Below are 72089 nucleotides of genomic sequence, written 5' to 3' on the forward strand. Positions count from 1 at the left end.
AGCCACCGAGGGGAAGTGCGTGGTGCCCCCCCCCCCCAGTCGCTGCCTTTGCTTCTGCACCACAGCACACTGCATGCATCTCATGCTGGAAACTTTGAAGGCCATCGCCCCCAAAAAGATCAAAAAAATTGCCGCCGCCAATCATCCAGATTTTCACTTCTATTTTAGGGTTTCATTTTCTCTTAATTCTGGGTTAAAAAAAAATAGGGGGCGTCTTAGACATGGAAAAATACGGTATTTCCTTACCTCTGTCCCTTGCGAAGGACCCTCCTTTGCATTCGTGGCTTCTTCACCCACAGCGGCCAAGGCCAGCTCCTGGAAAGGGCAAGACATTCCACAGGGTTGAAGTCTGAAATACGGAGGCCTTGGTCTAGAACAGCGGCTCCCACTGGCCCCTTGGTTCCATGAACCAAGTCCTACCCTACCCTTCAAAGAAATAAACAACTCTCTGACTTTGAGAACAAAATTTAAGTTTTGACTTTGAGAAGACATCTGAAGGCAGCCTTGTTTAGGGAAGTTTTTGATGTCTGATGTTTTGATGTCTGATCGTGTTTTTAATATTCTGTTGGGAGCAGCCCAGAGTGGCTGGGGAAACCCAGCCAGATGAGAGGGGTGTATATATCTAGTTTAATGAATTCAACGGCGCTGATCAGCTTGATCCAGTGATACAACTTTTCAAAGTCTGATAGTCATTTACATTTCCAACGAGTCCCACTGCACCACCACTTACCGTAGTGCCCCCCAAGGTGACCCCGCCGCCCCCAGGGGGTGGCGCTTTGGGATGCAAAGGGATAAAGCAAGGTACTCTACGGATCCGAGGAAGCATGACGTGCAATGAGCCCTGTGCATCAAATTTAATACAGACAGAACGCGCCCCCTCATCTGTTCTGCATAGGTGTCTTGGCTATTCACATATGACCACCTGCTTCAAAAACGGGCTGTTCCCCTGTCCTGTTTACACAGCATCGTGCCACAATGGCAACTGTAGGCCCAAGTGGATCTCTCTAGATCTGCCAGTTCTTCGCTCCCCGCAACAGGACACAGCACAAAGTTTGCTTCTGCAACAGTCCAAACAAGTGTGCAGTTCACACATCCATATATTGTCCCCATTAGCTTCTAGGGGCCACCTAGACACAACACAAATTTATACTGCTTGGCACTCCACAGCGAGAGCCGTCCAATCCGCATTGCTCTTGCATCATCAGTACGTCAGGATTCCATGGAAACAGAGGTAAGCCATGCGCAAAAGCCAACAACTCAATGGCAAATCTCCCCAGCTCAGCTCTAATTTTTAAGGCCTTGGGGGTAGGATAGGCAGGACACTTTAAAAAGTGCATCACGAGCTGCAAAGGGAGAAATGGCTTTCCAACCACCCGTACAAGCTTCAACAGCACACAAGCAAACAAAAAAATGAAGCCACCTACCGCTTTCTTCTTCTGCCACTCTTGATGCTCCAAAATGATGTTCTTGAAATTGTCTACGAAGTCGTCTTTTATCAGATTAAGAGCCTTGTCCGGCTGGGACTGGTCCTCGGAGACCAGGCACTTCATCTTTTGGTAGTGGTCGTGAATGTTCTTAGCCTCCTTAAAATGTAAATAAATGTATTGCCCAGCAGGAAAGCTTTGGAAGCAAAAGTGAAACGTACCTACAGAAGACTTTGAAAGATGACGACAGAATGCTCTCCCCAGCGAAGTTCGCCTGGCACCTTCATTACACACCTTTAGGCGCCAGGCAAACGTTCCTTTTTAACCAGGCCTTTGGTTGATCTGTTTTATATCCTATGCCCTTTTAAAATGGGGGTGGGGATAGGGTTGAGGGGGTAATGGGGTGTTGTTTTTATTTTGATTACATGTATCTTGTGGTTTTATATTTTGATTTTGTTCTGTGAACTGCCCTGAACCCTCCGGGTATAGGGTGGTATATAAATTTAATAAATAAATAATCTGACTTTCTTCACCCATGTTCTATTCTGGATCGTTTTATTTGATGTTTTACTGTGTTTTAAACCACACTGAGATTTTCTCTTAGATTTCTCTTAGAAATATAAAGCAGTATAGAAATGTAATGAATAATATTATTATTACTATTACTATTATTTATAAAATTTATATACAGCCCTATACTCACAGGTCTCAGGGCAAGTCACAAGATAAAATTGCAATATAAAAAACACAAAATACATAAACAAGATAAAACAAGAACAACCCAATAACACACCACCTCCCCCCCCAAAAAAAAATCGGAGGGGGGGGAATAAAATTTAAAACACACAATATTTGTAATAAAACATTTAAAAATAAGCACCCATCAGGTATCGTCATGGAGTAGATTAAAAGGTCAATTTAACTGTCTTTCATATCAAAACAATTTAGACATTGGTTGGTTTTTTTTCAAATTGTAACCATTCATAGAAGCTCTTTGAGCCAGTGGGGAGTTCCATGAAGGGGTGCTGGGAGGCAATTTTCTATCACCCCCCCTTCCTTCTGCAGCCCCTACCCCCATCCCCAAATCTGATCCAAGGGTTGGGACAGCATTTAGTGGGAGCAAGTAAGGTGCCGAGAGAAAGGTGGAATTTGCAAAAACTGCCTCCTAATAATAGTACAGTCGTACCTTGGATCCCGGACACCTTGCGACTCGAATGTTTTGGCTCCCGAATGCCGCAAACCCTGAAGTGAGTGTTCCGGTTTGCGAACGTTCTTTGGAACATCTGACGGGGGTTCCGCGAGTTCCGATTGCGTGCAGGAAGCTCCTGCGGCCAATCGGAAGCTGCGCCTTGGTTGTCGGAATGTTTCCAGAAGTCGAACGGACTTCCGGAACAGATTCCGTTCGATTTCCGGGGTACCACTGTAGCTGCAAACCGGGAAAAGGTGGGAGAGAGCTGGAGAGTCCTCACGGCTCGCGAGGAGACCCTCCCTGGAGCCTGAAGGGGACCGAGGGCAGAGGCAGCCCTGAAGAAACCTGGAAGGGCAGGGGGGGCTTGGTTTAGACTGCTCAGCCTCCCTGCCTAGCAGCTAGCGCAGGGGTCAGCAAACTTTTTCAGCAGGGGGCCAGTCCACTGTCCCTCAGACCTTGCAGGGGGGGGACTATATTTTTTTGGGGGGAAAGAATGAATTCCTATGCCCCACAAATAACCCAGAGATAAAAGCACACATTCTACTCATGTCAAAACACCAGGCAGGCCCCACAAATAACCCAGAGATGCATTTTAAAATGACACATTCTACTCATGTAAAAATATGCTGATTCCCAGACCGCCTGCGGGCCGGATTTAGAAGGCGATTGGGCCAGATCCGGGCCCCGGGTCTTAGTTTGCCTACCCATGAGCTAGCCCGTGTGGTACTGAAGCAGCAGTAGCTGCCGCTTTGCAGTGCATTTTGCAGAGAGAGTTGTAGGGAGGGAGAGCAGGAGGGAAAAAGCTACGACTGTATTAGTAGTAATGGCTGGCACTTTTTCCAGCATTCTCCATTACCAGCAGCTTGGAGCAGATGTAACAATGATCTCCAATCCATGGCAGTATATCCGAGTGGGTTCTTCAAACCCCAGTTGGCTTCAGTTACAAGGACAACCATGGTTAGCTGAAGCACAGATATGATGCTACAATATTATTAAATAAAATATGAATCATAGAATCGTAGAGTTGGAAGAGACCACAAGGGCCATCCAGTCCAACCCCCTGCCAAGCAGGAAACACCATCAAAGCATTCTTGACATATGCCTGTCAAGCCTCTGCTTAAAGACCTCCAAAGAAGGAGACTCCACCACACTCCTTGGTAGCAAATTCCACTGCCGAACAGCTCTTACTGTCAGGAAGTTCTTCCTAATGTTTAGGTGGAATCTTCCTTCTTGTAGTTTGAAATGAAATGAAAGGAAGGACATTCAAATGAGGAGAGAGGGACACACCCACCCTTTGTATATCCCTAAGTGCCTAACTATGATTATGAGATTGAGAAGGTTGTGTCTGCACCACATTCACAGAACACACACACACACACACACACACACAATGATTTAAAAAATAATAATGTTGGATTGGGCTCTCCCTAGGACTGAGAGCTCAAAAAGGAAAACTAAGAGCTGCGCTTCCTGTTCCTGAGCATGCGTATGTATCAATCAGAAACACAATTCAAATAAAAGTCATTTTTTGCAACCCCAACACATAGGAGGGTTTGCGGGTGGTATTTAAATTTGTTACACCTTCCATGTGGTTGCGGCATCGCCGTCTGTGCATGAAGGGACAGAATGGCCCCTGGAACACAGGGCGACATTGCTAAACCAGCAGGCTAGGCCACCTGGAAGATGCTGCAGCAGAAACAGCAGAAACGTTAAGAGCATGATGCGTACTCCACCTCTAAGAAGTCATGCGGCTTAAGCATTGCAACTCGGTCCTCCGGATCCCTGAACTCACTCCTGGTCTCCGTCTTCTCCTGCATGTTCTTCTTAGTCCTGAAGGAAAGCTAGAAAGAGGTGGTCGCGTCAGGATAAAAGCAGAAGGGGAAACCGGATGAGCAAACGAAAGTGAAATGCCACTGAGGTTTCAAGAACTCTGCAAGGTAAGCAACCCAGGCAGGAATCAACTAACCAGCCCCGCCAGTGGAAGCCCTGACCCCAGGGTGGATAAAAATCAATGATTTAAAAATCAATCAATCAATCAAAAAACTATTTCTTTTATTTTAAATCGAATTTTTTTTATTTAAATTGGATTTTTAAAATAAAATGCATTCAGAAGAAAAATATTTCTAAATATAGTTTTCTATTGAAGTTATAGTCCAAAGCAGGCATCCCCAAACTTCGGCCCTCCAGATGTTTTGGACTACAATTCCCATCATTCCTGACCACTGGTCCTGTTAGCTAGGGATCATGGGAGTTGTAGGCCAAAACATCTGGAGGGCCGCAGTTTGGGGATGCCTGGTCCAAAGGCTATTCATCAGGAAATACTGTAAGGATTTGTTTTAAGTTTTTCATGTGTGCTAAAACTCAGTCTAAGTTTTTTTAAAAAAATGTTTGACCACATCAGTTAATAAATATGAATACATATTACTTTAGTTAAATAAATTGTTTAAATTGTTATTAAGAAAACGATTGTTTTTCTCCTTCCAACAGCAGAAAAGTTGTCGAAACATAAACAGCTAACTTATTAAACCTCACAATAATTTCCTAATTATCTATGTATTTCTAATAGTATAACCAAATCAGTAATTTTTCATATAACTGTAGAAACTACTTTGAAAATTTATTATTCCAAAAATGAAACTTTCCTCTGGTTGCAAATATTAAAATTATACCAGCAAGAATGATTCTTTCTGTTAAAAATAATAATAAATTCACGTCTTACTGACAAGTGATTTAAATCCACCCTGCCTGACCCCATTCTCCCCATACCACAACCCCTGAAATTGGGGGGTGGGGAGCACAAGAAAAAACCCAGAACAGCATGGCAGAAGACGGGAGTATCATTCCACCTGGCAGGCCGGTATGGATGCGCAGATGGAATGACTGTAAGAGCACAGCCTTTAATTCTACCCTGTGCTTCAGCAAAGTACATGCTGATCGTCAAAACACAGTCTCAATTGAATGTTCATTTCCACACCATAGAAACTGGCATCAGAGGCCATCGTTTAAGAAACAGTCACCATTAAATTTACCTGGCGCCAAAGAAACACAACAGCTGAACACATCCAAGCGCTGTTTTTTTTTCCAATTACAGACATCCCTCCACACTTACGTGCATTCCATTCACACACAAGCAGAAAATAAATAAATACAGTTGTACCTTGGTCGACAAATGCCTTGCGACTCGAACGTTTTGGCTCCCGAACGCTGCAACCCCGGAAGTGAGTGTTCCGGTTTGCAAACGTTATTTGGAACCCAAATGTCCGACGGGGCTTCCGCAGCTTCCGATTGGCTGCAGGAGCTTCCTGCAGCCAATCGGGAGCCGCGCCTTGGTTTCCGAATGTTTGGGAAGTCGGACGGACTTCCGGAACAGATTCCGTTCGCCTTCAGAGCTGTAGCCTCAAACTGGGAAAAGGTGGGAGAGAGCAAGGAGACTGAAGGCTGAAGAGGACTTCACTAAGGGCAGAGGAAGCCTTGAAGAAACCCAGAAGGGCAGGGGGGGCTTTGTTTAGAATGCACAGCCTCCCCACCTAGCAGCTAATGCATGTGGTACTGAAGCAGCAGCAGCTACTTCTTTGCAAAGTAAAGGTAAAGGACCCCTGACAGTTAAGTCCAGTCGTGGACAACTCTGGTGTTGCGGCGCTCATCTCGCTTTACAGGCCAAGGGAGCCGGCGTTTCTCCGCAGACAGTTTTTCCGGGTCATGTGGCCAGCAGGACTAAGCAAGCCTGCCACACGGACTAAGCAGCGCACAGAAACGCCGTTTACCTTCCCGCCGGAGCGATACCTATTTATCCACTTGTGCTTTCGAACTGCTAGGTTGGCAGGAGCAGGGACCGAGCAACGGGAGCTCACCCCGTGGCGGGGATTCAAACCGCCGACCTTCTAGCCCATGTGGTATTGAAGAAGAAGAAGAAGCTGCTTTGCAGTGCATCCTAAATCCAGTTCCAGAGCTTCGACTCTAGTTGGAGAGAGAGCTGTAGGGAAGGGGGAGCAGGGGGAAATGTGCGCTTAAGAAGCTTTTTAGAGGGCGCTACCCACTTATAAAGCATCTTAAAAAGCAGAGACATCACGTTGCCTACAAAGGTCCGTATAGTTAAAGCTATGGTTTTCCCAGTAGTGATGTATGGAAGTGAGAGCTGGACCATAAAGAAGGCTGATTGCCGAAGAATTGATGCTTTTGAATTATGGTGCTGGAGGAGACTCTTGAGAGTCCCATGGACTGCAAGAAGATCAAACCTATCCATTCTGAAGGAGATCAGCCCTGAGTGCTCACTGGAAGGACAGATCGTGAAGCTGAGGCTCCCTATACTTCGGCCACCTCATGAGAAGAGAAGACTCCCTGGAAAAGACCCTGATGTTGGCAAAGATGGAGGGCACAAGGAGAAGGGGACGGCAGAGGACGAGATGGTTGGACAGTGTTCTCGAAGCTACGAACATGAGTTTGACCAAACTGCATGAGGCAGTGGAAGACAGGAGTGCCTGGCGTGCTCTGGTCCATGGGGTCACGAAGAATCGGACACGACTAAACGACAAAACAACAACAACCCACTTAAGTGATTTTCTTGCTTATGCCCGGAAGGTGACACCCGCGTACGATGCCTGTACGATTTTGTCAATATCAATCCAGTAACTCACAAATTTAGGCATTGCTGTGAAATGGAACGCTCTGTCCATCCGAAGCCTCCGGAAGACATAGGCAGCGTCGTAATACTGAGCATCTAACAGTTCCTGTTGGAATTTCATGACTTCAGCCCAGTCTTTGAGCGCAACCCTGATCTGAAGAAACAAACACAGGCACATCTTCAAATTCAAGTCAGGAAAACACAACCTAGAAGCACCTATGAAAAGCCTGTAAGCGAATGCAGGCAGGGTTTGTTATACCTTTTGCTTCGGTTGGCCGAGTTGCGTATTGTACAATCCATACAGGAGATAAAGGGCACCAACTCGGACCTGGAAGGTGTAGGGGGGGAAGCAGTACGGCCACACCAACGCCAAAGCTTCCTTGGTGAACTTAATCTGCTCCGGAGTCCTTATTTTACCACTAAAAGATGAAAAAAGGAAAGATACAGCATGGCATTTGTCAATCCCATCAGTTATACGTCAAGAAAATACTACATCAACGATGACAGGAGAGGAGGGTCAGTGCTCAAGGGTTTAAACAGGCTGCCACAGGTTGCACAGCCTTGTTCTAATAGCCCCAGACCAAAATCAGACGCTTAGAAAGTTGGGACCATTTTAATCCGTTTTAGTATTTTTTAAATTTTGTGTGTTATAAAGTAGGCTGGTGAACTTTTCTCCATGTAAACCGCTTTGAGTTTTTTATAATGCCAACAAGTAAAACTAAAACAATATAATATAAATGAAATAAAATAAATAAAACATAGCATTGTTTGGGGGAGGCGGTTATTGGTTTGTTTTGTTCTTGTTCTTGTTCTGTATTTTGCAATTTTACCTTGTATTTTTATGCTGTGAGCCACCCTGAGATCTATGGATGAAGGGTGCTATAAAATTTTTAATAATAATAATAATAATAATACTTTTACATCTTACCCTTTTCTCCAAGGAGTTCAAGGTAGAATACATGGTTTCCCTTCCCCGCCCTCCTCCTTTAATCCCCAGAACAGCCCTGTGAGGTTGGCTCACCTGAGGGGCAGTGAGTGGCCCAAGGTCACCCCCATGGAGCACTTGAACGTGGTCTCCTGGGTCCCAGTCGGACATTCCTAACCCAGCCTTTCCCAACCTTGGGTCACCAGGTGTGCTTGGCCTACAACTCCCAACCATCCCTAGCTATCAGGACCGGTGGTCAGGGATGATGGGAGTTGTATTCCAACAGCATCGGGGGGGGCACACGAAAGATTGAGAAAGGCTGCTCTTACTACTACACTTCAGAATCACAGATCTGTAGAGTTGGAAGGGTCCCCCAAGCATCATCTAATCCAGGGGTCACCAAACTAAGGCCCAATCGCCTTCTCAATCCAGCCCGCGGACAGTCCGGGAATCAGCATGTTTTTACATGAGTAGAATGTGTGCTTTTATTTAAAATGCATCTCTGGGTTATTTGTGGGGCATAGGAATTCGTTCATATATATTTTTCAAAATATAGCCCGGCCCCCCACAAGGTCTGAGGGACAGTGGACCGGCCCCCTGCTGAAAAAGTTTGCTGACCCCTGATCTAATCCAACCCTCCGCAATACAATGTTAATGTTTTAGGGTTTTTTAAAATAAAAAAATTGTATGTTTTCAAAGTACCGGTAGGTTTGTTAATTTTTTCTGAATGCATTGTTCTACCCTTTTTTGTAAACTGGGTATAAATAGATATAATAACAACAACAACAACAATAATATCAGCATCTGGATAGCACACCACTGGCTGACTCCTGGTCAGGGACAGTGAGAACCACAGGAAAGGCTGGCCAAAAGTGTTTTGGCACCTGAGGCTAACCAGTGTGGAGGGGGGGAGTGAAGATCTACATCAGTGCTTCCAAACTCGTCGCCAGCTGTTGGGGTTTTTGTTTTGTTTTTTTGGACTACAACTCCCATCATCCCTTTGGACTACAGTTCCCATCATCCCGGACCAGTGGTCAAGGATGATGGGAACTGTAGTCCAAACAAAAAAAACAAAAAAACAAAATCCTTCCAGTAGCACCTTAGAGATGTTTGTCATAGGTATGAGCTTTCATGTGCATGCACACTTCAGAAGAAGCAGCATGCACACTTCATCTGAAGAAGTGTGCATGCACACGAAAGCTCATACCAATGACAAACTTTGTTGGTCTCTAAGGTGCTACTGGAAGGATTTTGTTATTTTGTTTTGACTGCGTCAGACCAACACGGCTACCTACCTGTAACTAGTACTTCAAAAAAAAACAGTGACCAAAGTTTGGGGAACCCTGATCTACATTAAGGGCAAGGATTGGGGCGAAAGATCTGCACTGGGATCCGCTGCCCCTGTGGATCCCACCCGAATGTAGGATTGGATGGGGACCCCCAAGGGTCATCCAGTCGAACCCCGCCTTCCCTCCCACCCAGCCTGTCAACCCTCCTGCAGTGCAGGGCTTTCATCTCTAGTTGCTGCAGCCAAGCCATTTCTTGGAAGGGGCGGCAAGGGGTGCAAGACACTCTGCCCATGCCCAGGGGCTACACTCACTAGAAGATGGTGTGGAAGCGCATCTCCCTCCACAGCGAGGCGAAGTCCTCGAAGCGGACGCTCTCGGCCTGCTGGAAGGAGCTGAGCAGAGCCTCGCAGTCCGTCTTCAGGCCCGGCCAGCCGGCGCTCATGGTTGCTGCCGCCGCCGCCTCTCAGTTCTGGCGTCCCCACTGCGCGTGCGCGCTGCACACTGGTGCGAGAAGAGAAAGGGAAAGGTTAACCCTGCAGCTGCCGCTCTCGAAATAGCCCCAAGGCGACACGCTCGACGTGTGCGTTGCCCTTTTAAGAGTCGAGCTCACGGAAGCGGAGGTGGGAGCCTACAGCCAATCAGAGCCACGGTTTAGCTGCTCGCTCCGCCCTCTCTCTGAACTCCCACCCCTTTCTACTTCAGCCCTTTGGTTGAGTCTGGGGCTCCTAAGCCCCGCCTCTGGGCGATGGTTTAAAAGGGTGTTGGGAGCCGTGCCGTAGCAGCTGCAAATAAGGTTGCTTGTTTTATAAGAGAGCCGCCTCCATAGCCTAATGAGCTTTTAGTGTTTTATCAACCTGTAGTGTTTTTATTTCTTTGTTTCGCAAAATTTGCATGCTGCTTGACTGCAAAGAAGATTAAGGATGACATCAGCACTGAAAATTGTACAAGCGTAATTTAAATATACAGAAAACTTAAAAAACAAAAACAAACCCACAATAGACTAGACTTAAAACAAATTTAAAATTCACGCAAACTTTCTAAACGTCTGGGTTCTAAAGTACAGTTGTAAATTCTTCTTGATTTCATTGGTTTTTTTGCTTTTTGTAAACCACTTTGAGGTTTTTTTTTTACCCCCCCCCCCCCATCTTATTTATTTAGGCTGCAGCCCTAAGCTTACATACCTTTGAATTCACTACCTCACTGAATTCAATTGGACTTACTGTGTACAGCTGAAAATGGTGGCAGCATAAAGATAAATTCAACAGAGTAAATAATAATTTTTGACGGATGTAATAGTGGAAAACCGATTGGAATAGTTATCGTAAAATATGCAGGGATGTAAGATATGCAAAATGAACCATGGAAAGAGAAGAAGGGTAGTCATTGGATATTTTAAAGTATGTAAAATGTTTATTTGAAATTGTAAAACAGAAAATTTAACAAAAATTACATTAAATAGAGAAGTGAATCCTATTGAGTTCAACAGTGAACATAGGAAGCTGCCTTCGACAGGATCAATCTACTCTGTATAGTCTGCTCTGGTTTATCTACTCAATATTTTCTGGCACTGACTGGCAGCAGCTCCCTAGCGTTTCAGACAAAGGGGGGTGTTGAATCTGGGACCTTCTGCATGTGTCATTCTTAATCACAACGAATCAGCAAGATTATGTGTTTCCAAAAAGAAAAAGAAAAAAGACTAATACTCATTCAGGCTACATTAGTTAGACACACAGTTTCCAATTCGTGAGAATTAACACTGCCCTTTCTGTTCCTCCCCTCCACCATCCATGTGCAATTCTTAGGGTCGATTCTTTAATAAACTAGCTAACACATTTTTCCCTCCATAAACAGGAACCGGAGCTGGTCCCTAGGGGCAAAAGGGACAGTGGCCCAACAATAACAGCCACTTCATTTCACTCTCCTCTTCTTGCATTTTATATAATCTCTCACTCTCTGCTTGCTCCCATGTAGGTGTGCCTAGGGGGGGATGACACCCCGTCATCACCCTCTGTCTGGCTCTGTCTAGCAGATTCGGAATGAAATGTCTCAACAACAGTTATGTTAAATTACTTTCTTTTGCCCCCAAGTGCTCAGAAAAATCCTCAGCGTTTGGAAACTAGGAAGCTAAATAAAAAAGATTACACCTGGGAGTACCTTTCATGTGGTTGACAAGTATATTTTGCAAAATTACAAAGAAAAAGCCTTTTTTGTCTTAATTAAAGAAAAACACCTAAAACTAAAACAAGTTTCAACTATTCTGATTATTTCTACTTTTAGTTAAGTGTTTTTTATTTCTTTACTTGATTTCGGAGGGGCAGCTGCCCCACCCCCCACCCCCTGGCTATGCCCAGGCCTGTGTTCAGTGATGGGGACGCATCCTGACTGAGCGCCCTGAGGGAGGGTCATCAAGCGGTGACTCTGCATCCCCCTCCCTGCCATCCCATCGCACACAGGCCAACATGCCAAAACACACGTAGGAGGGCAGTCGAGCAAGGAACCCTCTTCGCTGATGCAGGGAGGGGAGAGGCGGGAGACGCCCGCGGCTCTGTCTCGGGTGCTGGACCGCACGTATAGTGGGCGTGGCCCGGCTGACCCGATTGGCTGGGAGCGGCCGGAACGTTTGACTCATTTGCATCCGCCTCCTGCATCCTCTTCTCAGCTCCGAGCTGGAGCCGGCGCAGCAGGGCACACCAAGGCAGACAGCAAGGATGGGGAGCAACTAGCTGGGGAGCGTTTCCCTCCTCGCACGTACGCCTCCCATTTTAAGGGATTGCTTTGTATGGTCGATCTGGTGCGAAGGAGGCGGTTTTTTTAAAGCGCTCTTAAGAAAACTGGTTCTCTCTCTCGCCATTCCGGGTAAGTATAATACTGGGTTATCAGAGATCGGTAGTGAGTCGATTTTAGTGGTGTAATAGAGCGCACTTAGGTCGGGTTGCCATGCACCCACTTTTTCCAGGACACATCTTTTTCCGGGGTTAAACTTGAGACAAGTTTATTTGCTTTGAATAGCCGTCAGTGTCTTCTTTTCTGCTCTTCAAAATATGGCAATTCTAGATGTACTTTTAATAGTTGCATAGATGAAGGAATTTGGGTGGGTAAAACTCTGTGGCTCAGAATATTGCTTTAAAGGGGGCTAGACCTGTTCTCTGAGCCATGTGGAACCTCCACAGCTGGTGATAGTGTACCTCTGAATACTGGTTTTCCAGAATCATCAAAGTGTGGTGTTGCCTTTATATGGGCTTTCAAGCTATTAAAAGCAGAGTAAGGCCCATTCTCCTTTGCACCTGTTTAGGGAAATGGTTTGGCAACAGACCACCCAATCCACACAGATGGAGGGCTGCCTTATCATTGCCAAGAATGTAAAACTATTTGGAACTGCTATCAATAGTTGACTTGTAGAGTTAACTTGCTGCCTTAGTCAATATGAAGAGAGTGCAACTTTGCTCTCATTTCTGCTACTGAACTTCTCTAATGAACTGACAATAATATATTTGGGAAGGGAAGGGAAGTACTGTACTGTAATGAAAGAACAGAAGCAGCTGATTAAAACATACACAAAAACATTGTGAGCAGGCAGTTACATTTTACATTGTATTAGCCTACCGGTAAATATGAGAAAGTATGTTGTTTTATAAAAATTGTATAGGGATGAGATGAGACCTGGTCAGCACAGCAAACTGTATATACATTTTATTTTAAGTTGCCAGTTACTTGAAACTAATTAAGGTAGCTATTCCAGATAAAAAGAATTAGCCCAACGTCTGCAAGACATCATACAATATACCACACATTTTATTTGGTTGTGTGTAGGAATTCACTTTCAAATGTCAGTTGTAAGCAGACTTAAGCTAAGATAGCATAGTTAAAATCAGAGTTGCACACAAGCATGTTACACTTGTTTCTTGAAACTGAATCAGGGCTCTGATGTGCAAAGAAAGGTATACCTAATTCTTTCTAAGGGACACTTTCTGTACTCCTAGGTTATGTTTGAGGTGTGGGAGATTTGTGTGAAGATGTCCAAAACTGGCTACATTGCCAGGCATGATGGAGAAACCAACAGACCGCTGAACTAGTTTGCTTAGAGCATGGCATTCCCTTATATTATGCATACACTGAAATTCAATAGCACAAAATGTGGCTTGCTTCCTTTCTTTAAAAAATAATAATCACCAAGTGACGAGGATAGCTCCTTGCCTTTTCTCCTGACTAGCAGAATCAAATTATATTGTGCAAAGTTTAGAGGCTGCAGAATTTGGATTGCTTATGTCCAGACTAAGCATGTGTATGTTCAGTATTAAAATACTGTCTACTACTAGAGCTAACATTCCTCATGTTAAATAAAAAAATTCCTTCAGTAGCACCTTAAAGACCAACTAAGTTTTTATTTTGGTATGAGCTTTTGTGTGCATGCACACTTCTACCAAAATAAAAACTTACCGGTAGTTGGTCTTTAAGGTGCCACTGAAGGAATTTTTTTATTTTGCTTCGACTCAGGCCAACACGGCTACCTACCTGTAACTATTCCTCATGTTAGTCACTGTATGGAAAAGCTACGAAGTTGAAGACTTCTGCTTGGCAATTGTAATGTAAGAAACAAACCCCAAATACAGCCTCAGCAGCATGGAGCATGCACAAACTCAGCAATCTCTTCCTATTTTGGAATATGTTGTTTTCTTCCATGATTTCTCAGTCCACCAATGAGGTATGTACATTCCAGGTGACGTGTGATTCTATAATTCCATAGCTTTTGGGAGACTTCGTTTGTTCCAGTGATTTCACAGTAGAATGGGCTGAAACACAATTGTGTTCAGATGATAGAAGACGCACTGCACATAAAAGGTTAACTTGCACTTGGTGTGGTATTTGAGTGCTCTTGGTATACAATCCCAGGACCCAGGTTGGATGAGAATTTTGTGTGTGTGTGTGTGTGTGTGTGTGTGTGTGAGAGAGAGAGAGAGAGAGAGAGAGAGAGAGAGAGAGAGAAATGCTCTGTGTATAGGAGTGCTTCCTAAGCAGAGATCTCAACATATGCCATGAAGCAGGCACTGCAAAAGAAATGGGACAGCAAGGAAAGAAGTGTTCCCACTGGGAAGCAGAAATGTTTGCGCAGATGAATGTCTGGAAGAGCGCAATATTGAATTCTACCCAATGTGTCTTGTATCTTCATTTTTTCAGTACGGTCTAAAGCAGCGTTCGGCAGCAGGTAAATTAGGAACCACTGGTAGATCTATGTGATTTTCAATAGCCTGGCAAAGATTTATGACTCCCAAATAGCAACAATAATTCCTCCTCGCCCCCATCAGTTAAATTGGGGTAAGCAGAGAGCTTGCAGTTAACTATGAGTGATGTTCGGGTTAAACGAGTGTGGGAGGTTGTTTCAGTTCTGTTCCGATACTAGAACCTCTTAAGCTCTTGATGTCCAGAAATTGTCCTGTCTGATCAAAGCTTACTGACTTACTGAGAACAATGGAGTTTGCTTCTGAATAGGCATGTACATGTGCAGATATGTATCCTTCTGCCAGACCACAAGCTTCATGAATTCCTGAAGCTTAAAGGCATCCAATCCTATATCATTGCTCTATACTTTCAGCAACTTTACAGTGGCAAAGTACATTTGACATGTGAACTAAAGGCACTTGCAAGACCACTTCTAATGCAAAGAATTATAGACACTAGAAATTAACTGTCACCTGCAGATATATACGCTTCGGTTTCAGGCCTGGTCCACATATAGTTTTATTGATGTAATAAAACAATACAGTTAGTGTTAGATCCAACCACGTAAGAGGGAAAAAAAGAAATGGAGGAGGGATAATTATTATACAGCACAAAGAAGGAAATGAAGATGTTTTGTGACATATTACCTAAATAAAAAGGTTCCTAAAATATATTCAGTATTACTGAAATCTATGGTTAACAAAAATAAAACAAATGGATGTTAATAGCAACAAGGTGCATTAAAAACCAAAACATCAATTATTACCAAGCAACTGAATGATGAAACTAGGCAACTCTGCTAACAAGGCAGGGATGCTTTACGATTTGCTTGAAAGATCACCTCTACCAAACAGGGTCATTGGAACATTAAAATTCAGTTATTAGGTACACAATATTAGCATGAACTTCCAGAGCTATAGGCGGGGGGACGGGGGGGACTTCTCCCTGCAGAGGTGGCAAAGCGACTACTTTAAAAACATTGTTTTTCAATTAAAAGATAATTCATCCACATACGTAACGTAAGAAGATCGCTACTGCAGTAGACCAAAGGTCCAGCCAGATGCATCAAGGAAGCCCAGAAATAGGGCGTGAAAACAACAACAGCCCTTCCCTGCAAACTGGCATTTAGAGGTCCACGGCCCCTCCAAACAGATTCCACTCAGCTACTGTGGCAGGCAGCCACCAATAGGCCTGTCTTCCATGGGTAATCTTTAAAGTAGTGAATTGTGTGAAGAAATGCCTTCTGTCCTGAAACAATCTTCACTGGGAAAGCCAGAGTTCAAATAGTGCAAAAAGGAGGGGGAAATCTCCTATCTGCTTGCTCCACGACGAATCATAATTTTATAACCCTCTCCCTGGTAATCTCTTAAGCAACTTTAAAATGCCCCAAATGTTGCTAGGCCCTCCAGATCGAACTCCCCCCCCCTCCCCGAACCATACACGGACATTAAAACACAGCATTTAAGAACCCTCTCTTTTTTGAGTAGAACATGACAAAAAAATAGAATTACTCCAAAATTTCTACATGATTTCACAGGCAGTAAACATAAACAAGTGGAAGAGAAAAGAAATAAAAAAACCATTTTCTTTAAAAACTAGCTTTATAAATGCAGTATATATTGCATGAGGAACTGCTGGCATTTCATTTTTATTTTCTTAAGAAAATAGATTGTGCGATTGTGGCTACAAATGCACTGCTGCAAAGCAATGTTTCTCTTCTTTAAAAAAAGTAAAGTAAAAATTTATCTGAACATTAGAGCACACAATGCCTTCAACCACGCGAGAGAAGGCTTAGACTATTTCACCGCGGTGGTGATTCACTTGATAGAAATATTTTCAGTGACAAAAACGCTTGATCCAAAATAAAAAATAAATACTACTTTTTAAAAAGGTGCTTACTTCAAAGCTGCCATTGCAAGTGTGTTCTAAACATACTGGACTTTGATTGTTTATGTACCAAAAAAATGCACCATTAGCCAAAGTTACTGTTGTTACATAAAGAACATTGTTGTTTTTAAAAACACTGTCCAACGTAGAAAGGGGATCAGAACCAAACTAACTGAATTAGTGCAGTACCTGTAGCCAGGCTTCTAAAATCAGATATAGAAAATATAAATACGACTGCTTTTAGGTGGTGGGTCACCAGTGTCCAAGAAAACAGAACAGTTGTGTGTGGGGAAAGCTCAGTTGACTTGATCCAGGGCTTTGAGCAACTCTTCACCCTGTAGCAAGTTGCGGTTGCCTTGTATGGGTGCGTTTACTTCACAGTCATAGCTGGTAAGTTGCGGGAGTCCCTTCTCGTCAATGGACTGCCCTAGAAGTTTACTTGCTATATCTGCAAGGGGGAAGGAAGCATGTGTTAACTTGCACAAAACACATACATTATTCGGGGTTAACATTGGTTTGGCAAATCCGAAAGAATACAAGTTGCGCAAGGTCTGCTAGACTGCCCTATGTGCACGCTGCTGTTTTCTGAGGAAGGCTGGGGTGCCGGAAGTACTGAATGTGGAACCAGGACTCCGTTTTCTATTACAAAAACAAGTTTCTAGTCTTTATGGCTGTGACAATATATCCCAGAAAAAGGGTGTGGGCAACGCCTCCTGAAATTGCAAGCCAGAGGAAAGACTGAGTAAGACCTCAAGTAGTCAGGGCCATGGGGTCCGCTCCTATCCTAAAAAGAGGCACATTTTACATAGGTTGCAGAACCCAGCTATTCTAGGCCCAGAATCTGGCTACAAGACTTAATTATTTTTAGGCAAAACACACCGGTAGGGAGTGGCTGCTTAGTCCTCCTCTCTCCTCCACAAACTATTTCTTCCATCCGACTTCAAATACCCATTTCAGTCCATCCTCCCTCTTCTCACCACTCTCCGTCTCCAGGTAGACACAAAACTAAGGCCCTCATGTAACCGTTATACCAATAAGGGTTTGCTCTCTCAGCCTGCTCCTTTTATATTAGGAACACAGGAAGCTGTATTGTACGGAGTCAGGCCCCTGGTCCATTGCTCAGGATTGTCTACACAGACCGGCAGAGTCTCTCCCAGCCCCACCTGGAGATGCCACGGATTGAACCTGAAACGTTTTGCATGCAATGTGGATGCTCTGCCACTGACATACGCTCTTTCTGTTGCTTCAGGTTTTGTCCAAATGTGTAGGGGGGAAATACAGAAGCCACGGTTCTTTCCTTCAAGGAGCAGATAAATTCTGTCCCACCCAGACAGGGCCCTGGATCCTAAGGTTAATGGAAACTCTTTTGTTGGCTTCCCCATTCATTTCAGTATTATTATTATTTGTAGTAGTAGTAGTAGTAGTGTGGGGGGGGGGTGTCACACATCTCCAGGTTAACAATGACAGAGGAAAAAAGAGAGAGCACCTGACTTGGTCTTGCTCCATGAACAGCCACTGACCTGATGGTATTAAAATGACTGTCTTCTCCGACACCTCATTCTGCCCATTAGATTTACATCCTTTTACGCGTTTCCAAGCCAGGGACACATTTTCCCCAGGACTTCTTGACTGCGTCAGTAATGTGCCCTTAAAACACACAGATTGGGGGGGGGGGGAGGGAGGGAGAGGGAGAGGGAGAAAGAGAGAAGTCCAATTAATATAACTACAGAGATCCCATACAGACATACTACCGAGTTAACCAGCTGCTGTGCAAAAATGGTCCTTTTTTAAAAAAAACAGTATTTTGCAGGGGGAAATCTGAATATAAAAGTTTAGGAACAATAAACTGTGCAAAGGGACATCCTGTTTATTTTGATGAGGCTTTGGTGGCGGCAGGTAAAGGCCGCCAACTGTACACAACCTTGGAATAGTTGCTGCCAGATCCACCACCTATAAAATTTATTGTTTATCTCTAAATCTCAAAATTGTTTATCTCCGAGGCTCATGGCTACAATCCTATGCACATTGACTTAGGACTCCCTCACATGTGAAATGCATAGGATCAGGCAGGCAGCATACCTACCCCAACTGTACAAACAAGACTTTTGGCTAATATTGTGAACAAAAAGTGCAAAAATGAGAATTCTCTGCCATGTTGTAAAATGTTTGCATTCGGCTATTCACTCGCACCTGCCAGTCTTCCTCACTTTAAAAATGGGACTAACTGGACTCCTTGGGCCATGGTTTTGTGCAGACTTGCTGGTAAACTGTAAGGGTTTGATGCTAGAATTTCTGAACTGTAGTAACTAAGATGTGGGTTTGTCTTTATAAATTCTGGTCACCCTAAGTGTATGGTTCAAGTGGCACAGCAAGCAAGTGTACCAGGCTACAAAGATCAGCGCCAGCTAATGGACCAATGGGGTATGAAGAGCAGAAAGTGCAAGCCCACCAAACCTAGTTCTGCCAGATACGTTGCAGGGTCTTGAGGCAAGAGAACTCAAGTTAAAAAGAAATGCCTATGGTTCAGTGGTGTTGAATAGGGTTATTTTTAAAAGTTCAAACAACTGTACCATCACCTGATATGAAGGACAGAACCATGACCACATGGGTACAACTTGATTTAAGTTACCACCCCAGAAAATTTAAGCTTTTTTTTTTTTAAAAAAAAGCAACAACCTTGTGTTGTTGTTTTTTAAGGGAGGGACTGTATATTTAAAAACTTACAATGCCCACTGCTTGGAAAAGCAAGCCATCCTGTTCCATTTTCCGTTTCCTATGACTATTATGCAGAGCTATTAACTTTGGATTAATTTCTTCATTTGCTGCAGCAGTTGATCTACTGAAAATAACAAGTTCAGAAGGTTAATTCCCACTCCCCTCCAGACAAATGTCCTGGGTTAAAACCAACCGCATGTGTGTCATGGCTTTAAAGGGGAAAAAGTAAGTTCCACAATGCTCTCTTGCTTGTAAAAATGTGAGTTCCAAGGGGCTCGGGTTCACAGAACACTGATGTGTGTCGTACAACACAAAAGAAGAGACAGTCTTCAGAGAAACCTGAAGACCATATTTCAGAGAATAAGAACAGCTTTTAGGATATGTTCAAATGTTTGGGGCAGCAGTGGTCAGTCAACAACAGGATGGGGTATGAGGTTAACTGCACCTCAGTAAGACTGAAGCAACTTCTGAGACAGACTGGTGCCAAGAAAGTGGTGCAATCAAAGGTTTGCAAGTTCCCCCATGTAGAATATTCCCAATGCATATGAAACAATCAGCACATTGGGGGTGGAGGGGAGAAACAATCTGGCAATGAAGACATCATACAAAATTCCTGCTTTTCTGTGTTGGCTCTAACTTGCAACCAGTTTCAGGGTTCCTGTGTAGACGTTTGGCACCTAGAGAAGAGTTATTGAAACTCTGTCCGAGGCAGCATTACCAGCAGCAATAAGTGTTGCCAAGAAGATAGCACACACTCAGTCTTTTTCAAGCAAACCATACAAAGTTTTAGTCACGATCAAAACTATCCAGGCAGAGACTGATAACCTGAAGCCTAAACCTGGAATTGTGTTATAGGACAGTATTTGGCTGAAACCTAGCGATATCTTTTTGGTAAAAGAATCAATAGGTATCAAGTCAACTGTGATAAAAGTACACAACTCCCTGCAGCAACACGGGAACCCACGACCCTGAGATTAAGAGTGTCCTGCTCTACCGACTGAGCTACGTGACTGGTTTTAAGATCAAGTGGGCAACATATTATTATATATTATATTATATTTTATATATATTTAAACTACCTTTTACCCAGCGTGACTGTTAACAAGTTTGGCACTCCTGGACTCGGCTTCTCTTCCTGCTCTGTCGTGCCTTTTCCTTCTCTGACTGGAGACGTTGTTCGACTGAGATTCTCGGCATAGGGTGATGCTGGGGCACTCTCGGCTTCTATGACGATGTGAACAGGAGCAATCAGTGTTGTCGATTCATCCTCATGTTTGATTGTCACAGGTAGTTTCTTGTCTGCGGCAGGCTGAAATCCCGTGACGGTGCCCACTTTGGAAGGAGGGCTTGCCGAATTGTTCTCCAGCGGAGAAAGCTGGTCAAAGGAACGCAGCTGGAAGTCATCGTCCATGGGTATGTAGGGCGCCAACATTTCCAGGTCTAAATCAGTTTCCTGAAATGTCAGCACAAGAAAGTGTAATTGCATCTTTTGACAGGGAAATCGAGACTGCAGTGATGGTCGAGCCATCTTTAGGGCTCCCATCTACCAAAAATTGCTGCTTTCCAAACCTCCTGCCATTTCCAAATGTTGAGAGCCCCATTTAAATGAACGGACACAGTGAGCAACGCGGCTATGTACACAATTCTTGTGTTTCATTCCTCATCCCAGGTTGAATTGAGCCTTCCAGCTTCCAGGTCACACAAGTTCTATAAAAACATTGCCGGCTAACACTGCACACTATTAGTAAACATTTAAAAAAACTGAATGCGGCCACAACGGAGGCCTAAGAAAATCTGAATTTAGGCCACAACGGAGGCCTAGAAAGTGAGTGTTTCCTCACCTGCATAGAATATGGGTTTTTGGACTCTGGGTCTATTGCAAATAGCTTTTCCACCAGCTCCAACTTGAACTCGCTGTCAATCTCGCTGTCCACATTGAAGCAATAGTCATTAGGAGGACTACGGGGCTGTAAAGACAATCCACACCTCTATTCAACAAACTGTGCATTTCCCTCACCCAATTTTAAAAGTGGTCTACAGTGGTACCTATACTTAGGAATAACTCTACTTACTAATGTTTCTACTTACGAATGGAGCTCCGTCCGCCATCTTGGATGCGGTTTAGATAGGATTTTTTCTACTTACGGATTTTTAGATAGGGTTGCTTCAACTTACGAATTTTTTCTCCCAATGCATTCTTATGGGATTCGACTTACAATTTTTTTTTGACTTATGAATATGCGTTCAGAACGCATTACATTCGTAAGTAGAGGTACCACTGTATGTTCAAAGATTTCCCCACAATGCATTAGAGCTTCCGTAATCAGGATTCTTCAAGATTCCAGGAACACGCAGCCCGTGGCTGTTGCAGCTCACACATATTTAATGTCATAAATATATCCCCAAATTCAAGGGACACCCCCCTCGCCCTCACTAAAAATCACCTTTCTAAAATCTTCTCCTCAATCTAGTAATCCTTTCCTTTGCTCATCAGTAAAGAAGGGTTGCAAGTTGTCAGAGGGCAGAATTCTGTGCAGCTCAAAATGCTTGGCTTAAGCCACCATCTGCTATGAGTCAAGTGAAGCAAGAGGAGCTGTTCTGCAAGGTTCAATCCTCAGCATTTCAAGGTAGGGCTGAGTAAGAGACCTGTCTGAAATCCTGGGAATGCAGCTACCAGTCAAGAGTAGACAATACTGAGCTAGATGGAGCAACACAAATCAGCTTTCTATGATCCAAAAGGAGCTTGACTTATCTAGCTCTCCTGTTGCATTATTTGGTGTTGGATCACGTTATGCTGACTGGATTGTTTTAAGCTGATAGTGAAATGTATGCTGCCCCCAAGCGTCTTGGAAGAAGGGCGGGATACAAAGCTGACAAATTTGACATTGAAAATAGAGATATTTTATTTACAGGTCAAAAACAGAGATTCAGTTAAAAATTACAGATCTGCAGCAGATTATCAGATGACTAACCTCAGGTGGGCTTTGGCTGGGGCTTCCATCAGAAGGAGTATCTGGTTTTTCTTGCATCCGGCGGATGGAGAAAGCAAGATCCAAGGGCTCTGTGCTGGGCTCCAGCTTGGACACCACCTCTCTATTGAGTGCTGGGTCCGCATTGCTACGAAGTGGCTTTGTAGCTTCAGAAGCAGGCGGAGGGGAAATAGCCAAATTTATACTCTGCAATTTCTCGCTGGATGAGGGGAGCATTACATCGTTATACAAGGGAACGTCATCAAACTGCTGCTCATCAGACTCTACAAAAATTAAAGAAAAGCCATCACCCTAAGTGTTGTGTCCCACCTTAAAGGGCCTCATTAAAAACCCAGCACATTTTACACTTGCGACACCCTGAGGGCATCCGGCAAAACATGCCGCTTGCTTTTAATGTACTTCATAGGCAACTCTGCCTGTCAGAAGGCTGCCTGAATTAAACACCCACCCACCATCATTGCTGAAATCCAACGCTATTATGGTGTCTCCAGCTGCTGGAGCAAGGTAGGTTAATGCATCTGGCTCCTTCTTAAGCTTCTCATAGAGGCTGTTGCTGTCTTCCAGTTCAGTCTTGTCCAGTATTTTGATCATTCCCACCTCAGGGGAATCCACTGGTTTCAACATGCGCTCGGTTTGCTGGAGTGAAAAAATCAAATCGCCCTGAACAATGCCACTGCAGAAGAGAAGAGGAGGAATGTTAGAGAGCACCTTGTAGCCTTTGATTCCCCAGTTTGTTACTTTAGTGGCATCCAACACTTTCTATCCCTTTCCTGCCGATGAATCCCTGAGCGACTGCCACAGGACCCTTGCTTGTTGCAGAGAACTTTACGGTGTTAACTCAGTCCATATGCTGAACTGACCACACCTACCTATAGAACACATCCAACACTTCCCCCTATGGCTGCACACTGCAGGGAAGGATTGCAAGTAGCGGGCAAGCTGCTTTTCCAGGAAACTGATCTCCTGCTACTCATCCTCTCATTGAGGAACCCAGAACAATACTCTAAAACCACTGCAACACTTACTTGGGAATTAGCCTGAACTCAGTGGTTAGCAAACTCGTGAGACTGGGGTGGACATGTTCATTAGTAGCCTGGCAAGAGGCTTTCCGGATTAGTGCAATATGAGAACAAATCTGAAGGATGCAGACAAAATAGAGATTAGTATGCAAAGCGTAACATCTCAGGCCACATTAATTTATCCAAGATACGTTCTCTTGATGGAAGCCGTAACACTGTAGTCATCTACAAAGTTGATAAGCTGCTTCTCCCTATATATTTTGTTTTATGTATTTCAAGCAATATAAGATAGGAAGATATTTGTAGTCTACAACCTTTAAGGTATAGAACATAGAGTCCTATAGAATTTTTTTATTAAAAAAACCAACTTTCTACTTGTTTGGAAAAGCCCTAATGAAGAGGCAAATATGATGTGACAGATATCTGGTACTGTTAATGAATATAGATGTTTAATTGCATCCTTCTATAGATTGTTCTTTTAGTGCACTATATACTAAGAGCACGCACTATGAGGTCTCACCACAGGCGCAGTGGCTGTTCACAGAACATTGCCCTCCATGGCTCAATTGAGCCTCATTTACCCTTCCCCGTCCCCAACACATGCACGCAATATATATGCACATGGGTGTTAACATACACAACGATGTAAGGCAATAGAAGGTACTGGTGGGTCCATTCAGCGTTCCATCTCTGAATGCTGCACGGTACTTGTGTCCCAGAGAATGATTAAATTGCAAGGCAGATAGATCGTGTAGGTGGCATGTGCACACATTTAACCCAGGCATGTTCCCTGCAATGGCAGTTCTGCTATTTGTATTAATGGGGTTAATATGCCCTGTGGGAGTCTGCATGACGGACTGGACTGCACACACACAAGCAGACTAGGGTGCATTTACATATACAGGTGTCTACTGGTGTTTTTCATTTTTAATATATATGCAGCACAATTCAGGCACAATCCAAGCTATAAAAATGTATGTACATTGTGTGAATATTACGTGTGTGTGTGTGTGTGTGTGTGTGTGTACACGCTTTAACTGCCCCCCCCCCAAAATATAGAATGAGGCAATCTATAGGAATAAAGGAGCTATGGTGCGACTCCGATGTAACCATTTTCTAGTTAGTCTTGTTAGCAAGTTCCTTGGGCATCTCTGACAGCATAATATGAAAACACACATACACATTGGGTTATATGAATTATGCATTCAGGTTTTCATAGCTTCCCTTAAAATGAAAGGAAATATGTTTTGCTAGCAAAGGCAACAGTATTGCACGAGAGAGAGAGAGAGGGAGAGAGAGAGAGAGAGAGAGAGAGAGAGAGAGAGAGAGAGAGAGAGAGAGAGAGAGAGAAAATACAATGAACTACATAGATGACAGATAGATAGATAGATAGATAGATAGCCAGGCTGTTTAGGCATACAGTACAGGAGTGCCTGGCGTGCTATGGTCCATGGGGTCACGAAGAGTCGGACACGACTAAACGACTAAACAACAACAACAACAACAACTGGTGTCACTAGACTGATCTCTGGCATTGAAAAACACCCACCCCTAAATACCCACAGGTAACACAGAAAGCTCACCTCAAGACATAATTCACACACACTATACACTGTGGCTGAGAATTCTTATTGTTGTATATGACGGTTGCTTGAGTCTCAAGCCAAACATAGCCCCCATGTTTGGCAAGCATTCTGTACTGCCCGGTGGTCACCTGTCCTTTAGCGAACACTGGAAGCAGAAAGAAACACACATTATTTACATCAGGGGTCAGCGACCTTTTTCAGCAGGAGGCCGGTCCACTGTCCCTCAGACCATGTGGTCGGCCGGACTATTTTTTTTTTTTGGGGGGGGGGGAATGAACAAATTCCTATGCCCCACAAATAACCCAGAGATGCATTTTAAATAAAAGGACACATTCTACTCATGTAAAAACACGCTGATTCCCGGACTGTTCGCGGGCCGGATTACAAGGCGATTGGGCCGCATCCGGCCCACGGGCCTTAGGTTGCCTACCCCTGATTTACATTGTTTGGCAATGTCTAAAATGGTTAACAGTGAAACAATCCATAGCCTTTAGAATGTTGCTGGCACTATGGCGCATGATAGCTAGAAGTAAGCAACAGAGAGTGTACTTCAGCCTTTAACTATCTCATTTATAAAACCACACACACACACACACACACACACACACACACACACACACACACACCACTTACTGTCATTATGTGTTTTGGTCAGATGATCAGAGTCCAGGGCGTGATAATATTCATATATGGAGCGACCCAGGAGCTCATCGGGGTTGTATCCCATCAGTTCCGTAATCCTTGAAACAAAAGGGAAAAGGATGTTAATTCAGTAATATTTCTACATATTGCAGTGCAGATAAAACTTTATTTAAGGTCAGGTATTTTGTTTTTTAATAAGGGCAGGTGACTTCAAGGAAAACCACACCCAGGCTGCAAGCTACTGAAACAAACACAAACCACTTGGTTAGCTGCATTAGCAAATAAGTTGCTTGTGGCTTTTCGGAACAGCCGTATGAATTATTATCACTTCCCATATTAAATTAGGCCTCAGCTAGACTGGTAAAGAAAAAGTGATTTATATGTGTTGCATGTGCAATATAACTTTGTGCCACCAGATGGTGACTTGGAGTCCTGTTTTTCTCTACCCGTTTTCCCTCTTTAAATTTACAGTGCTTTAAACTGAAACGCTTCTTTGATGTGTCTAGATCAGGCATCCCCAAACTGCGGCCCTCCAGATGTTTTGGCCTACAACTCCAATGATCCCTAGCTAACAGGACCAGTGGTCAAGGATGATGGGAATTGTAGTCCAAAACATCTGGAGGGCCGAAGTTTAGGGATGCCTTGTCTAGAGCCAGCCTGTGTGTTCCCTGTAAATAACTCATTTTTCAAAAAATGGGGAAGTCACTCCCCTAATCTAATCAAGACACTGATAACCAAGGCCCTCCAAGATTCTCATCATGCCCTTTTCAGGCTGTATCCAACTAAATTGTTGCTTGTGCAAAATGACTTCTGCAAGTGCAACAGAACTTCCCCACTCTCTGCTCCCCTTACCCAAAAAATATTTGGGGGGGGGGGGCGGTGTCCCTTCAACCTTCCAGAGCAAATTTTGGGGCAGGTGACACATGGAGAAGGGAGGTTCCACTGAAGTCATTCCACAAATGCAATGATACAGCCAATACATAGGCATGTCTCCCTCCTACATTTTGCTTTTTATCATGGTAGATATATGCCTCCGTATCACAACTAGCAGTAATTTAACACAGAAGGCAGCTGCTTCAGTACTGTGAATTCAAGTACAACTTTTAGGTCCAATTCATGCCACCAATTTCAGCTTGACACCAGTTCCAATAATAACTGCCATTGCCATGCATCATATTCGGACTCTTGATGAGGGTTTTGTTTCTTTTGAGTTTTAGATAAGGTGCATCCAGGGCATAAAATCATGGGATGAAAATGTTTTACATAAAGGTGTAACAGAAACTACATAAAATGCCCTTAGTGTTCATGGTGAGAATCACTTCTGCTCCAAGCTGAATGTTTAGAAGGACCATGTTTTAGTTATTGGCTAGCATAAAGTATTTAATTCTTTTGGCCACTGGGTGGCAGTGGCATTATTGCCTGGGTGGCATTATTGCCTCAATAATTTTTTTTAAAAAAAACACCTTGATTTTGGTTATAAGCTTATGAAACGGTTAAGCATAACTTAAAATGGAACTGTGTAACTGAAGAAGTGTGCATGCACACGAAAGCTCCTACCAATGACAAACTTAGTTGGTCTCTAAGGTGCTACTGGAAGGATATTTTTTTTATTGAAATGGAACGTACATCACGTAATTTCTCTGGAAAGCATTTTGCATCATTGGTTTTCAGATTCTGGAGTTGCAAAACCCAAGGACCTACGTGTTTAACTCTTGCCAAATAAAGTGTCAAGGAAACAGACAAGGCTAGTAACAACATGCAGGTCCACCTACCACCATTCACGGGAAAAGCCAGGCACCACTTACTTTCAGTCAGAGCTTTTACCTTTCATCACAGTATGAAAATTTCATGTCAAGGCAGTGGCGGCTGAGGAACGTCTTGCTGTCCAAGGGGACTTCAATATTTGATGGATGGGGGATGGGTTCACAGATTAACACCAAACACGTCATGGGGGGCTTTTTATATCCACACACTGTCTGGTTGTTGCAATTGTCATAGACGCGAATATGCCCCGTGCAATGAAGTACCTGGGTGTTGGGGTGAAAAGGGGAGCTTGGTTACTGCTTGAGGCAAAAAGGAATACCATATAGGACAAAGTAATGGAGGGAATCAGACAACACAAGTTGAAAGGGGTATTGTATGACAAGGAGCTTCACCATTCGGCAATTGAACTTTAGCTACCGACTCTAATTACCCGAGGAACATCAAAAGGCAGCAAGCTTATGTATCTAATTTGCAGCAAAAGCCATTGCTAATTCAAGCATTACTTTGATGCTCCTCAAAGGCTCACCGACTGCAAAAAAAAACATTGGGTGCAATGGCTGGTGGGATTGCTAAAGTCTTTCCCACCCAGATGCCATCCTCCTTTAAAAAAATTTTTGAATTTTTTTTGCCAAGTGTGTACAGCTAAACATGTACACATGTGTGTAAGCTGTGGGTCTACTGTAAATCTTGACACCAGCCATTCTAACTTCAAAGTCTGTTGCTCTGAGAGCACATGTATGATTACCTTCCATGTGGCAGACTTTATATTGACAGTTCTTCCTCGGCTGGTTAATGTACACTTCATTCTGAGGAAAAAGCTGCGCTCCGTGTTATGTTCCTTCCCCTTTTTCACAGAACCTAATGCAAAAGTGTTTAAGATCAGTATTATACACTACTTTATACAATATTGAATCCAGAAGGCAACAACTGAAATACAGTCTTAAGGCAGCAAAAGTACTTTTACGGTTTCTTTTCCAGCAGAGTTTAAAGCATTTCAAAGGGTGTTGAATGCTGTAGAAACTGCTGGAGTTGAGAACATGGCAGGGAAAGGAGAGCCTCAGCACCACTGTATCCTATTCAGCAGCCCAAACATCCAGATGTGGCCACTGTCATAATGGATGCAAACAGCCCAACCAGTGTGGCTGTTACAATGCTGGTTATTGCTATGTCAGTTTCAGGAAATGCAGCAATTAATGCAGAAGTAGTCAATATTGTGGGAGACAGGTGCTCAGTGTAGATGAAAATTTAAAAGGCCTAGAGGACAACAACTTAGAAGTGAGTGGATTAACAGAATAGTATCAGGGCTGTGTTTTAGAATGCCTCTCCCCACTTTTAATTAAAGGCAAACAAACAAATCCCGAGGCAGGTCAAACCAGATTTAGTTTATCTTCAAGAGGTACTTAAATGTACTTCTCAAGCACATGCAGAAAACAGATCCTATCATTAAGATAGATGAACTGTTTTGCAGATGAGAAAAACAGTAAAGGGTACTCATTTTTGCTCAGAGCTTCCCATGGCATGAAGCGACACTTGCAATGTGTAAGTTGTAATCCCACTGTTCCAAGTAAAATTTCCCTGTGGGGTGGAGCCACAGCAGAGTATGCTATGGCAGTGGTCCTCAACCTTGGGCCTCCAGATGTTTTTGGCCTACAACTCCCATGATCCCTAGCTAGCAGGACCAGTGGTCAGGGATGATGGGAATGGTAGTCTCAAAACATCTGGAGGCCCAAGGTTGAGGACCACTGTGCTATGGCACTTCATGTCAAAAGGCACAATTTATCCCTCGTTGTGCTGATGTAACCATGGTTGCTCCACATCCGAAACTTTTCACTTTATGAAACAGTGGCACTTGAGGGTCAAAAGACCAATTATTGCTAAGTATTTTACATCCTCAGGACTGGTTCACATTCTCTCCTGCCTGAAGATCATACATGTGTGTGGGGGCCACAGACACATAGATTTGATTCATATAAACTCCTCAATCAGTGGCATGGGAAGGGTTGGGTCTATGAGTGTATAGCACTACTCATTTTACAAGTGGCTGGCTCCCCAGGCCCTCAAAAGGGAGGATTTTGCACAAGTACAGCCCAGGCATGTCTAGATCTACGCAAGGGTTGCTCAAGTCACATATTACCATATATGCAAAGGAGGCAGGGGCTCTGGACCCACAAAGAGGATCCTTTGCTGGGTAAACGCATTTACTGAATCACAATTTCTACTCAATATATTAAAATCTGTATTTTTATTTGCATAACTCCCAACTTTTAAGGTTCAAACCCTTGCAAGGAAGCTTACAACAGTCAGAAAAGTACAACATAACAAACTCTGCAATGCAAAAACTTTTCATAACTTTTGAAAAGCAGCCCTGGGTGTTTCACTTAATTTAGGTATCCTGGGTTAGGCTGTTCCTTAAATCAATCAAGCATAATCAGTAGCAAGCAATCAGAGGAGGCATGCGACCTGAAGTTAAAAGCCTGAACATCACTGTTTTACCATTCCGGTGGGTGAGCATTTCTCTCAGCTCTTCCTGGTCACACGGATGAGTGAAATCAAACACACTGTGTCCGGTCAACTCGAACTGCAAAAGAAAAAGTTCAATCTTATAGTGTGTTTTCCATAGACAAAACACCGGACACAACCCAGGTTCAGTACTTTTAAGTTAATGGGACTGTGGCTGTATTGTAGGACAATATTTTATTTTAGTTAAAGCGATGGTAGGAGATGATGGCTTCCTACCTGTGTGAGCCCCATGCACTTGTTCACATTTTCAGACATGTAGATCATGTCTCCATCCTCTGAGAGAACCATGACAAATCCGTCAAGAGCTTTTAAGTAAAAGCAATTCAGCTGAGTCTCCATTTCAGCTTCTGCCTCCAGGTCACCTAGACATTAAGACATCTACACATTAGATTTCAGACACTTAGGCACTAGACAAATTTGGTCGGTCACCCATGTTCATATTTCCTGTTTGATTCCACCAGCACTCATTCATATCATCGCTAAAACACACCAGTCATAATAACACTTTCAAGGTGGAAAGTTGGTGCTAATCAAAGATGAAAGTTATAGAACCTACATAAAAGCCTGAAGGCTCATTATACATTATAAAGTCAAAATGTTAGATTTCAGAGGCCACTAAAACCTTGACTCTGAACATACAATATTGATGCTAAGGATGTGACTGCAAGAGTACACTATCAACTACTTAATTTGATATGGGAAACCTACAGGGTCTAAAGCAGGCATCCCCAAACTATGGCCCTCCACATGTTTTGGACTACAATTCCCATCATCCCTGACCACTGGTCCTGTTAACTAGGGATCATGGGAGTTGTAGGCCAAAACATCTGGAGGGCCGCAGTTTGGGGATGCCTGGTCTAAAGGAACATTGGGAGAAGGATACCAAACTGAGGATAATGCCTGGTCAAAGATTTGGGAGACAAAGCCAGTGCATTCAATTTCCCAGATCTCTAGATTTGAATCTCTCAATCCGATTGTTGTTTAACTGTTTTAACTGTTTTGCTGTTTTAAATAGCTTGTTCATTGTATATTTAATTATTTAATTAAATTAAATATTTAATTATGGGTGCAGCCCTGTTTAGGGAAGCTTTTAATATTTAATGCTGTATTGTTTTAATATTCAATTGGGAGCCGCCCAGAGTGGCTGGAGAGACTCAACCAGATGGGCGGGGTATAAATTTATTATTATTATTATTATTATTATTATTATTATTATTATTATACTTGCTTTACTATGTATTTTAATTACAGGTAGCTCTATTTTTTGTAATTGGTTTAATTATTATTATTTTGCTTCTTGGATTTTATACCTGAGATGGGTAGGGTATAAATAAAAAAAAATTATTTGTTTGTGAATCACCTCTATATTTCTTCTTGAAATGAAAGACAGTTGTTTATATTTTATTTATTTATTATTAGATTATTATTATTATTATATGTACTTATGACCTATGCTACTCACATATCTTAACATCACAAATTTCTCAGGGAAAAGTCCTCTCCCTATTAAGTACCGTACTTTCACAAGTGGATGAGATCACACCTGTTTGGCTCTCTCAGGTAAATCAGCAACTCACAGTATGTGCCATCCAGGCAAAGAGCAAACTTCATAGTTTCAGAAAGTTTAGAACACCATGTGCCTTCAAACCGTGCCCTGGGCCTTTTAGTGTCTGTCTCCGCATAAACCAGGTATTATAGGTTACATAAAAGATATATAAAATGGGCTTTTAAGAGATAGCAGAGGCAGCTGAGAAAATATTGTGGAAACAGTGGCAATTTAACTGAGTAGGGTATACAGTATACGCAAATAAAACTCGAAAAAGCTTGTGTTGCTGACAGTCTTTAACAAAATGTAGCAAGTCTGTTATCTCTCCCAGAGCTCATCATTTTGTGGAGGTAACATTCTCTAGCAAAAGCAATGTCACAGGGGTTGAGGGTGAGAGGATGGCAAACTTTGAGCTCCACCACTGAAAAAAGATACTTCTTGAGTTTTCCCCTCCAATTATTTCACGAAATGACCTTCCTGACCTGCATGGGGTGGGGAGTGAAATTAAGTTGCTGGGAAATGATGCAATTTCAGATCGTTGCAACACAAACACAAGAGTTAAAACTTCTGATTCACCGAATTGTTACAAACCCTACTTTTCACTCATCTTGAGGACCCCCTTCCATCCTTCTTCAACTGTAAAATCTCACCTGCATCAAGCAGTTTTCTCATGCGCAGGTAGCTGATTGTTAGCCTCATAATTGAGGCTTTGTCGAGATGTGCGCTCACATGGTGGGGAAGAGGCAACTGGTGAGCCAGTTCATAGAACACCTCCGATTCCTTACTCCTCCTGCACCTGGCTGCATCTCTGGATTTCTCCTTTCTGCGTTCTGAACTAATCCTGCGGAAATAAAGTTAAGCATGAGTATTTAAGACCATGTGTATTTGCCTTGTGTTCTCATTGAGCAATTATTGCCTCCAAGCAACCACCTGAAGACAGAGCCACCATACCAACCTCCTAGGTACCATGAGGACCACATGGCTAGTTTTATCTTTCTCACCGTGAGAAACGCCACAGGTTTTTAGTCTAGAAGGGAGAAAGAACCTCAAACACGTAGCCTTTATGGCTGCACTTTAAAAGGGGTGGGGACCCCTTGAATCTGACATTCAATGCTAGAGGAGGCTCCATAGGTGGTTTACAACAGTGTTCTTCAGCCTTGAGCCCCCAGATGATACTGCACTATAACTCCCATCCTCTTTGTCCATTGGCTAAGGTGGCTGGGGGTGGTGGGAGGTGTCCAACGATTGAAAAACAGTGGTTTGCAAGGAGTGGACAATTGCTAGCAATTCCAATACAGAGTTACTGCATTCAGGGCAAAATAATGAAGTTTCAGAACTATTTTGAGCGCTTAACCAACAACAAATGCCAAAACAACAAAATAATAATCCCTGTTAAAGTAATAAAATTGGTTTAGTCAGCCCGAAATAAGGTTTCAGCTGTCTTTGCAAAAGCCAGCAAGGAGCGGGCGACTGGGACTTCCTTGGGAAGGAATCCCATTGTGAGGGGCCACCACTAATAGACACTCTGTCCTTTGCCAACACCAGCCATGCCTCTGAAGGCCACAGTGCTAGAAACTCAAAAGCAAAGCAATGCTAGCACACCTGCCATGGTCAAGCACATGGCTCTACCTGTGGTATTGTCTCTATGTGTGGCACTGGTCCCACTGGAATAGCTCCACCAGAGTGGTGGGGAGGATAACCAGCAAGCCAGAGCAGTGGCTGCAGAGAGATATGCAAAGCCTGAAAGAAGCAGCAATGTAGGAAAGATGAGCAGGAGGGTAGGCACCGTTCTCATAGCAAGTTTTTGAAAGGTTGAGCTAATTTTTTCCAGTTACTATTTCGACCCAATATAGCTTGCATTTCACAGCAGCTCAGATCTTCCTTGTAAGGCAATTCCTTTAAGCTATCCAGATGACTTACTCATGGAGAAACTGAGCAGCTATGCCTTTTGAACAGGAATGCCTTACAAGCCGCTCGGCGTGCTTCCTCTGGGGTCCTGTTCAGAGATTTCTCTTGGGGAGGGAAAGGGTTGTACAAGATACCCTGGATTTGTAGCATCACTTCTGTAATAGGAGCTCACCTTCCAATTCCTCCCCCCCCCTTTGTTTAAAGGAGAGAGAGAAGAATCTATGCAAAATCATTTTGGGGGGGGGGTAGTTCCACTTTGTCACATGCACCCTTCTCTGCAGAATTTCTACTCTAAGAATTCTCTGTGATGTGGCAATTACAAGGAAATTCACCAGCTGAGCCAAGAATGGTTCTAAAAATCAAATATTCTGCAAGTGCTTGTTTTTGCTTTGTTTTGTTTTGCTGAAGGATAGTATATCCCCTCAAACTGAGATGCAATTTTGTTAACTTTGCACTACTGTGCACACCTAGGGCTAATCCAAAATGTGACCAAGTGGCCACCATTTCACAACAATCTGTTATTTCCACCCCCCTGGAATTTTTCATACACACAATTATTAATACTACATTTACGGTATATCCCACTTCTCCTGGGAGGAGTTCATGGTGAGAGGCCCAAAGTCACCCTGCGAGCTTCATGGCTGAGTGGGGATTCGAACTCTGGTCTCCCAGATCCTAGTCTGACACTAACCATTATATCAATATTGTTTAATATATAACCTTTAAAGAGTTCATTTTAATCTTAGCTACCTTGGGTAGCTTATGATGGGAAGGCAATGTACTGACATAATAATAGGTGATTGGAGAAATTCAAGGAAAACAGGTCTGCCCGCACCTATTAACCACGATGTGATGGTTCAATATGCTACTGATAAGGAGGAGGAGCTGTTGACTTCAGAAGGAGTTTTGACTACAGCACTGAAAGGTTGAGTGAGATGAGAGGGAGGTTTGTGGGACTTTAGGGAGGATTGGCACAGCAGCGCTGTGAGGAATGATTTGGCAGCAAGAGACAGTGAATTGTTAAGAGATGTGTAGGAGAGCTGCTATAAAGTGAACTGTTTGGAAGGTGGAGGAAGAGCATAGAGGGTGATTTTTAAGGGCTCAGCGTGCTGAGCTTGGTGGGAGGAGAATTGGAAGGGAGTTCCTGCGGCATTCAGACTGGCAGAGTGAAAGGCAAGATGGAAGATAGTGAAGAGAACAGAACAGCCAGCACAAAAGTGACTAATGAGGGAGTTGAAAGGCAGTTTTCAAATGATGCTTGCAGCAAAAGTATTGTTTTGTGTTTTATGAAGGATGTAAGCTGCCTTGAATGTCTCTCCTGAGACTCTCTTGGAAGATATGAATTATTGAAATAAATACATAAAATTAAGAGCCAGCTCTGGAGGTTTTCCAGGAGGCATTTAATTTATTAATTAATAGCCCTACAAATCTAGGTTCTCTTTTGTCTGATCATGAACAGTTTATGTTAATATAGATCTTATCTTACAACAAGTGTGGGGGCTCTTCAGCTCTCCAGATATTGCTTAACTACAATACCCATTAGCCATGCTTGCTGGGGCTGATGGGAGCTGCAGTTCAGCAAACATGAGGAGGGCCAAATGTTCCCCCACACCTGCCTTACAAGGCTGTAAATATGATTCAATACTCTGAACACTCAAGTCGTATTATAAAAAGAGCTAAGTGGTTATTAATAAAACTACTCCCAAAATATCACATATTGCTACCTGAATTATGAGCAAGATTGCCAGCAATCAATTGATTCAGTGTACCAGATACATCAAGCATCTCAGCTGCACAACCCATCTGTTTCAACGATGAAGTCAGACCCACTAAAATAATCTACTGCAGCAAGCACTTAAATTCAGATGTAACTAACCACCACTTCTATCAGATTGTGATGAAACACACACACATACACAACTCAAATGAAATATTTAACTTCAAAAGGCTACTAATAAGCCTATTCATAAAGCTATTACAACATTTAAGAGGAGGAACAATTTCTAGAGTAGTGTTGCCCAGCCTGGGCAACAGGCACTCCCTGAGGAGGCAAGAACAGCCTAATAGAAGGCACAACGTACTTTCATTTTTTTAAATAATATTCTGAACTTTTTCAATAATATACAACAACTAAACTGAGTTACAGAATTAACATCTCATTGTTTTTATGCTAGTATGAAACATAACCAGCCTCACGTCGGTTCTCTGAAAGAGTGATGGCCACCAACCTGGATGGCTTTAAAAGAGAATTAGCCTTATGCTTTCTGAATCTGGCTATCAATGGCAGCTAGCCACTAGATGGGCCAGTGGCCTGATCTAGCAGGCCCAATTATCTGTAGAATACAAGTGAGGATATATACATAAGGAGAACCTGCTGAATTGGGCCAATGGCCCATCTAGTCCAGCGGCCAACTAGTAGGAACCCAGAAAGCAGGACCTAAGCACAAGAGCATTTTCCCCTCTTGCAGCTTCCAACAAGTGGTATTTCAGAAGCACACTGCCTCCATCATCACATCAAGGAGTGTGTGTGTGTGTGTGAGAGAGAGAGTGAGTAAGAGAGAATGAGAATGAGAATGACTGCTTTCCACAAGCCACCCAAATGGAACCCAGCAACCAGCGTTTAAAAACTTCTGCCTTTGTCCATGGTTCACTGCCATTTCCACTTTGTGTGTTTCTTCTTCTTGCATACTACTGGGACAAGAGACTTGTTGTAAGGGAAAGCTACATTCAAACAATGTAGTTGAGATCATAGAATTGTAGAACTGTAGTGCTTGAAGAGACCCCGAGGGTCATGTATTCCAAACCCCTGACAAACAAGACATTCCACTGTGGCAAGCGCAACCTAGGTTTAAGGTGCTGTTTGGCAACTAGCTTATACCAGTTTCAAATACTGGCAAGGAAGCCCATATAAAAAGCACCAGAAATGTTACTTGATGTTTCATGGTAACAACATGGTAACAACATGGCTAGAGTCGTATCCTGCACCCCGGGTCTGGAAGTAGCTTCATATATTATATGCCACTGGCACCTCTGTTCAGCAACTGAATAAGCTGTGGCAATGTTGCAGAGGTCCTTCTGCCAGTGACTTAACTGTTCTAGCAGTAAGGATTGTCAACTGTGATTCGCAGAGATGCTCCAATCTGGGCTTGGAGGGGAGAAATAAACAGCAAAGCTATAAGACGAGGCGCAGCTGGGGTTTGGGAACACAGCATGTCAAAAGAGAGAAGAGTGGGAAGGCAGGAAAAGGCTTTTTTAAAAGGCTAGCGGTTCAAAGTAATGGGAGAGAAATGAATTGGCAGAGAGAAGGAACAGAATCTTCTGGGTGGAAAGTTGAAGTTCATCGGGTTGTTTTAAATAGCCAAATACTTGCAGGCCTGATCCATTTTGGATTCCTCAGAACTCACTGCTGTGTCTACTGGAAAGGGTCGGCCCACACCCTGTAGATGCTGCCAAGCCGCTCCCATCTCTCTTGGCAACATCTGCTTCTTCTGCCTTTGGCAACATCTGTCAATCAATGTACCCTTCTTGAACACAGCTAACATTACTCTTTCAACATTGTGTTTTTAGACATAACTATTGACAGGCAGAAGCACTCCTGTGTCACAAACACAATGCGGATGGCAGCTCCCCAAGTTACACAAAGAACTAGGTCGGCAGGATTTGTACAACTTCCTACTGCCTTGGAGTCCTGTCAAGGAAACTCATGACTTGAAGCATATTTACCAGAGGAATGTTTGTTTATCCACAGCACAAACTGAAGAGGGATTCATGATTTGGACAAGTATGATGCAGGCAATATAGTATAGTTTTATGCTTTGTTCTATTTATAAGCTACCTTGGGGGTCCTTTCGTCACTGAAATCATGGGGGCGTGGAGAATGGACTGAAACCATTCCAGGGCTGCGGAGCATGTGGCCCTCCAGATAAGGTGAAAGTACAGCTCCCATCATTCCTGTCCACTGGCCATACTGAAAGTTGGCGTTCGGTAAGATTTGTGGGGGCCCAGGCTCCCCAGCCCTGGAATAGACTGCTGCTAACTTTTTAATGATAGGCAGGGCTGTGCATACATCATGCTGTTTCTCCTTGAAACAGACATCCAGGGCCTTGCCCCCCACTGCCAGTATCTTATTTAACCACATTTAAGGCTTCCATAAGGAGAAAACATTGCATACAAGTGTTCAAGCCAACATTCACAGTCATAAGGGTTGAAGGCTCCTCTCTAACAACCACCACCACTAAAAGGCAAAAGCAGAGTTTCTCAGGAAGCAAGAGCTCTGTGGCCACTTCCACATTTGGTGTTTTCTCTGCACTCCTGCAGAATTGTGGCATGCACACAGGAATCTGCCAATAATGAGGATATAAGTTATGCTGAGTACAGAGTAGCACTCAGGATTTGTCAATGTTCCACCTGTGGTTTCATCTGTCTTGTTAAAAACAAAAGACTTGTTTTTCTATTTGCTCTCAGCTCCAGGTTACCTCTGCTTTGCTCAGCTCTTTTTCAGACAATAATGCAAAGCTTATACTTGAGACCATTCTCATCAACCAGCATGCATACTGTTTGGCACAGTGGTAGCCAACTTGAAGCCCTCCAGATGATATTTGACTCTTAACTCCCAGCAGCCCCAGCCAACAGTGCCAATGGTCAAAGATGGCAGGAGTTGTAGTCCAACTACACCTGGAAGTCATCATATTTGCTATCTCTGATTTAGCCCAACGTTGCTGCGGTACTATCAGTAGAAGTAGCTAGTAGTAAAAAGAATTCGCAATATATTGCATTTTATTTCAAGAAGAGCTACCAAGGCAGATGAGAGACAAATAAAAGCCAACAGCAAAATAGTAAGAATAAAGCCAATTACAAAACTACAGGTATCCATAATTAACACACACAGTAAAACAACTACATTAAAACATCCAAAATTAAATATCTAGTAGGACGAAATGCTAGTCTGAAGAGGTGCATCTTCAAGGGCGATCAGACTGCCAATGCCGATGGGGCCTCCCATATTTCAGCAGGCAGAGCATTCCACAATATTGGTGCACCAGAGAAAAAGCCCACCTCCATGTTACTACAAGCTGACATTCATCAGGCCATGGCAAATCTAACTAACCAGGTTCCATTTGCAGGTCTTAATGCCCTTACAAGGCAGTGAAGAAGACCACATCTTAAGCTTGAGGGAGCAATTATGGTTTAACAACAAGTGACTTCTGCAAACGTATTTCAGCTTGGCTAAATAAAAAAGAATTGATACTGGTGGTGACCTTTTTCACTGTTATTGTTTGTGTATACACTCCCAGAGTAGTAATTTTCTGGTTCCATGAGTGGACTGATTGAGGACTTAAGGCCCTCACTGGAACATCAACAATGGTAATTAAGCCCTCTATTTATAAAATACATGTAAACAGCACTTATGCCATGCCAATACTTTTGGATTCTGAAACAACTGCTACTATACATTTAGTATGATTACCAAGAAATGCTGTGATGATCACCTAAACACTGCTGAAAGGAATTGTCTCCACCAATATTATTGCAGATTAATTTATGTTACTGTATCCTCTGTTCTAAAAGTTATTCAAAATAATTAAGCTGTCATCACCCTTTCCATATTTTCTTTTGCAAGTGAAATTCATATATGACCACTTATAAAAATAAAACACAAAATATTACATTTTTAAACACACATAGATTTGGCCTTGCCAGTAGTCTCATTTTTATCCTGTGAAAACTTTTCCCATCTCCATTTTACAGCAATCATGTATTAAAAACCAGGAAATAATCACTCTTGTTCCAAGTCTTCACATGCAGTCTCCAGTATCACATGGTTTTGTGCTTCATTTTGAAGCTCTGTGTTCCCCTTTTCCCAACATGTAAAACTAGCCAATAAAAAAGATGGTTAATTAAGTGCAATCTGGCAATTTGTGAAAAGGAAAAGCAAGGAGAGTTGGTCGCAGCCTCTCTCCGGGAACTGGATGCTTGTTTGGTCTGGGGCAGGGCCTGTGAAAGCTAGATGAAGCACCAAAATGAGGGTAATGCAGAGAGCTTGGAGGAAGAGTGTAGGGTGATTAAGAACCTAACAGGAAAAGGGCTCAAATACCTAAGAATAGCACAGTCTTGAGGGTGTGTAGAGATGAATCTCTGGGCCTTTCTTTCTCAGTGGGGGTCTGAGAGTGCCCTGGTCTATAAGGTACTACTGGGAGGAAAATTATTTTGTTTTAACTAAATACAAATTCAGGTAGGTAGCCGTGTTGGTCTGATGCAGTCGAAATAAAAAATTAAAAAATAGTCCAGTAGCACCTTAGAGACCAACTAAGTTTGTTCTAGGTATATGCTTTCGTGTGCATGGCATCTGAAAGCTGTACAGTATGCCGGCTCCCTCGGCCAGTAAAGCGAGATGAGTGCCGCAACCCCAGAGTCGTCTGCTGGAAAAGAGTTACATGTGTATCTGCTTTCATATAAAAGGTCTGCTTTTTCAAGTTTATAAAATGGCAACTATAGCAGCCCCCAACAAATAGAAGATCAAAGGTACAAAGGCAGCTTGGGAAGTTGAAAGAACAAGATGATAACTCATATTATGCTTGCAGTCCAATGACAAAATTTATTTTTGCTTTTATGGTAAACCATGCTTAAATTCCACAGAAGGTCTTGCTGCTGAGCTCCTTAGTAGAAATTGTAAATGATGGAGCCAAATTTCTTGAGAACTACTTTTTTAAAAATTTACAGGATGTTTGCTAGAATAGCAGTAACCTGACTCTGCATATACTTCTGGTCACAAAGTAGGGATATTTTCTAAAAACTGAAAGCCTGAGCACAGAAGGATAGAACTTGCACAGCCTATCCCATTTATTCCTGCCGAGTAAATACTGCATCTGGCACTCCTTATGCAGCAGTGTTGGGAACTACAGCTTGCCCAATTTGCTTGACTTACCAACATTATCAAACTCACATGTACTACAGTGTCCCAAAACTTATCCCACTATTAGGTTTGATATACATAGCTAAATAATTCCAGCCTGCAACATACTTCCAGGGACCGCAAAACCAACACTGCAAGTAAAGCAGTTGGGAAGGTTAAAAAACAGCAACAAAGCTGCAAGATCTTCTGAACTCTAAATTTTAAATCCCTCAGATACTTAAGCCTGACTACTGAAGTGTTTTATTCCAAAAAGATAAATGTGCAGGTGCAATGAAGGGTTAATGAAAAGCCAGCTCGTGATTTATGCTTAGTCATCAAGTCACAAACCAAGGATAAAAGATTGCAATCCACAAAATTACTTACTCCAAATCAGTCTCACTGAAGTCAACCATGCGGATTAAGTGTCCTGGTGATTTGAGAGGTATACAATCGTATTATAGGAGACTATAATTAGACAAATGCACCACCATTAAGCAAGTATTCACATTAGTGCTGGAGAATACCTCAAAACAAGCAACTCAGATGCCCAAACAAAATAGTCCACCTGCATAAACAGAGGAAAACTTACTCCTGCTATTTTTTTCAGGAAGTCCCTTTAAAGGATCTGCTCTTGCGCTTTTATCCTAACACCTCAAAACGTAATTTTTTTTAAAAAAAATGTGTCCTGTAAACAAGACAACTCTAAAAAAAAACATGCCCTGTAAACAAGACAATTCTTTTAAAAATAACACATGTCTACAAAATAAGAGGCAGCATTAATTTGCCTTCTGTAGGTTATTTGGCTTCAGGAAAACCACCACATAATTCACTGGTATTGTACAGTATATTCTTTTCTTGTCAGTTGCGTGTAAGTAAGGTGTTTCTGTATCGGGCTGGGCTGGGGCCTAGAGGAAGTGGTACGGCAATTCACCAGAAATTATAGTACAGTGGTAAAAACAAATAGTGGGGGAAAGAAGGCAAGCAAAATGTGAGGGAGATAGTGGAAGGATGAGGAAATTGAATGCAGACTTCCAAAAAATAGCAAGGAGAGACAAAAGGGCCTTCTTAAACAAGCAATGCAAAGAAATACAGGAAAACAACAGGATGGGAAAAACCAGAGATCTGTTCAAGAAAATTGGAGATATGAAAGGAACATTTCGTACAAAGATTACCATAATAAAGGACAAAAGTGGAAAGGACCTAACAGAAGCAGAAGACATCAAGAAGAGGTGGCAAAAATACACAAAGGAATTATACCAGAAAGATATGGAGGTCTCATACACCTTGCCGACAAAGGTCCGTATAGTTAAAGCTATGGTTTTCCCAGTAGTGATGTATGGAAGTGACAGCTGGACCATAAAGAAGGCTGATCGCCGAAGAATTGATGCTTTTGAATTATGGTGCTGGAGGAGACTCTTGAGAGTCCCATGGACTGCTAGAAGATCAAACCTATCCATTCTTAAGGAAATCAGCCCTGAGTGCTCCCTGGAAGGACAGATCGTGAAGCTGAGGCTCCAATACTTTGGCCACCTCATGAGAAGAGAAGAATCCTTGGAAAAGACCCTGATGTTGGGAAAGATTGAGGGCACTAGGAGAAGGGGACGACAGAGGACAAGATGGTTGGACAGTGTTCTCGAAGCTACGAACATGAGTTTGACCAAACTGCGGGAGGCAGTGCAAGACAGGAGTGCCTGGCGTGCTATGGTCCATGGGGTCACGAAGAGTCGGACACGACTAAACGACTAAACAACAACAACAAAAGTGTGGTTGCTGACCTTGAGCCAGACATCCTGGAGAGTGAAGTCAAATGGGCCTTAGAAAGCACTGCTAATAAGGCCAGTGGAAGTGATGGTATTCCAGCTGAACTATTGAAAATTTTAAAAAGATGATGCTGTTAAGGTGCTACACTCAATATGCCAGCAAGTTTGGAAAACTCAGCAGTGGCCAGAGGATTGGAGAAGATCAGTCTACATCCCAATCCCAAAAAAGGGCAGTGCCAAAGAATGCTCCAACTACCGCACAATTGCGCTTATTTCACACGCTAGCAAGGTTATGCTTAAAATTCTACAAGGCAGGCTTAAGCAGTATGTGGACCGAGAACTCCCAGAAGTGCAAGCTGGATTTCGAAGGGGCAGAGGAACCAGAGACCAAATTGCAAACATGCGCTGGATTATGGAGAAAGCTAGAAAGTTTCAGAAAAACATCTACTAACTGCTTCATTGACTACGCAAAAGCATTTGACTGTGTCGACCACAGCAAACTATGGCAAGTTCTTAAAGAAATGGGAGTGCCTGATCACCTCGTCTGTCTCCTGAGAAATCTCTATGTGGGACAAGAAGCCAAAGTTAGAACTGGATATGGAACAACTGATTGGTTCAAAATTGGGAAAGGATTACGACAAGGCTGTATATTGTCTCCCTGCTTATTTAACTTATATGCAGAATTCATCATGCGAAAGGCTGGACTGGATGAATCCCAAACCGGAATTAAGATTGCCGGAAGAAATATCAACAACCTCAGATATGCTGATGACACAACCTTGATGGCAGAAAGTGAGGCAGAATTAAAGAACCTTTTAATGAGGGTGAAAGAGGAGAGCGTAAAATATGGCCTGAAGCTCAAAATCAAAAAAACTAAGATCATGGCCACTGGTCCCATCACCTCCTGCCAAACAGAAGGGGAAGAAATGGAGGCAGTGTGAGATTTTACTTCCTTGGGTTCCATGATCACTGCAGATGGTAACAGCAGTCACGAAATTAAAAGACGCCTGCTTCTTGGGAGAAAAGCAATGACAAACCTAGACAGCATCTTAAAAAGCAGAGACATCACCTTGCTGACAAAGGTCCATATAGTTAAAGCTATGGTTTTCCCAGTACCGTAGGGATGTATGGAAGCGAGAGCTGGACCATAAAGAAGACTGATCACCGAAGAATTGATGCTTTTGAGTTATGGTGCTGGAGGAGACTCTTGAGAGTCCCATGGACTGCAAGAAGGTCAAACCTATCCATTCTTAAGGAAGCCCATTCTTAAACTGAAACCGTTCTTAAACGCGCACTTTCCCTAGTGACACCTCCTGCTGCTGCTGCCCTTCCACCGTTCAGATTCCGTTCTTAGACCGAGATAAAGTTTTCAAACCAGGACACTACTTCCAGTTTTGCAGAGTTCGTAAACCGAATCGTTTGTAAACAGGACTGTTCTTAAGCCGAGGTACCACTGTATTGACAACCATCCATATAAAAGCTTCTACCTTTACAAATTGCATAACTATGACTGCCTACTCATTAAAAAACAAACCAGCCATCTAACCAATAGCTTCTGCATTCCATATTTTAACTTTGCTATATGTTTAATCTTGCAGGGATTTAAAAAGTTGTATGCAGACATACATATGGCAAGTTGTTCAGTATGTCCCAACAAAGGAACAGACTAATTTTTTAAAAAATTAAAAGTATAGGCAACTGAGTAAAATGCAGAATGTCTGTTTAAAATGAAATCCCCTAGAAACTAGAGTTTATGTAGTTGATTCTGAATGTAAGGAGTGAACTTGGATTAAGTAATCCTGCATCCTGCCCAGGAATGCTGCATACCACAGGTTATCAACCCATGACCTATACCCAGGATGGGGAACTACTAAAAAGTGGGATCACCTTTCCACCAGCATTAACAGCTGTTAACTCTTTGTGCAGTTCCAGAAGTGCTCAGTTGTATTATCAGTTTTCAGTACTGCAAATAATTCTGGAAGTGCTGAGAGATCACGGCTGCCTGGAATGCTCCCACTCACGTTACTAGCATTAACAGCTTTGTAAGAAGAAGTTCTTGCTTGGTTACATCCGCAGTAAATAATCCAGACTCTGCGCGGCTGGTCTACATAGATATGGGATGAGGAGGGCTGAATGGGGCTTAAAAATAGCAATTTCTGAAGCACTCTGCTAGTGAGAATTTTCCTTCTTCCCACTCAGTCACAGCCAAACTTTTAAGCTGTGTTATTCATGAGTTGGAGTAACAAAAATATGCTCTCCTTTAATCAATGGATTGAAGACATGACAGCACTTGCAACATAGGAATGGATTGCTTATAGACACAGACTTTGTGCTTGGATAAATATACTGATATTTGGAGCAAGTTCATACAGAATATAGTAGGTTATTAAAAGAACCCTGGACGGTTAAGTCCAGTCAGAAGCAACTATCTCGCTTCAGGCCGAGGGAGCTGGTGTTTGTCTACAGACAGCTTTCCGGGTCATGGGGCCAGTATGACTAAACTGCTTCTGGTGCAGTGGGACACTGTGATGGAAACCAGAGCACACGGAAATGCCGTTTACCTTCCTGTCACAGCGGTACCTATTTATCTACATGCACTGGTATGCTTTTGAACTGCTAGGTTGGCAGAAGCTGAGACAGAGCAACGGGAGCTCACCCCATCACGTGGATTCGAACCGCCGACCTTCCGATCAGCAACCCCAAGAGGCTCATCATTAATAATCATATATGTATTAGCATATTATTGTTGTTGTTTAGTCGTTTCCGACTCTTTGTGACCCCATGGACCAGAGCACGCCTGGCACTCCTGTCTTCCACTGCCTCCTGCAGTTTGGTGAAACTCGTGTTTGTAGCTTTGAGAACACTGTCCAACCATCTCGTCCTCTGTCGTCCCCTTCTCCTAGTGCCCTCCATCTTTCCCAACATCAGGGTCTTTTCCAAGGATTCTTCTCTTCTCATGAGGTAGCCAAAGTATTGGAGCCTCAGCTTCAGGATCTGTCCTTCCAGTGAGCACTCGGGGCTGATTTCCTTAAGAATGGATAGGTTTGATCTTCTTGCAGACCATGGGACTCTCAAGAGTCTGCTCCAGCACCATATTAGCATATATACATATGCATATATATATATATATATATATATATATATATATATATATATATGACAGAGGACGAGATGGTTGGACAGTGCTCTCGAAGCTACGAACATGAGTTTGACCAAACTCACATAAATTTGTAAGGCAAACATTAAAGTTAAGCCAGAATCTTCTCCACATCTAAACTGCACATTTCATTTATCAAAGTCTGGGAACTATAGTGACGCCAGAGCCACATGATGTCACAAATATGCCCTTCTTCCAGAACCAAAGCCTTTTTACAACAGATCTCTTTCACAGCTCTAGCCTCACACCTGCAACATTATTTGGACAGTAGTTGCTATCTACCTTCAAGAGGTCAATTTAAATTTTAAAAACAGTAACCATGTGGTAATCAAAACTGGTACCTTCAATGTACACAAACATCAGAACACAAATTAGCAAGAAACCAGCCAAACTGCTGCTCGCCTAGGCACCTGTGGGTTGCCACGGTTAACATGGGTATGGAAGCCAATACAACTGCGTATGGGCTAGTAACATTTGTAAACTTATTTGAAAGGCTGGACTACCATTTAGGAACCATGCTCCATCAGTTTGTTTATTAGCCAGTTTATTCTTAAGTAAGGTGTCATATGTTACTGTTTCTCAAGCACAGAAAACTATGATCTTCTCCTCACCATACCTCACCATTGTGTGTTTGTGCGTGCACATGTTACAAGTTCCAAACAACCACAAAGTTAATTCCATGCACTGAAGGGGATCTATCCTTTGAAACAGCAGCCAGGCAGCCTGCTTGTCCATCCACGAACACAGAAAAATGCATCTGAAATTGTGAGGGTTTTTCAAGACAGTTTGTTATATGGTATTTCAGATGTTGTCCATTGTTCAAATTCAAAAACATATGCCCACACCCTTGGGCAGGCCTAAAGTAGCTCTTTGGATCGCTGGCATACTTGACACAAATCCACAACTGGCATCAAGCAGCTTATTTTTCAAACTAAAGCAGGGATGAAAAGAATGCTATCCCTTATTTATTATTAAATGTTTCTATATGCTACCTATTATTTATTTATTTATTTATTTATTTATTTATTTATTTATTTATTTATTATTACCACCCAGCCACTCTGGGTGGCTTCCAAAACATATAAAAACATAATAAAACATCAAATATTAATAGTAACAATCGTATATTAAAAAGTCACAATAACTCTAAAATGAACAACTTATATCAAATAAAGCAATATTCAATAATCCATTAGAATCTAATAGTAAACAGTAAAATTAAACATCAGCAAAAAGTGTTTGGCAATTAACAAAAAGAACCCCCCCCCCAAAAAAAGATAAATTCAGCTCTTGTGCTCAAGAATATGAAACTGGAAATCAGATAGGTGATTAGAGTATACACTGTTCTAAGATTCTGGAGAACAGACAGGGACAGTGTGTTTCAAAGAAGCCACTCCACTTTATGTACAGTAAATATCTAGTCTCATATCGGGTATTGAGAACAGTACTGTCTTTGTTGATTTATAATTTACAAAAGTCATACTGGTAATTAAAACTTGCAATTCTAATGGATTTTAAATACTTAATGTAGAGCAGGCATCAATGATGCCACAAAAGCCTCTTTCTATCAGTTAGCTACCCAGATGCCCAAAAGATAAATGCCACAACAACCCTTCATATCCCATGTCCATTCTAAAAGACAGGGCTATTTAAAAACCTTATCATTAAAGCTCATCTCCAAACTGGAAAACCCCTTGACCATTCTGAGCATGAGAGCTGCACACTCTTAACCTTTGTTTTCTTTTAATGCAAATCAACTATTTCAGGTTACTTTCCATTACTGAAGTGATACTGAATTTTCAATAACAGCAAGTTACAAATCTGAAGCCACCCTTACCAATACACACTCCTCTCCCACAACACTTCCCTGGGGAAAACCTCACCCCCTAGCCCTTATTCATGATTAAGGCCAACCCCTTAAATCTGTGCACAAAACAGACTTCATTTTCAGCTGATTCTGAATCCAAGAAGTACTAATTCTTTTCAGAGTTTCAGAGTTTCCAGTTAGCCTCTTAGCACAAGTAGATTTTCAAAGCAAGGTGTAGCCCTCTTTTCAAGACATCTGAGCCTTAAGAAGAGCTGCTGATACAAAGAGCAGAACAATAAAAAGGGAAATGCCTCACTTTCAAATCCTTACAAGCTCCCTAGAGGCATCTCAGCAACCTTTTTCAGCTGTGGGCCAGTCCACCTTCCCTCAGACCATGTGGTGGGCCGGACTGTATTTTGGAGGGGGGGAAAATGAACGAATTCCTATGCCCCACAAATAACCCATTTTAAATAAAAGGACACATTCTACTCATGTAAAAACACCAGACAGGCCCCGCAAATAACCAAGAGATGCATTTTAAATAAAAGGACACATTCTATTCATGCAAAAACACACTGATTCCCAGACCGTCTGCAGGCCGGATTGAGAAGGTGATTGGGCCGCATCCAGCCCACGGGCCTTAGGTTGCCTATCCCTCGGCTGGTCACTAGAAACAGAACATTGGTCTAATCCAGCAAGGCTGTTCTAATGGAGGAAAACGGGAGAATGCCTTGGGAAGAACATGTGCCCAGCTAAGTATCAAGCCGGAAGTTAATTCCATCTCTGGGGTTGCAAGGAAACCAGTGCCTTTTTCTTCTCGCCCACTGGATGCGTCCTGAAATCTGATGAAGGAAGCCACAGAGGGCAGGACGCTGCTGCAAACAAGGACAAACCTTTGGCAGCAAGCCCGCAAATGTTTTGGATGCAACAGTATCATCATTCCCTGCTTAACCAATGTTGTCAGACACTCCTGTTTGCAGCTTCACCCTTTAGACTTCTCGTATTTGCTAGCCCCCAAAAGACGATAGCAAAGGAAAGCAACGAGGCTACAGCTGGTTCAAAGCTGCCCTGATGTGGCAAAGGTAATCAGACCCCTGAAGCAAGTACAGTTGCGCCTAGGCTTTAATAGAAATGCTATTGTGTTCATATCTTTGCCAAACAATCCTAGTTAAAGAGATGCCTATGGAACAGAACATGGGAAACCTATGATCAGTTCCGAGCGGCTTTCCTTTTTGAAATACAGTAAGAAGCAGCTGGGGGGGGGACCGGACCTGGGGCACTAGTGGGAGGTGGGAGGGAGCCTAACCCTTCCTCCTATGTTGTTTCCTTGATCAAATCACTTTGTCCACCTGTCCCCTCAAACTGCCCCCCCACAAGAGACTGGAGAAAGGGGATAAAATCCTCTTCCCCATGAGTTCTATTCTGGGGAGCCCATAGCTGTTTGTAAGGATATCTGAATCTCCTGTATCATATACTTTCATCCCACTCTAGCACTAATGACCTGGAGTCAAAAGTCCTGATGTGTACTAAAAAAAACCAGGAAACCTTTTAAACACTAACATAATTTACACATTACGAATTGAAGAAATGATTTGTGTGGCTTCTAAGCAAGAGCCAGAGGGGCTGCAAGTTTCACACTACATTTGTGTAAATAAGTTTGTTGGGGAAAGGCATTTCCAGAGAAAATAACTGATGCCTGTGAACCTTACAAAACAATCCAGAGTTTCCTCTCAGAGAATCTGTAGTTAGCTTCCTTTCTACAGTATGTGGTGGGTTGTTTGTTTTGTGTAAAACTCTCCACACCAGCATAAATAACTACAGCCCTTAACAGAAGAGCAAACAGGTCTCACCTACCTTCTTTAATTACAAATTTCTATTTGATTGGAAATTTAAGAATTTAAAGCCATGATAAATGTAATGAATATAATGTAATGAATATAGAAATGGAAAACTTAATAAAAATTATTGCAATAATAATAATAATAATAATAATAATTACAAACTGAATGTTCACACCAAGACCCAGGAAATGAATGTGTAGCACCAGATTTCAACACAGAAGGCTGCTCTCTAAAGATAGGAGTTGCAATGCATCTACTGTTTCCTCTAAACCAGGGAAGAGTTTGTGGCCACCAGGAGATCTCCTTCGTGCCTTAAAATTGTGGTCTTCCCACAATCATCTTTCTGGCCACAGTCAGCAAGGCAATTTCATATTAGACCATCCCATGGTGACATTAAAACAATGTATTTTTGAACACATCAGAGACAAGCAATTTAATCTTTGCAAAGGATCAGCACATTAGGTGTATATCCTCGTGAACACAGACAAACTTTGCTTCCTAATACTGGTAGTTATACCTGTACAATTTACACTCTTACCAAGTATACAAACTACATGTGTACATGTATCCATAAATATTTACAGTTACAAGTTTAAAAGGGCATATTTTGGTCTGGTTGCATATCATATCAAACATTCTATTTTTAAAAAAATATATCCAGTTATATCATACCAATAATATCTATTGTTATCGTATAATCAATGTTTTTATTCCAAACCATAATAAAAGCCACCAATTTTGTTGAGAAGTCTGAATTGTTTGTTCTCTTCCCACATCATTTCTGGCATATACCGTAATTCTGTTTACAACCATTACATCCCCACCCTCTTCTTAGACACTGGTCAATTTTAGGGAGATTACTGCTTCTCCAAGATATATTGATATGCGAATCCGCCCTAGTACAACACATTTGAAGGTATTACGGTGTAGTGAGTGTTTATTCAGTCCCAGTAACACCATTTAAACAGCGAGAAATGTTACAGCTTGAACTCATTTAACAGTCTCAAATTGCAAAAATGGCATTGCTATCAATATAAACAAACACTGCCTCCTGCCAATGGGAGATTAAGAAACTTAATCCACTCAAAAAAGGATTGGTGTTGAATTTAAAAATAATAAAAAATGACCACCCAATCTCCACAAATATCTAATGGCAAACCTTACTACACATCTGCAAATTACTACAGGGTGTTATCACTTGGAAGTCCAAGGTAATTACCAAAGGAAGATCCAACTCGTTCTGAACATGCCAGCAATTAAAGGAAATATGTGGGTAATTCTGATGTTTAGAATAACCTCTGCTACCCTTGCCAAAAGAAAAGAGCTGCAGTTTCTCTTTCTCAGCGTCCTCCATTCTCAGTGACTCATTCCCACTACAGAGAAGAACAAGTCTGCCTCTTGTAGTCTGAACCAATAGATGGGAGAACCTGATGCAAACAGAGAGCAACTACAACACCAGGAGTTAGAAAGACTTTGGAAGTACCATCTAGAACAGGGGTGGCCAACATGCACTTTCCGACAACTCTCATCATCCCTGACCATTCACCACACTGGCTGGGGCCGGTTTGCCCATCCCTGATCTAGAAAATGATTACAGTATTGGTATAAAATATTTGATCACAGGTCAAAAAAGTTAATCTGATGATACCTTTGATATAAGGCTGCTTGCATCCTCTTTTACTAACATTTACAGAAAACAAGAGCGATTTCCAGGATACCAACGAGAATTTTGTAAATTTTATTTAAACTTTATTTAAACTTTTCAGCGAGTTCCATCTCAAGGGTTAGGCAAGTAATGCAACATTTAGAATTAAAACTAAGTTTAGAACCTGCAACAGACTAAGGGAGCAATCCTATATACAATAAGATGGCATAAATATACTCCAAACTGCATTCAGCAGTGGGGCTACTAATGTGACTGAGCCTGGCAGAAGGGAAACAGACTTTTAAAGTTGTGTTTGAGTTAACCCACCCTTTTTACTAGCTTAATTTATGTCTGTCATCTGACCAGGCTGAATAGGTTTAGGATCCAGTCTAAGTCTCCCCTGGTTCTGGCCCAATCACATCCCCAGAATACTCCTCTTTCTGAGCTTACACCAGCTTAAGATCCACCAGGCTTGATGAGGGAGATAAGGACATACCTCCAGCTGACCAGAGGGTGAGGGAGTTAAGCCAACATAGCTGGCTGCACCAGGAACCTCTCAGCATAGCCAGAGGTCCGCTGGATCCTAACCCACTCAGCCCAGTGGATCTTGTTACAGGATACTCCCTCAGTGACCCCAAAAAAGGGGGGAGTCATAGCATTTGTCCTTGAAAGACAATGGAAACACAATTCCAACCATTTTTGAACATTTGAATTGTATGCTTTATTCTCTACCCATTGTCATTATTTTTGCAGCATACAAAAGAACAGTTTGTCTCTTTCACTGGAGACATTTCTGTTCTTCTGAAAAATTCATGAACTTAAGAAACATTACTTTTCTGTTCTGTCTCAGGACGCAGGGCCGACTTTTAAAACATTACTTTCCTCTCACTTTTCAGACACTCAAAGGCACAGAATTTTCATCCACTTACCAACAGTGATTTCATACCTTCCACAAACTGACTTTCCCCCATATGGTTTGGTTACAGAGAACTTGGAAAGCTCGACAGCAAAGCACAATTCTTTTTCTAAATCATAGCCAGGCCCTGGCAGACTCATCTCCATCTAATATCCATCTACAAACACTCAAAAACACATTAACATAACTCCCCTGCCTGTGTGTGCCAAAGAAACCAGAGACTGGACTCACACTGCTCATCTCAACCACAATTCTCACAATCTCCTCATTTCAAACCAGCCAGGTTTTACATTCACCCTAAACCAACAATCTCAAAATGTTGGAGGTCTACCTGGGGAGGCAGCAAAGATAAAATTAATCCTGGAAGAAAAGTTGCACTGATTAGCAAATCAAGGGCACCCCCACTTGTCTATATCCTGGATTCTCGTTTTATTCCCCCCAAAAAAAACCTCTCACCCCCCACCCCCTCCAACAAAATGGCGACGTGGACACTTTGGAAGGGGGGGAGGGAGAGAGAAGGGAGAGAAAGAAAAGAAGAAGATGGGGAAGCAGGAGGAATGAGAAAAGGGGGGGGGATTAAGATAAGAACAAAGGGGGGGGGAGAAAAGAAGGGGCGCTGCCAGGAACACACACAGAGAAAGGACAGAAAGGAGTAACTCTATTCTCTCTCGCACACACTTTTTCTCTGCTAGATTTGCTACGTTATAAAATAATAATAGTAGTAATAGTAATAGTAATAATAATAGATGGGGAAGGTAAATGATGACAGGACCCTGGAGGAAGGATGCCAAAAAGAAGAAGAGGAAAAAACACCCTGGTGGAAGGAGCGTCCCAAGACGCCCCCTCCCCGCTTTTTGCAAAATGGCAAAGCATCTTCTTTGAAGCCCAGCTGGGTATAAAAAAGAAGAGATAATAATTATAAAGAGAGATCCGAAATCTTGAACAGGAGAAACCAGATTTAGACGGCGGCGGGGCGGGGAGAGAGAAGAGAAGATAATTCGGACGTGGGAAGAAAGCATATTCTTATTCTTATTCTTTGCCCAATGGCCTGACTTGGAGGGAGAACAAGAGGAGAAAGGCTGGTGGGAAAGCAGAGGGGGAAGACCACCATCTAACTCCGCGCGCGCGCTCAGCTTCCGGGGGGCACAAAGCAATACTACTACTACTAATAAAATAATAATAATAATAATAATAATAATAATAATAATAATAATAATAATAATAATAATAATAATAATAATAATAATATTGGGGTAAGTAAGCAAGCAAAGGCGGGCCGGCCCTCTACCCGAAACAAGGAGTGGGGTGTGTGTGAAGGAGGCGAGCGGTGCCGCCCAGACCCGCACCTTTTCTTGTCGCTGGAGCCGCCCGTCGTGGCGCAGGGCTGCATGGCGGCAGCAGCCCCGCCGTCGTCGTCGTCGTCGGAAGCCAGCTTGACTGCGCGGAGGGAGCTTCTTCCGCAGGCCGCCGGGCTCTTCTTCTTCCCAAAGAGCCGGGAGGAAGAAAGCAGGCCTCTCTCCTCCGAAATAGGGCTCGGGCGGAAGCCTCACGCGCCGCGGCAGCAACACCGCGGAGGCGACCTGGCTGAGGGAGGCCGGCGAAGGTTAGTCAGCGGCGTCGGCACAGACGGGAAAGAGGAGTCTCAGGAAAGGTAGGCGAGGCGGTCGGGGACGAGGCGGCCTCGGGCCTCCGCCTTCCCGTCACGAGCGCGGCCTGCGCCAGTCAGGAGAGGCCTAGGCGGCCCGGCCCCCTCCTCGCGGCCTAGCGCGGCCCAGCCAACCGCCGCGCTCGAGTGGGTGGGCCCAGCCGCCGCGCTTCACGTGTAGCGCTGCGTGAGGGGCGGGACGGAAGGCCGGCGTCGCCTCCTCAGCGGCAGCGGCGCTGTCCCCTGCGCGCGCTTTCCTTCCCCCCTCACGGCTTCAAGCTGGGGACCCATCAAGTGTCGTTGCCGGACTACAACTCCCGTCACCCCCGGCCGCTGGTCTTAGTTGCTAGGGATGATGGGAGTTGTAGTCCAACAATATCTGGGGGGGGACCAAGGTTGAGAGAGAGAGGGGCTGCCTCACAGGGTCGCCTTGCAGACTCAGAAAGGGCACAGCAGGGTTGGCAGCTGTCCTGTGTAGCGTTTGGGGCTTTTAAGTTGGGTTTCCCAAACTTGGATCTGCAGCTGCTGTTGGAGTACAACTCCTATCCTCCCTAGCTAGCAGGACCAGTGGTCAAGGATGATGGGTGTTGTAGTCCCAAAACAGCTGGAGACCCAACTTTGGAAAATCCTGGTTTGGAAGGTTGTGGGCGATGTGGGGAAAGCCTTCAAATTCAAAGCATAGGCTTTTCCACTGATTGATCGTCCGTTCTCAACCTATTACTGTAGTCTGCTGTACACATGATCATGTTATACCAGGCATCCCCAAACTTCGGCCCTCCAGATGTTTTGGACTACAATTCCCATCATCCCTGACCACTTGTCCTGTTAGCTAGGGATCATGGGAGTTGTAGGCCAAAACATCTGGAGGGCCGCAGTTTGGGGGTGCCTGTGTTATACTGTTTACTATGAGTGTAGCCAGCCAGGGGAGGGCACCTGCCCCCCCCTCAATTAAATAAATAAAAAATACTTAACTAATAGTAGAAATAGTCAGAATATTTGAAATTGAATTGCTCAATGAAGTCACTTAAGGCGCATTCTAGCAACACAACTGGCAACCCGACTGAGCGATAGGCATAGCTTGTGACCAATCGTGCTGCAGGTAGCTTGGTTCTGGAACAGGACAGGTGGGTGTCCTGCCACCCCCCGCCCCGCCCCAAACGTAAATCCAGGCTGCGCCCATGCTGTCTACTTGCAAATAACCTCTCTGCTGGAGAAAGCAAGCACGGAGTTACACACAAAGTGTAGTGCAAGAGTTTCTTTTGCCACTGGTAACAGGGATAACACTAATGTGCACAGAACCAACATGTCCAAAACATCCTGGGAGAAAAAAAACCAGGCACCGTTTTTCAAGTAATCTCCCCCATCTTGTTGCCCTTCAGATGTTTTTGAGTACAGCTCTGATCAAGAGCCAGAGAGTAATTTGGAGAAGACAGGAATGAGATAGCTTCCCTGGGCTCACACATACTTACCTCTTCTCCAAAGATGGTGGGAAATAAGAAGTTCTCTGCAAGAAGCTGGGAAGCTTTCTCTTCCAGTTTCGCTTAACCCCAGCTCAGCTAAGCAATCATTCTCACACCAAGATGTGGAAATAAATAGCCTCTGCCCACCTGCCACAGTGTCCCTGCTCAGAGGATGCTGGAGCATGTGTTAGGGCAGTGATGGCGAACCTATGACATGCGTGTAAGCACTCACACACATAGCCATTTTTGGTGACACACGACTGCATGCTGAGACCTCACTTCCGGCCGGAGGCGGAATGCCGCAGGCAAAGCATCTCGGGGCCTTGTGGACTTCCGGCGAGGCAAGATGGTGGTCGGCACGGAGCCGTGGAGCTCCTGAAAGTGACCAGCGCTGCAGGAGCTGCCGGACGGGCTCCCGAGCCACCGAAACCGCCGCCACCAGCGCCTGGACACTGGGGGCCACCACACCAGTGCAGCAACCGGGGAGCTGCCAGACCCTGACCCCAGCCCCACCCCTTGAACCTGATGGACGGTCTTGAGGCCGGAGGAGGAAAAAGGAAGCCCTGGCCCTGCTGCCGCAGCCGCTGCCGCCGCAGAAAGTAAGGAGAAAAAAAAGGAAAAACAAGGCACACCAAGCTCAATAGGTTGCCCATCACTGTGTTAGGGATTGCACATTCAGTTTGTGAGGTACTGGCCAGACCTCAAGGGGCTCACAAATCCCCTACATCAGGCATGTCCAACAGGTAGATCGTGATCTACTGGTAGATCACTGGACGTCTGTGGTAGATCACTGGCTCCCCCCAAAGAAGCTCAGCAACTTTGGTTCCCCTAAAAAAAGCTCTACATCTTTGCCCAGAAGCCTCCAAAACAGGGCTTTCCTTCCTAAAAACAGCTCAACAACCTCGACCTGAACCCCCCAAAAGGGGGTAGATAACTGCCAGTTTTTAACTCTGTGAGTAGATCGCAGTCTCTTGGCCTGCCCTACATGAACATAGAGTCTGCCTGGGGACATGCTAAAAATGCTTTCTGCATCAGCACATTGCAGAGGAAAGTTGACTGTTTGTGGGCAAGCAGTCTTTGAAGGAAGCTTGTCTGCTTTACATTTCACTGAGGAAACGCTGATAAGATGCCAAAGCAGCTTGCGGTTTTCTGGAACAGAACTTGAAAGCATGTCTACACTTGAGAGGCGCTTCGTTTGTGGACACAGAGGGCAAAGAGCGTTCCACCCACTGAAAAAACTTTCCAAGCACTGACAAGCAAGATACACACCCCTTCTTCCTCTCAGCACCAACAGGGTTGGCTCGCCAGAACCTCCTTCTCAATGCAGAAAAAGAAGCTACCCACTCATAAAACCTGACCTTACACAATGGTCCTCTCCATCCTCTCCGAGCATAAACTACAGCTCCCTTACAGAGACTTGATGGAGATCAGCAATATTCCTGAAATATTGCTGTGTGCACACCTCGAAAGCGCATTATTTTGCCCAAAGAATTCAGGGAAGGGTGCTGGGGGGGGGGTAGCCTTGGGAGGGGTAAATTACAGTTCTTTGGATTCCTGAAAGGCAGGATGGCTGGGTAGCATGAGGTGGTGGTTTCAGTGTTGGGGAGTGATGCCAAAGGGAACTTAGCTTTGCTGCATTTTCTCAGTTTGGGGAAAGAGAAAATGTGACTCAAATCTCTGCCATCTGAGCTAGCCTGAACACAGCTGCTCAAAGACAACCAAATTCAAATCCTTAGCTATTCATGTGCAGATGAACTTGATTGCCACAGGCTTGGAAAGCCTGAGCATGTCACAAAAAGGGTATAAAGAGATGAACAGGGCCTAAATCAGGGGCCAGCAACCTTTTTCAGCTGTGGGCCGGTCCACCATCCCTCAGACCATGTGGTGGGCTGGACTATATTTTGAAAAAAAGGAACAAATTCCTATGCCCTACAAATAACCCAGAGGTGCATTTTAAATAAAAGGACACATTCTACTCATGTAAAAACATGCTGATTCCCAGACTGTCTGTGGGCCGGATTGAGAAGGTGATTGGGCTTCATCCGCCACCCCCCCCCCCGGCCTTAGGTGAATCTGAAATGCTTCTATCCTTTGTTAAGATCTTAATCTTTTATTTTGTTGTTGTTTAGTCGTTTAGTCGTGTCCGACTCTTCGTGACCCCATGGACCATAGCACGCCAGGCACTCCTGTCTTGCACTGCCTCCCGCAGTTTGGTCAAACTCATGTTCGTAGCTTCGAGAACACTGTCCAACCATCTTGTCCTCTGTCGTCCCCTTCTCCTAGTGCCCTCAATCTTTCCCAACATCAGGGTCTTTTCCAAGGATTCTTCTCTTCTCATGAGGTGGCCAAAGTATTGGAGCCTCAGCTTCACGATCTGTCCTTCCAGTGAGCACTCAGGGCTGATTTCCTTAAGAATTGATAGGTTTGATCTTCTTGCAGTCCATGGGACTCTCAAGAGTCTCCTCCAGCACCATAATTCAAAAGCATCAATTCTTCGACGATCAGCCTTCTTTATGGTCCAGCTCTCACTTCCATACATCACTACTGGGAAAACCATAGCTTTAACTATACGGACCTTTGTCGGCAAGGTGATGTCTCTGCTTTTTAAGATGCTGTCTAGGTTTGTCATTGCTTTTCTCCCAAGAAGCAGGCGTCTTTTAATTTCGTGACTGCTGTCACCATCTGCAGTGATCAAGGAGCCCAAGAAAGTAAAATCTCTCACTGCCTCCATTTCTTCCCCTTCTATTTGCCAGGAGGTGATGGGACCAGTGGCCATGATCTTGGTTTTTTTGATGTTGAGCTTCAGACCATATTTTGCGCTCTCCTCTTTCACCCTCATTAAAAGGTTCTTTAATTCCTCCTCGCTTTCTGCCATCAAGGTTGTGTCATCTGCATATCTGAGGTTGTTGATATTTCTTCCGGCAATCTTAATTCCGGCTTGGGATTCATCTAGTCCAGCCTTTCGCATGATGAATTCTGCATATAAGTTAAATAAGCAGGGAGACAATATACAACCTTGTCGTACTCCTTTCTTTTATTTACCATAACACAAAGTGCTCTTCTTGTACTGCTAATGGGACACCTTATACCAGTGTTTTCCATACTTTGGAAACTCAAAAGACACACAAAGTTGTTTTTTCCTGGATTAAAACTGGGGGTAGGCTTCACTTGTGTGCTCAGATTCTCCACCCCCCCTCTTTCCCCTGCCAGGGAAAAAGGTGGAGTTTAAATTAATAATTATAGATATAAATATACTGTGTTTTCTGGTCAATATTGATGCTTCTGGGATCCAGGACCGTCCCTTATTCCCTCCCTTGAGATGACATCAATGCCCATATATGGAGAGGGATATAGAAACATAAAAAGAGGCTGCTGGATCATGCCAGTGACTCATCTAGTCCAGCATCCTACTCTCACAGTGGTCTGTGGGAGACCAGCAAATAATTGGGATTCAGGCACAAGAGCCCTGTTCCCTCCCGTGGTTGCCAGCAACTGGTAGGCAGAAGGATTGCTGCACCCAAATGTGGAAGCAGAGCATAGAGCCATCATAGTGCATGTGGCCTCCAAGAGCATCCACAGGGCAGGTGCTTCTAATTTGGGGAATCGCTGCCTTCCACAGACAAAACCATTTGCCTGTGCACACTTTCAGCTCAGCAGAGCCAATCAACGGAAAGAAAATAGAAATAACTTTAGTTCATGCTGTAAAACGGGAGCGTGTTTAGACAAACAACAGTTTCATGAACACGCAATTGCTCTCGTTGGAATGGCTATTACCACTTACCTTTTGCAATAGGATCCTCATTATTTGTAAAATGCCCGCATCTAAAGGACTTCACGGACATTATCTCGCAGTAAACCTTACAACAACCTTGCAAGTTACATCAGTAATTATCCCTGTATAGGAGGAGGGAAGCTGAAGCAAGGAGACTGCAGCTTGCCTAAAGTTGCCTAGTGTGCTCATGGCAGGAATTGTAGCTCAGACTTTACCGTGCATCCCTAGACATGTCTTCTCAAAAGTACAGTAAGTCCCACCAATTTCAAAGGGGCTCGCTCCCAAGTACTGTAAATCAGCATAGGCTGGACTAACTGACTGCCAGCCCATGAAGTACTGTATATTCCTGTGTATAAGACTACTTTTTAAGCCCCAAAAATCTTCTCAAAATTGGAGGGTCGTCTTATACACCGGGTCCCCCATGAACCGAGCTGCCATATTGAGTCCAAAAGTCAAGAAGGTGGTTTCCGCAAATGCTGTGTAAAGGGAAGTGAGGGTCAGGTGGGGCTCGTCCAACTGGGAAAGGAGACCATCTAGGAGAAGCAAAACTCTGATCCTAAACCTCTGCTGCCTTGTGCTTATACTCATATACTTTGGAAGTAAATGCTGAGGAAGAATCCACACCCACTGCCTTGCGGGACATCTCCGGGAGAAGAAAAGTCTAAGGAGTAAACCCTACACATACGGTATTTGGAGTGGAGTCCCTAAGAAGAAGAAGAAGAGTTTGGATTTGATATCCCACTTTATCACTACCCTAAGGAGTCTCAAAGCGGCCAACATTCTCCTTTCCCTTCCTCTCCCACAACAAACACTCTGTGAGGTGAGTGGGGCTGAGACACTTCAGAGAAGTGTGACTAGCCCGGCAGCTGCATGTGGAGGAGCGGAGACGCAAACCCGGTTCCCCAGATTACAAGTCTACCGCTCTTAACCATTACACCGCACTGGCTCTGGCGGTTGGGTGGCGCCTTGTATGCCTCCTTTTGGCAACTCCTGCAGCCAAGCTGTGGCCAAACACATTGCTCTGCTGTCCTTCGGCCCACATCAGTGAGGCCGAGAGGGGGGTCTTGTCATTTGGGCAGCCCGGGACCTCCAAACGCACTGCCCAGGCTTGCATCCCAGAGAGGTCACTTCAGTGCTGCTAACGCAAGAAAAGCACTGCAGAAAGGGTTACTGGTCTCTGCAGCCACAACAGGTGCTGCGATTCCCCAGTTGTTTGACTCTTTGAAAGTTTTTAATTATTGTTGTTCATTTTATATTGATAATTTTATTGCTTTATCTTTTTTTGTAAACCGCTTTGAGGTTTTTCCACACTCCTGCAGTGTATAAATGTTACTAATAAATAGTCGTGTTAGCCCAAGGGTTACTGATAGCACAGCAGGATCCCCCCTCTCCCTTTCATGCACCCACCCCACCCAGTGGCGGAGGAACCCTCTCCGGCAACCGGGGCGGCGCAGCCCGTACAGACTGCACATGTGTGGCATCCCATGCGTGTGCAGTCTGTACGGAATGCCACACATGCGCACTCTGTATGAGCTGCCGCTCTTGCATGGCAACCATACGGGCTGCCGCTTGAGCAGCATCCCGTACAGAGTGTGCATGTGCGGCGACCTTATGGAATGCCGCACATGCACAGTCTGTACAGACTGCCGCTTGCGCGCGGTGGCCATACGGGCCGCCGCTTGCACGGTGACCGTACAGGGCTGCGCGCACCCTTGGCCGCTCTACAGCTGGGGGGGAGGCAGGGGCCATCTTGTCACCCTATCCCAGAGTGGCACCCGGGGCAGCCTGCCCCCTCCGTCTCCCCTTCCTCCGCCCCTGACCCCACCTTGCCAAATGTGCTCCAAAGAGTTGGCACAAACCCAGAACAGGTTTAGGGAGTGTGCAGGGGGAGGAGAGGTGGGGAACATTCCAGGTGGAGAACACAATAGCACTCCCCAATGCAATGAAGGTGCCAGACCTTCCCGGGGTCCATTCTGAAAGTTCTTTAGACTACCTCTCCTTCTGTTTACCTTACAAAACTCCAAATCGTAGGTTGCTGGCTTGTTTCGCAGGCCCTGCCCTTTTTAAGGGGGTGTTTGGAAGTGGGGTTGACAATGCAGGCTAATAGCAGCCAGTGACTCACTCACTTTTCCTGCCTTTTATCTGTGTGCAAAGTTCACACTTCTTTAATTCATCTTTCAGGTTAGTAGAAAAGGCATTGCTTATGCAAGGTAATTACTCATCAGGGGAGGGCAAAAGGTCAGGAGAGCCCCAGGCAGGAAATGCAGTTGGGGGGGGGGAGAGAGTTAAGGGGAAAGTGCCAGGTGCGAATTTTGCCCAGGCATTTATATTTCACAGTCAACTTGAAGCCAAAAGTGACTGCATTCGTGCACCTATCCAAATCAGCCTTGGATGGAAGACAACTGGGCTTGGCTCTTACGGCTCAATATTTCTCCCCAACAACCACTGCTTCAGGCTGTCAATCGCTTTCTTTCTTTATAGTCCCTTTAAATGAGAATTGTGCCCGCCGTCCCTTCTTCCAGTCCCTTGGATATTCATCTGAAAGTCTGCACAAGAATACAGGAAGCTGCCTTACAGCATGTCAAGACCACTGGTCCAAGCAGCTCAGTATCCGCTACAGTGGCTGGTAGCAGCTCTCCAGGGTTTCAAGTCTCTTCCCAGACCTACCTGGAGATGCTGTAGTAGGGGATTGAATTTGGGACGTCCTTCTTACAACGCAGATGATCTGCCACTGAGCCATGGGCCTTAGCTGTGTGTATATACCGTAAGTGAAACTCAGATAGGCTTTTTCCACAACCAAGAACCGTGCAAATGAATATGTGCGAGGTTCATTCAGGTCTGTAAATTGTAGCCCTGTGAGGAAAATACAGGTTTCCTCCACCCCCTTAGCAAACTACAGCTCCCAGAATCCTTTGTGGGGGAAGCCTTGAGTGTTCAAAGTGGTATCACAGCTCTTGAAAAGTATGGTGGCCGGAGTCAGATCAACAGTCTATCAGGCTATCCAGAGCTTCAGACAGAGAGTCCTTCCCAGTCCTACCTGGAGACTCTGGGTGTTGAACCTAGGGTATGTTGCATATAAATGATATAGTAAATATGGATATGAAATACGGTATATCCAATTAAAACCTGGCTGGGAATTTTCCCTGCTCCTCTCCTGCCCCCAAATCTAAACAGTGCCTCTAGATCAGGGGTCCCCAAACTACGACCCGCGGGCCAGATGCGGCCCAATTGGCCTCCCAATCCGGCCCGCGACGACCCCCGCCGCCCGCTGCTGCCGCCTGCTCTTACGGCGCGCAGCACGGCGGCGCACTTCCAGATCGGAAAAAAGTGCCGAAAATCATTTGTGCACATGCGTATGGGCCTCTCCCGACCCAGAAGAGGTCATTTCCGGTGCACTTCTGGGTCGGGGGGAGGCCCATACACATGCGCACAAATGATTTTCGGCGATTTTTTCGACCTGGAAGCGCGCCACCACGCCAGTAAGTGTGTGTGTGCATGCGCACAGGCGCGCACTCCCCCGCCCTCCAGCCCACCGTGCGATCGGTGCGGTGGGCACCGGCCCAAAGCCGGGTAAGTCTGGGGACCCCTGCTCTAGATGGACAGCAACTGTCCACACAGGCTACAAATTCTGCCAGTGTAGCATGAGAAAATGTACCCCATTCCCCAACTTCAGAAACACTAATTTACTCATTTCATAGTGACAGGCGGTCACTAACAGGAAAAAACAGTGGCAGGGATGGAACAAGCATGCAAAAAAGGAGAGCCCTGCTGTTCACTTTCACACACTGCTCAAAATTCCCCAGACACAGGAAGCAACAAGTTGAACGCAGTTTATGCAATCTGCTCACATGATGCTGGCGATAGGTCACCAGAAGCACAAAACGTCACTCGCATCACTTAACGGAGACAGTTGACAAGTCACAGCATGCAACCTAACCTTTGGCTCACTGCAGTTAATTTTTAATTTAAGGGCACAGTGCACAAGCAACATAACAACACAACTGGCTGTTGTTCCAAGGGGAGAGTTCGTAGTTCAGCTCCTCACACAGAAGGTCCCAGGTTCAAACCCCGGCATCTTCAGGTAGAAAGACACCTGTCTAAAACTCTGGAGAACTCCTCTCCATCATTACTGAGCTAGAGGCTTGGTATGTTCCTAAATGCCAGCCTGTCTTGAATACTTGCTGGAATCTCCTAGTATAACATTCTTGGAATTCATTAACAGACTGTCCCATCCCCAACAAAAAAAAACCTGGTGTGCCCCATCTTATATTTGTGCATCTGGTTCTTCCTGGCCAAGTGCAGAACCTTACACTTGTCTCCACTGAAACTCTTTTTGTTAGTTTGGGGTTCAGTAGGGACAAATATTTATATATTGTATATCTTTTTTCTTTTTGCTGTAAGTTGCTTGGAGACCTTTGAGCGACAAGCAACTATTAAGTCTAATACAGTCATACCTTGGTTCTCGAACACCTTGTGACTTGAATGTTTTGGCTCCCGAATGCCGCAAACCCAGAAGTGAGTGTTCCAGTTTGCAAACTTTTTTTGGAAGTCGAATATCTGATGCGGCTTCCGCGGCTTCCGATTGAGTGCAGGTTTTTGAATGTTTTTGAAAGTTGAACAGACTTCCAGAACGGATTCCGTTCAAGAACCAAGGTATGACTGTATATGAGAATGAAGTGAAATAAATACCCCAAGATGGACCCGCCATTCATTAAGTTTGTCTTAATCCCCATTTAAAGGTGCCTGTCCCATGGCCATAGCCACATTTGACAACTTTTAGAAAGGAGTGGTGCCTTGTGTAATGAAGAGCTTTCTCATAGAGCTGGCCAAGTTCTGCATTTCTAAACGTTGAGCTGTTTATTATTGTCCCAGCTGCGTGTGACATTGTTTGACTAGGAACTTTTAAAATGTCATTTCAGTACTAGGCAACAACCCTTTTTAAATTATTCTCACAGGCCTGTAAAATCTGATCCTTCTGCCCCTTGGAATGGAAGTTCAACCTCTCCCCTGCAAAGTCCACAAAAAGCAAGAACACACAAACACATACATGTGCGTGCACATTTTCCCCCACCCTTATTTCATTTCATTTCATTTTTCATAAAATTTCTATATTGCTTGGTTGTATGAACCTCAAAGTGCTAGTTACAGGTAGGTAGCCGTGTTGGTCTGACGTAGTCAAAACAAAATTTAAAAAATCCTTCCAGTAGCACCTTAGAGACCAACTAAGGTTGTCATAGGTATGAGCTTTCGTGAGCATGGTTTCAGTGTATCTGAAGAAGTGTGCATGCACACGAAAGCTCATACCTATGACAACCTTAGTTGGTCTCTAAGGTGCTACTGGAAGGACTTTTTAAAATTTTGTTTTAAACCTCAAAGTGGTTTGCAAAGGGATAAAACAATGAAACCAAGAAGAAGAAAAATTACAACCCTGCATAAAAACACACAAAAGTTAAAATACTGAAACAGATTACAATTGCCACGACTTCCTAAGCATCTGGGTAGACTTAGAATAATAGAATCATAGAGTTGGAAGAGACCACAAGGGCCATCCAGTCCAACCCCCTGCCAAGCAGGAAACACCATCAAAGCATTCTTGACATATGGCTGTCAATCCTCCGCTTAAAGACCTCCAAAGAAGGAGACTCCACCACACTCCTTGGCAGCAAGTTCCACTGTCAAACAGCTCTTACTGTCAGGAAGTTCTTCCTAATGTTCAGGTGGAATCTTCTTTCTTGTAGTTTGAATCCATTGCTCCGTGTCTACTTCTCTGGAGCAGCAGAAAACAACCTTTCACCCTCTTCTATATGACATCAAACCCTGCTAGTGGGCCAGATCAAACCTGTAGTTGGGCCAGATCTGCCGATCGAATAATAAGTCAATTGGACACCTGTGAGGTCAGGCGATCTCGTAGGTACACTGGTCCCAAGTTGCTAAGGGCTTTATAAACTAATTGTAGCACCCTGAACCTAGGGTTGCCATATGTCCAATTCCAGTGGCGAAATGACCATTGGGGGAAATTTCAAAAAATCGGCAGTACGTCCGGGTTTTTTGCAAGCAGAACCAGGAAGCTCAACAGCTATTGAACCTGGTCCAGTAGCAAATCAGCAACCAGTGCAGATCTCCGAGTGCAGGTGTTGTATGCTGACAAGTCCCCACTCTTGTCAGCAATCGTGCTGCAGCATTTTGAACCAACTACAGCTTCCGGGTCAAGCGCAAAGGAAACCCTACATAGAGCACGTTCAGGAATGAGCTCGCTACTGACTCGCCATGCCCAAGGTAAGCAGTAATGGGGGTTCTTGCTTCTCTGTGCTGGATTGAACTGAAGCAACAGGAGGAAGAGATTGGAAAAAGTCTTTGCACCGCAGGCATGTGTGGCTGAATGCAAATGAAGGCCTTAGGCTGGGCTGGGGGCCTAGATCAGATGTCCCCCACCCCATGAGGAGCACTTTGGCAGGTGAGCAGGTCTACTTACCCATCAATCACCTGCTGTCAACCATTTATTTTATGATTCATTGCATTTATATACCACCTTTCTCCCCCAAGAGGCTCAAGGTGGGGTACATGGCTTCCCCCCCCCCATTTCATCCTCACAACAACTTTGTGAGGTAGGTCAGGCTAAGAGACATAGCTGCCAAGTTTTCCCTTTTCTCGCGAGGAAGCCTATTCAGCATAAGGGAAAATCCCTTTAAAAAGGGATAACTTGGCAGCTATGCTAAGAGATGGTGACTGGCCCAAGGTCACCCAATGAGCTCCATGGCTGAATGGGGATTCGCACTCTGATCTCCCAGCACTCTAACCATTATGCCACATTGGCTCTTAACATCAGGTAAAGTGTTTTTTTTTTAATCAAGACCGGCTTGAATTCAATATTGGCTCCATTCCTGAACTCCAATCTGAAGGTCGTGATTGGAACAGTTTTACCTCTGAATACCATGTGCTGAGAAGCTGTTGCCTTCCAATGCCTAGCAGCCAACAGAATAGAAAGCAATGCGTGTAAGGAAAACCCCCGAGATATTCTTATTAAATTTAATACCGGAAGAAATCAAAACACCAAAAAGAACATTACTTATGTATGGAATAGTAGCAGCGAGGATCCTGATAGCTAGAAACTGGAAACCAGAGAAAGTACCAAACATAGCAGATTGGCAAACACTGATGGTTGAATATATCCAATTGGCAACGATATCAGCAAGAGTAAGAGGGCAAACAAAACAAAAAGTAAAGAAAGAATGGGAGACGTTTAAATAATATTTATTGAAAAACGGAATATCGAAATCTCTAATAGCAGGCTTAGGCTGAACTTGATTCATAACAAATGAAAAATGGTAAACAGTTATTATGAATGTGCGATAAATTAGGAATAAACAGAAATAACAGACGGAATAATTGGAAGAACAACTTTTTTCTTTTAAATCTTTATTTTTTTCAGCATTTTTTCTTCAATGGTTTTTTCCCCTTTTTTCTGTATCTTGTCAGTATACTGTTACATGCTTTTTTATTTTTATGTATTTTTTCTTTTTGAGTGTGTGTATGTCTGTGAATCTTGTAATGCTTGTATTTATGCTTTTAAAAATAATAAAGATTAATATATATTTTTTTAAAAAAAGAAAGCAATGGGTGTTTATTTCATTTGCAAATGCGTTCATGGGCTGGGAGGCTGGTCACTTAGGGCAAGGTGGGGCAGAGTCCTGTTACAATCCTTACAGATCAATTGCTTAAGTTTCCACAGTATCTTTGCAAGGGAGGAGGATGGCGGAGAAAACCAGAACTAGTTGTCCCAACCTCCAGGGACCTCTTTGGCTGCCCCACCTGCCCCACCATTTAGCAACCGTTTCTGCATTGCATCTCCTTTGGTGTCCTCAGGAGCATTGCCTGCCTACAACTTACTTGTGATGAAACCCAGGCAGCAGCAAACCCTTGGTTTTTACAAAATGCAATAAATTAAAGCCAGCAGAACTAAGTAAACAAGGCCTGGAGCTTAACCAACAACACTGTGATCAGAAAGCTGGACTGTATGATAGATTGCAGCCAAGAGGAACAAACTCCTGACGTAATTTGGTGTTTCTCAGGACTCGAGGGGGCAATAAAGTAAGCAAATAAGAGTTTCCTCCAACTGGATGACCGGCTGGAGGAAATGCAAAGTTTCACAGTAGTTGCTTTGTCAGCACCAGAGTCCGGACCAGGCTTCCCAATATCCCCTATATCCTTCCCAATATAACATTGTATGATTGTGCATCCTTACGGGCATTTTAATTACAGGTGTTAATGGTTTAATGGGACTCCTTATTGTGCATTCTAAGGTTGGATGTTCATATTTCAATGCTTGTACCACTGGTTTTTCATACTTGTGAACCACTTCAAAGCCTATTTTGGTTCTTGTGCTTGGCTCCTGCTCGTGGGCTTCCCAGGCGACATTGTGAGAACAGGATGCTGGGTCAGATAGGCAGCAGGCTTGATCCAGCAGGCTCTTCTCGTATTCTCAACCTTTATAGCATGTCGATCAATATATCTTGAATCTGAGGTGTGTGTCTGTGTGTGTTAAACTTGAGAGCATCATAATTCCACACAAACAAACCTGCAGCTGCTAACCTCCACAAATGCAAACTTCTCTCTCGCTAGCCTAGCCATACGCAAAACGGGCAGGCAGGTGCTGTTGGCATATATGATATCACCTGCTTGTAGTAGTGACTAGCCAGTAAGAGCCCTTCAGCTATTAAGCAATGCAAAATCCTGTAGAGAAGAGTGCGCTGCGCATGCCAGCTATGGATGCTGGATCATTGGTTTAATGTACTCCCAGAAGGAATCTACATGCACCCCGTAATTGCATTGTGGGCATGGGCATACTCTCTAGCACAATTAGCATAATGGTTAATCTAGGCAAAAGTGTGACTTGTGAAACAGGTCCATTTGGGCTATCAGGCTGCATTTTGAATCTTAAGAGAGATGCAGTTAGCGTCATTGACACAAGCCCCCCCCCCTTTATCTCGAGTTATGATTGATATATTTTCTCTGGTTGTCCTCTATTGTTCTGCTTTGGCATCAAACTGCTCAGTCTACGTCAGGCATCCCCAAACTGCGGCCCTCCAGATGTTTTGGCCTACAACTCCCATGATCCCTAGCTAACAGGACCAGTGGTCGGGGAAGATGGGAATTGTAGTCCAAAACATCTGGAGGGCCGAAGTTTGGGGATGCCTGGTCTACGTCAACTCACTTCCCTTTTGTATCACGGCCCCCATCTAAATGCTGTTGCAATGTCTTCTGCCATCTTGCAGGGTAAGTGAGACAGACAGAGGGGCCCATTTCACAATAGCTCTTAGCAAACCAGTGAAATTTCCTGTGAACCAGAAGTCTGTAGTTCTAACTATGTTACTTGGGGATGGAGAATGTGAGGACCTCACATGTTGTTGGATTGAAACTGCTGACATAGGAACATAGGTGCCAGGCCAGTGGTCCACTGAGCTCAGTATTGTTGTGTGCCACCGCAATCTCTGAGCAGTGCAAGATTCCAGGGTTTCCAGAAACATACCCAGAGTTCAGTTTCCTTGGAATGAGGCACAGCGGAGACTGCAGTGTCTTTATGATATAAGGTTTATTTGCACATATATACAAGCTGAGCCTACGATGGAGGGGCTCACAGCATTAACACTCCAGAAGGTATTGCTTCTCGCATAGTCACAGCCTTGGATTCAAGCAGAATTCGGGCATGGCACTCACTCTCTGGCATTTCCTGCTTCTAGCCCAGCTCTCACATATGAGCCACAGAAGCAACAACTAAATATTTTATCATTCAAGCAACACCCTCTGGCACAAAGCAGTGCCCTTCTCTTGGTCTTTGCCACCCTCACAGGCACGTTTTGGTGGGGGTGTGGGAGAGGGCCTTCTCGGTGGTGGCTGCCCCCAGACTTTGGAACTCCCTCCCCAGACTGGCTCCCTCCTTGCTGTCCTGTTTTATCCCAACAGGGAACTCACTGTGTTTTTTTTAAGGAAAGGGCTGTAGTAGTGTTGTGCTGTTACCATCATCTGCATTTTAATAGATTTCATAGAATCATAGAGAATCATAGAGTTGGAAGGGACCCAAAGGTTCATCTAGTCCAACCCCCTGCAATGCAGGAACCTCAGCTAAAGCATCCATGGCATTTGACCATCCAACCTCTGCTTAAAAACCTCCAAGGAAAGAGAGCCCACAAGCTTCCAAGGGGGTCCGTTCCACTGCCGGACAGCTCTTACTGTTAGAAAGTCCTTCCAGGTGTTTAGTCAGAATCTCCTTTCTTGTAACTTTGATCCATTGGTTTTAGTCCTGCCCTCCAGAGCAGGAGAAAACAAGCTTGCTCACATGACAGCCCTTGAGATATTTGAAGTTGGCTATTGTATTGTTTTAATTCTATTGGATTTCAATTACTTTCTAATGATAATTTATATGTTTGTAGCTTTTAAAAAATTTGTGCTGTTTTGATTTGTGTAAGCTGCCTTGAGTACCAGTACAGGGAAAAGGAGGGAGATAAATAAATATAATCATAATGTACCCAAATGATCTCCCTGCACAAACCCTGTTTGGTGGAAGCACAGTCTTCTAGGGTTGCCAACTTCTCAACCTGCCTCTGCTGCTGTGCCCTTATTGAACTGCAGGTTGACCGACATCAAGTGATGCGGGACCAGATTCTCCGGGCTTGGGGATGAAATGTCACCACCTGCCAATTGGGGCAGATGCCCCAGACTCTGACACATAGCAGCTGGGACAGGTAGACAAGCTGGCAGCCTTAGTGGAAAGAAACACCTGTAGGTACCCAATGTGAGTGTGAGAACTCTGCTACCCCTGAGAATAAACAGTGTGATGGGCAAGTTTTCATCCCTTGGGGTGTTGATATTTAAAACCTAACCCTGAGCATTCATGGTGCCCTTATGTAAGCTGCTCAAAGTAAATTATTATTTTTATAGAACAAACACAACAAAAGAACGCCAAGATGTCTATAAAAAGAAGCATTTAAAACCCTACAGGTGTATTCACTAGAGGGTTTTTTAGGCATAGCACTGCAATGGCTTAACAGTTCCCTTAGCAACACACAATTCAATTTACTACAAGGCGGCCACATGATCTCATTAAAAAACAAACCCAGTTGTGGCTACTCTTTATTTATAGTCACTTTAATGAGCGCTCGGCAGGAGAGGTTATTTTAGGATACTCGCGGCCTGGATTTCCTGAATGCTGGCAGTTATGTAACGCTGAATGGAAAGAGAATTGGAGGATGGGGATGGAGACGCACAGTGGGTTTCAATTCCAAAGGCAGAGTATTAATAGCACCTCTTATTTTTGAAGGAACGGTTGATGTGCCGAAAGTGTGATATGGAAATATTATCAGGTGTTTAACTGCACCCATCAAAATTAAGATACCTACCTCCCTGCAAAAAAAAAAGGGAAAAAAGAAAGCTATTTATACAAGTTTGTCATCATATTTATGCAAGAATATGTTCAAAAGCAAACACAGATTGACTTGCATATTTGACTTCTTGCGCCTTTTGGAACATTACACACTTGTGTGTACAATGATGGCAGCCTCACTTCCCCCCTTTCCCCTCCCCCTTAATCGTCTTACCAGAAATGTTTCTGTTTGTGCAGTAAATCCAGCTCCTAAAACTGCTTGCGATCTCAGCATTACGTAACCTCGGCAGATGGGCTCTGAGCAATTTTTATATATGTATGTCAATTCATATTACAATCTAAACAGGCTGCAATCATTTATCAGCTCATTTGTGGCGTGGAACCAAAACAGACTCCAGGCCTGTAAGCGGGTGTGCCTCACATTTCTCCATGCACGGCACCACATCAACATGAATAAATTACTTTGTTATTCGGCAAGATATTTGGAATCAAAATGCAAAGATTGCCCTACTTGTCAGTGCCCCACACCCCAATAGCCATATCCACTCCCAAAAAGCCCTATCAAAGTTTTCTTTCCCCCAGCCAAACTGACCTTCTCTCTTCCCTCAAGGCAGCTGTACAGAACTAATCTCTTCATCCACAGTTTGTGCGTTCACCAGCATCTTGTGACATTTCCCCAAGTTAGCCAGTCGGATCCTTCCCTTCTACCCCAACAGAAACAAATGAACTTAGGTAATCAACAGCAACCTTCTCTAGTTTCATGAGCTTTTCAGTCAATTAATTGTCTCCACCTCCCCCGTTCATTTTTGTCAAAGTGGATTTTGCTGGCTCCTTTGCCAGGCCGCCAACAGATGCCAGTAGCAGTCAGTGGGGCAGTGGAGGAGGGGCGGTGTTGTTCTCCGTCCTTCCAAACCCCAAGTCTGGAGGACTTGGGGAGGAGCTCGGCATGGGGCGCTCGGCACAGTTGCCGAGCTGCCATTCCAGTGCTCGTGCCACTGCATGCACCACCGGCAGCAATGCTTTGCCAACTCTGACCTGCCACAACATCAGCTGCTGCCTGATCCCTTTTTAAGAGGAGACGCTTGGGATTGAAACCTGGGGCAGTCTTCTTGCGGCGCACCTGCTCCAGCACTGAGCGATGGTAAGAATGTAAGGAGAGCCTTGCTGAGTCAGATCAAAGGCCTGCAGTGACCAAACAGATGCCTCTGGGATGCTCACTGTAAGAGAGAGAGGGCTTGCAGAGAGCAGCCCACTCTGCTTACTTCTACCAGCTGGGAGAGCAGCAGCGAGAGCAGCAAGTCTGGGAGGGAAAACCAGGAACAGGAAGTGGTAACGAAGGGTCCAGGGCTCTGCAGAGTCCTGGAGGCTCAGCCCCAGGCTGGGAGCAGGGAAGCAGGGGCGGAGCTAGCTTCAGCAGGGGCTGGAAGGGAGGGGGTAGGTAGAACGGCACATCAGGAGCCTGGTTTGGGACCACGGAGGACCCGTAGAGCAAGGAGGAGGGGCGTTTGGATGCCCAGTCTTAAAAGGGGGGTCAGAGCCCGCGAGGCGCCATTGCGGCTCTGGCCCATGCAGAGCAGACATGATTTGAGACATCTCACCACTGTATATAGCATGCACAATAAAACTCTGAGAATCCAGAGGATGTGTGGAGTGCTTACTCGGGAGTAGCCAGCACCCTTCTGTGACACTCACAAACAGCACAAAAGACAATTGCTCTTTCCCACTGTTCTTCCCCAGCAGAGGAAGGGTCATCACTCGCTGGAACATCACCTTGTCGTGGTGAGTGGGCTTGCATGTTCCTATGACCCTTGTGAGTGAAGCCATCGGGAATCTCATACTCCCAGGAGGGTCACCCAAGGCGGTAAGGTCCAAGGGAAGGAGCTAGACAAAAAATGATCCAAGAAGTCCTCAACAGCAGAACAGGCGGATGATAACAAGCGGTATGTTACAACGGCTGTGAAGGTGGATGAAGGCTGCAGCAGATAGGAATCTACCGGTTTGTCGTGGCTACTCATGCCATCGGAATAGAGCCCTACTGCGAAGACTGTGCGTTGGTCAGTGTGCACTGATCTACACACATAAAACAAATTCACGCACAAACACAAACCTCAAAAGTCCCATGGCGATCGGCAAATAGTAATAGGGGGCAGGATTGTGAAATCTGGAAGCCCTTAGTCATGAACCGGCACATGGGCGGTGGATACAGATTCAGTCGTTCTGACTCAAGGAACGAGGCAGTTGAGCAGCTCGGCAGCTGTATCCATGACTGAGCAGCCTTTTTAGGATCCATTCTGCTCACCCCGAAAAGGGGGAGGGGCTAGAAAAGATGCCCTAAACATAGTCTGCCTCCCTTTCCTCCTGACCCAGTGGAGTCACCACCTAGCAGTCGTAAAAGACCACACCGTGATCAACTCCCGCCCAGAAACCAATGTCCCCACTGTGGAAGGATGTGTGGTTCCAGAATTGGCCTCCACAGTCACTTATGGACCCATTGTTAAAGCCGTGTTTATGGAAGACAATCTTACTCGGCTATGAGTGATCACCAAAGAAGACATAGGCATCAATGTTCCCTCCT

The 72089-nt window shown here is 44.1% G+C and overlaps 2 protein-coding genes across 3 annotated transcripts in view; both read right to left on the reverse strand.

Annotated features, from left to right (window-relative positions):
* Positions 1-9919, reverse strand: part of SNAPC1 (small nuclear RNA activating complex polypeptide 1) — a 14833-nt gene extending 4914 nt beyond the window's left edge. Inside the window, exons 1-6 of the mRNA XM_035104354.3 lie at positions 9760-9919; positions 7494-7653; positions 7248-7388; positions 4347-4454; positions 1425-1583; positions 247-315 (exon numbers count right to left, since the gene is read on the reverse strand). Of these exons, the coding sequence (XP_034960245.2) occupies positions 247-315; positions 1425-1583; positions 4347-4454; positions 7248-7388; positions 7494-7653; positions 9760-9890 (768 nt within the window). The 5' untranslated portion in view covers positions 9891-9919. The remainder of the gene's footprint in view (positions 1-246; positions 316-1424; positions 1584-4346; positions 4455-7247; positions 7389-7493; positions 7654-9759) is intronic.
* A 5240-nt stretch (positions 9920-15159) lies between these two features.
* HIF1A (hypoxia inducible factor 1 subunit alpha) lies at positions 15160-53181 on the reverse strand. Of its 2 annotated transcripts, none has more exons than XM_035104323.3 (15): positions 52607-53181; positions 31985-32175; positions 30005-30150; positions 29762-29846; positions 28014-28126; positions 27329-27531; positions 25496-25602; positions 24860-25007; positions 22710-22930; positions 22240-22520; positions 21109-21234; positions 20347-20720; positions 19277-19391; positions 18073-18199; positions 15160-17000 (listed from the first exon to the last, which is right to left on the reverse strand). In XM_035104323.3, exons 1-15 carry the CDS (start codon positions 52648-52650, stop codon positions 16849-16851), a joined length of 2433 nt encoding a protein of 810 aa, XP_034960214.1. In that variant the 5' UTR covers positions 52651-53181; the 3' UTR covers positions 15160-16848. The 2 variants fall into 2 exon arrangements, with proteins under 2 accessions (XP_034960214.1, XP_034960224.1); XM_035104333.3 differs by having other exon boundaries at positions 19277-19388; positions 52607-53054.
* Between the last annotated feature and the right edge of the window lie 18908 nt (positions 53182-72089).

The sequence above is a fragment of the Zootoca vivipara genome, chromosome 1 (genome assembly GCF_965207765.1).
Source record: "Zootoca vivipara chromosome 1, rZooViv2.hap1.1, whole genome shotgun sequence".
Classification (NCBI taxonomy): domain Eukaryota; kingdom Metazoa; phylum Chordata; class Lepidosauria; order Squamata; family Lacertidae; genus Zootoca; species Zootoca vivipara.

Excerpts from the sequence above, each read along its gene's own strand:
- HIF1A (XM_035104323.3), bottom strand. The coding sequence starts at position 52,650 with ATGCAGCCCTGCGCCACGACGGGCGGCTCCAGCGACAAGAAAAG. Across the intron at positions 30,151-31,984 it reads GAGAAAACTGCTTGATGCAG|GTGACCTGGAGGCAGAAGCT; the intron begins GTGAGATTTTAC and ends CTTAATGTCTAG. Across the intron at positions 18,200-19,276 it reads TTTTCCAAGCAGTGGGCATT|GGCACATTACTGACGCAGTC; the intron begins GTAAGTTTTTAA and ends GTGTGTTTTAAG.